Genomic DNA, 71,757 nt, shown 5'->3' on the forward strand with positions numbered 1-71,757 from the left:
AGATCCACTTGTTAAGTTTTGCAGTGAAAAGTAAGTTAGCAAGCAGGAGTTTTTTTTTTTCTTTAGATCATTTTATTTTGTCCTCACGGCTCATACTGGAGCAGGATTAGCAAAAAGACTTACATTTTCTGTTGAAGTATTGTTATAGACTGAGAAATTCTACAAACAGGGCTTTGCTTGGTGGAAGTGGAAAATGGCAATGGACACTGTTTCATGTTTATGTCAGTGTGTGAATGCTTCACTACACGAGTTAAACCATGTTCTTATTTACATTATTCAGACATTTCTCTGGACACTGGAGCTCACATTATGACACAGCAGGGGCTAATACAGGTCACACTAAACTGGGACGTCTGCTCACCTTTTGTTTGCTAACCAACAGTAATGAATCAGAGTTTACAGAGTTTAGTCGTTACATTACAGTTCATAATTTTTACGTAGCTACAAATCAATCCATTACCTGGTCACACTGCATTCTGCAACAAGTTGATATGAACAAAGAAAAGTAATGTTAAAAAGAAGATCTGTATTCATTCATTTGCTTCAACGACATATTCACGTTTTGGCAAGAGCCAAATTTAGATGACAGTGGGTGAAGGTGCTCATGGGAAATGCAGTATTCATCCTGGATGTAGAATGCATTTCATTAGGGTCCACGTCTGACGCAGAAAATAAGGTGCATAAGGAATTAATAAGACAGATATACAGAGGAACAAGAGCAAAACTTTAGATTTAAGAGTGAAGAGAAGAGTTTTTGATATCTTGATTTTGTGATTAAATGTTTAAAATGAACAATATTTGTATATTTGACACATTTGGTTATATCAATTTAAACAGCAATGCCATACATTTATTTATGGGAAAGTACTTTCAAACAGAGATGAGTAAAATCATTGTGGGAATCATTTTTCTCCTGTTTTCTGTGCTGTCTTTTGTGTCCTCATTTGTGTTTGATTTGCATTAAGGCTTTTTTATTGATTCCAAGTAGCGTTGTTTCTTTAATCATAAATTTAAACCAAAAGATGTAAAAGATTTAAATATCTTTAAACAATGCATAACCAAAACCAATATTGACACAGACACATAGAAAACTCCTTCCCTACTTGATCCTGAATCTTTCCTCCTCCTCCTCCTCCTCCTTCTTTTCTCCCTTTTCCTCTCCTGTTTCACTCTTTTCATAGTTCTCCATCCCTCCATCTCCCTGTCTTTTCACCCTCCTACGTTTTCCTTCCACCTTTGCTTTGCTTCATGTCCTTCTTTTCCTACCTAACACACCTTCCCTCCCTTCTCCCCCTCATCTTCTTTCTTCCCTCCATCTCTCTGATTTCCATCCCTCCTCCCTCCCTCTCTTTCTCTCTCTCTCACTCTCTCTCTTCTCTGATGAAGTAGGGAGTTTTGAAAGAGAGAGAGAAAGAGAGAGAGAGAGGGAATCAGAGGGGGAGGTTGAAGGGGAGGAGGGGTGGGTCTCTATAAGAGCAGCTGCCTCCAGCCTCCACGTAGCCAGAAAAACCACGCTGAGACTGAAGGAAGGAAACGTACACTGACAAACCTCAACTTGCACCAGAGGGACCCCCCACGATCTTGCCCTAACAAAGGTAAGAAGACCCTGCAGAGATGTAGGAAGGGACGGCATGACCTCTGACCTTTGATACAGGATTATTACATGTTTTTGTCATAGAGGCGATCACTGATATTTTGTTGCTTTTGATTGACTTACAGGAAAAAAGGCAGAATTGTGACTGAAAATCAAAAGTGAGATTGACTAAAAAATTCAAAAAAGGAAGGGAAAATCACAAAAAAAAAAATCAAATAATACTACTTTTAAAGAAAAGCACATGACTTGTACACACCAGTCTGCATACTTTGTCTTTGATACAGAGTCCTGGGTTGATTTTTACAACTGTTGCATCGCTGTGACCCTCTGACCCTCAAGCTCATTATGTCTGAGACGCAACAGTAATAGTAGCTTTTTCTGTTGTTGACCTCAATGACAAACAGAGTGTAATAAGAATAATGTCCCAGGTCACTCTTCTTACTGGTCACTGATTCTCTAATCAATGTAACGCATCTAAAGAAACAGCTTCAGACCTACAACAGGGGGGAAATGAAGCATGCTTGACTGGTTTAAAAGCTGTTTTAATGTACACACCATAGGGAGCAGGAGGTGAAGCCTTTCTTTAAGGATGCCACTTTACCAGTCTGTTTTTTTCAGTGCAGTATGTTGGTGTAAAGGAAAGGTCCTGAATTGATCAGTTTGATTAGTTGTTAATCGTTAAAGGCCTGATTTACCGCCGTGCTCTCATGGGTTCCTTGACTGAGAGCGGATTCCTTGCAGAGAGCTGCTGTGTGTTCGTGTTTGTAGTTAAAGACAGAGTAATGAGGGGTGATTAGGCTGAGTGCATGTTGGTTCCTCAGGGTCAGGCTTCTTTTATATCAAGATGTTTTTTTGTAAGTTTGATGTGTATTGACAGAAAATACTTGAATTGAAAAAAAATTATTGAAAAGGAAAAATATAAATTATATAAGCTTGTATACAGAGTAATGGGTACCTATGGACTCATTTTACTCTGACTTTAATTTACTTATGATGCAATTCTAACATTGAAAATAATACAGTGTGTTCTGATGCTACAGTCTTAGATTGTGAATAACTGTGTGTTACTGAGTTTGTTGAATGCCCTGTTTATTCATTACACAAAGGATGTAACAGACAGCAATGAGGACAGATGTTACTGATCACTTCCAACGCATTAGGCCACACCTTGGCTGTTTTTGACTACCCTACTTTTAATGACCAAAATTATTTAATCAGTCAGTGTTGAATTCAAGGGACTGAAAAAAATACCTAAAAAGAAAAAAAGAAAAAAAAAGAAAAAAAGATTTTAAACATTTGAACCCACCATCATTAGTTTGTGTTGTGTAATATGAAAAAAAGTTATGTTATAAATTGTAATCTATCTACAGATTAACATTATTGTACTTTATCATTATAATAAATATTATTGTGATGATTATTTTGATTAATTTTAGTTAATTTGATTGATTGTATTATATCTGTTGTGGTACCATGAACAATATGAAACATAGACGTCGCCATTTGATTCATTTCTCTGTACACCACCTGTAAATGTTACTACAATTTGCCTTCAGGCATTTATGTGAAACATTGATGAAGTTAATAAACTTTGAGATTAGCTGTCACACTTTCCTTATACAAGTAATAATGAGCACTGTGTTTATGTTTAGCCTCAGGCTCACTTTGGCTTTAACCTTGATATAAACTCGACAAAATAAAGCTCCATTTGAAATTGATTATTCTGAGTAAGCTGTATCTTGATGTTTGCAGAAAGAAGCTGATAATATCTTTTGATAGTGCTCGTGATGAAACATTGTTTGAAGTAATTCAGTGTAAACTGTCCTGTGATATAAAACAGATTTTAGTAGCTTTGAAATGTGCAGCACCTCTGACCAGTTTTGTCTTCTGCTGAGTTTAAAATGCCTTTATTTTAGAGACATTAATTCTGCTAAAATTAAATTTGTGGTGTCAGTTCAGTGTAATGATAACCATAAATTCTGGTATATGTATCTTAGCTGGGTTTCAAACTGTGAAACACACATTCACATTTTGTTGCTGCAGTTTCATTGTGGATTCCTGTGGATGGACAGCCAGACGTGGCTGAGGTGATGATGACATATGAAACGCAGAAAGAGAGAGGAGGTTTTGACACATGCTGTAATAGGATTTCAAGTAGAAAATGTTGCACAGTCCAAACTTAAGTCTTAGGAGTCCTTTGATGTATTTCCCTCAGAGACAGAGTATTCCCAACGTATTGTTTCAATTGCTCTATCAGAGTCCAGGAAGACCAGCGGAGACTCAATAAAGCAACAAAATAGGTTGTGTTGTAAGTTGCCAGACTTAAAATACCTTAAATGGTTTATTTCATTCCACTTGTACATAAAACAAACTCCAAATACATAAACAGAATCATCAACTTCAGACACTACACAAATCCAGAAAGAATTTCGACCTGATTGGGTAGGATTGCTTTACAGTCAATGTGTTCTTCTAGTCATCATGCAGGAGTACAGGCAGTCTGTTTCAGGCAAAATAGGTGAAAAACAGGTTGTTAGCATGTAACTCTTAAGATTTGTGACCAACAGATAATAATTTATGTATGAAATAAAAAATAAAAAATGTATTTTAAGACAAGCAAAGAAAGAGAGACAACATCACATAAAGAACTTTGCTAAAAGACAAAGTGGTAACAGAAACAGTATGATCCGATAGAAATTGATACAGTACGATATGGTAGAATACACTATGATACGAAATGATATGGTGAGATAATATAAATTAAGATTAGATCATTAAAATAAGATACAACATGATACTGTACATTAGGATATCATATGTTATGATCTGTTGTGATCCAATAAAACACAATACGTTATGATATGATGACGTATGATAAAATATGATACAATAACACAGCTTGCTGTACAAGATGACATGATATGATAGAGCCCATATAACACAGTACGATACAGTACCATACCTTGTTACTCTGTTTTCTTGCTTTTCACTCATCTTTGTTAAATACTCAATTCTGATTGGTCAAAACTCATAACAACAGTTATTCATTCTGAATAATAATATGATAATGATAATAAAAACAAGACTCCTCTGTTTTTAATTTACATAGCATTTGGGACCTTTGCCCTTATTTAGCAGCTTCCTGTAACAGACCAAGTAACTTTTCCAACTCTGTTACTTGTCTGTGTGCATCCTGGACAGATTAAAACTTAAAAAATGTTGCATTGTTCTTTCTTGCAAAGTCTTTAAAAGTACAACAGACAAATCATGTCACCTCTTTAAGCCCAGGTCGGACTAAATGTTAAAAGCACCATTACAGACCAAGCCAGCAGACGTAGGGTTTTGGACCCGTCGTCCCTGAAAACTCAATCATTTTATCCCAGGCCGCAGATGGGACACCACATATGGGACACCACACGACCTCCAGACAGAAAGTCTATTCTTCGTTGGAAATCACAGTATAGTCCTCCATGTCTGTCAGTCAAGCCATGGCATAAATGAATGGCTGTGTCACAGTTAAAATCATAATGGACAGAGAGATCCTGTAGTCTGACCTCGGCATTAGACATCCTAGCAGGAACTGTTGCTCAACAAGATGGCACTTGAATGCGCATACAGGTGAACACACATACCAGCGCCTGCTCTAAACCGAATACATGATCAGGGCCTAATACTAAAAATCTAACAAAAACAATTAAACAGTCATAATCAAAACATAAATCAGATTAATTCTCTCCATCTTCCAATTTTTAATCTAGTCAAGTCAAGTCGAGTTCAAGTCTGAGTCTTCAGTGCGGAAAATCAAGACTCCAGTCAGACTCATGAACTCCAACACTGATAACTAAACACAATATATTTTTTGTAAAGGGGAATTAGTCTTGGACTCCAGTGCTGCACACATTTTGCTGCTTTAACAGTAAAACAAATTAAAAAAAATACAATAAAATGTGCAAACAGAGAAGCAGGCACTGATGAAAACCACAAACCTCATGACCCATACTGCACATGCACACAACATGAATAAGTAAAAATGAAAAAAACAAGAACAGTGAGTCTCTGGCCTGGAAATCTTTTTTTTCATTGATCATACCAGTGACCTTGCTGTTTTCACTCACAGCACATATTAGTCTTTGAATAAACTTCCCTCACCCTGGGAAACTGTTCTCATTCAAAGGCTGGTTGGGTAAAATGGAGGATGGGAGGAGTGTTGGATCACAGGTTACACTGCTGGTGTGTACAGCTCTGCTGGCTGCACTGAATTGTACATGGGGAGTTAATCCAAGGATACAATGTTCCTCACACAGCAGGGTCTCTGGCCATCTTTAATGCTGGGAGGGTTTCACAGACGTTTCCTCCTGTCTCAGCTGACCGGTGTGCGATCCTCTTTTCATTCTTTGTTTCCAAATGTAAGGAGAAATGACCCCTGTCTAATGCAGTTGATTCATTTCAATATGTTTGCTGTTTTTGATTATGTGATCGTCTGCTGCACAGGGAAAAATCAGAGCAGGAAGGCTTTGACCTTTCTTCGGCTCTTTGATTTGTTTTCTGTGGATGTGAAGATCAATTATTGTTGCAGTAATAATGCACTGATATGGTCCAGTGCAGTGAGCCACATCTGGGAATTCAAGGCTGAAATTTGGTTAAAAACATCAAGTCTGAACATTAAAGACAACCATTTTTCACCTCGCTTACAAACAATTACGATATCAATGTGTCTTAAAGGTGACATATGCAAAATTGACTTTTTAATGGTTCTCTACCTGAAATATCTTTCCCTGGCATGTCTACAAACCCCCTGAAAATGAAAAAAATCCATTCTGCCCCTGTTCTGATTTCTCCAACTTTCTGTAAATGTGTGCTGAAACAAGCCGTTTCAGTTTTCAGTGTTTTTCATACGTCATAACGCCATCCAGTCTGTAACGGAAGTCAGAGCTCGGAGCTTGTTCAGCCCATAGACTGTATAAAATACAATTCAACCCCTCCTCCGTTTTTTATTACCTTTACACATGTGTGCTAACAAGGAGCTTAGGAGGGAGGCATGCTAGTTGTAGGCTGTCTTAATAAACACAAAGGTCGGTTTTACTCCCCAAGTCTGCAGATTTGAAGAGATCAACGTGCTGGACAGCCGAGGCCACATTCACTTCCTGAGGGGGCGTGGTCAGAGAGCTCATTCTCATTTAAAGGCACTGACACAGATGTGTTCACTTTTTATTACCAGGCTTTTTCACTGATCTTCCAGTTGTGTAAGATGCTCGATTCTGATTTGTCAAAACCCCTTGACAACGGTTGTTAACTTTCAGTAAATGAGCAACACCAGAGGCAAACTGATCACGTTAAACATCTACTGTATGTTAATGTTCAATGTGTCTTGTCCAGAGGGTCTTGTCCTCAACTTAGCGTCAGGGGTGAGTCTCACCCTGTTGGGAGTCTATTTCCCATTACCACCTGTTAACCATACATTATTCCTTACATATTATTCTTTTGCCACCAGTTAACTTAAGTAGCATTTCCTGGTTTTCAATGTTTTGTTTCTCAGATGTACCTAATGTTTTGATTTTAATGACAATACACTTATATGGAACCTGTTGTCAAAATAAATTTAACTAGAGTCAATGTTAAAAAAATGTAAGTGTGCACAACAATGTATTTTCAACTTAATCTAATTTCTTTCTAAATCAAAATGACTGCATTACAGGATGTGTGATGTTAACTAAACTGTTTTTAAAGAAAGCAGTTGACAATTTTCCTCGCTGAAGAGGAAAAGCAAAGTGGGCTGAAGAGGAAAAGCAAAGTGGGCATGTTCAGGCACTTGAGCTGTGCAGCTCTGATTATGATCCTAGAAGGCCTTTGATACTGATATAGCATAAATATATGCAATGGGATAAGAATATCACATCTAATATTTGTGTGATTGTGTAATAGATCTTGTGACAGAAGCATATAGGTGAAATCTCATCAAAACTTTCAATAGTGGATTAGAAAACTTTTACTTTCTAACCAGTTTTGAACATCTTTTCATTCGTGGTCCTTTTCGTATTATCCATTTCTTTTTAACAGTGAAATATTAATTGGAAGGTTAGAAGTAATTTTAATGAATGGGATATGACAGATTGGTTTTACTGCTTCCGGAATGATCAGAGACTGAAAAGACAACGGTTACTCAAAATCTAGAGGGGAAGAAGCCATTTATCCATTAGCCACAGTTAGCATAGGGTTCAACCATGTATTAGCAAACAACATGGTTTTAAAGAGTTAGGATACGTTAGGAAAGGCAGAGATGAATTCTCAAATTCTGTTACAACACAGTAAATCAGGAACTGGTTGAATGCTAACTTTACATTCTGTCTTATAGTAGCTTAGGGGTTATCAAATATCTTGACTTACTAAAAATAATAATAATAAATTGTATTTAAAAACGCCTTTCTTAACACTGAAGGCTACTTTACAGAGGGATTAAAACACAATAAAATAAATAAAAACAACACGCAAAGTAAAACCAAGTTAAAATGAAGCGATGGAAATTAAACAGAGAATGTGGATTGGAACAGATGGGTTTTGAGTTTTGATTTGAAGAGGGGTAGAGATTCAATATTTATGATGTCTAGTGTGAGTGAGTTCCAGAGTTTGGGAGCAGAACGACTGAAAGACACTCTAATTGTCTCTTTCCATTATGTACTAGAGACACAATGAAAAAACGTTACCCTTTTGGAAACACAGTTTCCGCTCTCCATCCTAAAATCCTGAAAATGGCCACTGGGTGATTGTCCGTGATAAAATGACTGAACCAATGACTTTGAAACCCAGACTAAAAGGTTTTGTAGGTTTTGGGTCACAGCCTAGCAAACACAGAAACCTAGAAAAACGACTTGTATTAAGCTGCCAGTTGTTGTCAGAGATATCTTTTGACTTTGGTCTCATCGAGTTCAAATCGTGACAACAGAACTCTTTTCTCTCCTAGAATTCAAAAGACCATTATTTTGTTTTGTCTAGTGAAAGCAGGAGGGTGTAACAACAGCAATGATGGCACCAATTTGTGTGTCACTGCCACACCTGGAAAGAATGCAGCCATTAGTACTGTTGTTAGATACACCTGTGTTCAGCAGAGGCCTTTTGGCTATGAGTTTCGGCCATTAGTCAAATTGAAGAAAAACAAGGGTGAAAAAAGAAGAACAAACAAATAAATAAGTGGTATGTGCAAGGGGACCAAAAAGTCGAAAGAAATACATTGGGGTAGAATCTCATCTCTAATCAGGTGACCCTTGCCTTGATGTATATCTGTACACCTCCCATCCATTAAAGGACTTTAGGTGATTAGATGCATTGAGAGAGTAAATTGATTTACCATAGCTCGTCTGCCTGTAATGACCCTGCAGCAACGTCACACAGTCTGACTGACAGGGAACATCTTATAAAAGCACTAACGCTTTCTTCCTCAGGCTTCACATAGGTCATGACGCCCACTCTGCCAATATATCTGAGAGCTGAAACACAACCTCTGGCCAGGAAACAACAATCAGGATCATAAGAAAGCATGTTTTTTGGTAGTTGTTGTGGTCGTGTAGATGTACTATCACTGGCTTGGGAGATATTTTGTGGTCCTTTTAAAACAGATCTGGTAAAAGAAAAAATCAACACAAGCAATAAAATGTCTTTATCATTTAAAATAGGTTACTCTTATTAAGCTGCTAATTGTGTGATTTCAACATTTTGACTCAAACTAAGGCAGATGTTGCATGTGTGTTAAGAAACACGTAAAACAATAAGTGTGAAACCTCTATTGTAGAATTGAATATAGATACAACACCATTAAAACAGCATTCTTTTAACCAAGCATCTTATGCAGATTTTAGTACTTATTTTGTCACGTTTTCTTCATGTAAGAAAGACAAAGAGTGTGAAAGTCGATGACAGAGCAAGGGGGAAGGAAAAGGCTGAGTGGGTGCAACAAGATGTAAAGAAACAGAGAAAAACCTTCACACCTGGTACATATAAACCAGTAGATAGACAGTAAATAGGTTAGTTTTTAGATACAATATTTTTACAAACTGATTAGTTATATAGATCTGCTGTCTTGCAATGTGTCACATCCATGTCCACTCTTCCATTTTACTAGTTAGCTATCAATATTAAAACAAAGAGCACAATGTATTTTGAGTGGGTCTGAGACGAGCTGTCAGTCAAAATGACTTTTCTGACAGATAAAGTAGTCCTCTGTGAGGCTCCAGGCAGAAGACTAAATAACATTTAATTACCTGTCAAAGTGACTCATCAACTAACAAAGCCAACATCAAGAATACACTCTAATCAGTCAATATTTGATTGGTTGTCTTTAATATGCTGGGCACTCTCCCTTTTAACAGTAGGAAGTTATTGTTCTACAATTTAATATACAGCTACCTAATTAAAACCTGCCCTTTATTTGATCAGTATGCTGATAACAGAAGCACAAAGAGGATAGTTTTACATTGGTATAGGCTTTCTAGAGTTGAAGCTTCAATGACCTTTTGATTTAGATTCAGCTTATGTCTGGTAATACTCTAACATTTAATTAGATTTTTACACACACTACTAGAATACAAATTAGGCTCATGTTTTTAAAATGTAAGGCCAAAAGGTGATAGGCTTAGATGCAACTCATAGTTTTCTAAAGCTAAACAGCATTAAACTTCAGTTATGCAGAGTGAGTCAACAGTTTTTGTTATTATCTCTTGCCTCAAGTATGGCTTTTAGATGTGAAGCATAATTTAAAATATTTGCTATCACTGGTAAGTAGCATAAAAACATATTACACTACAGTTGTAGAAATGTAATAAATCATCACAGCAGCACATTGTGCCAAATATCCATATGAAAATACATCATGGAAATTTCACATTCAAAATGCTCAAAATTAGAGCAGCTGTGGTTTGCTTTCAGGTGGCACTTAATAAAAAAATCTGTAATATCTAAAATTAATTTATTGTGGTTGTATTGTTTATAAAGACAACTCAGTCAAAATTGTGAGCTTGGATTTTGTATTTTAAAGTTGCTTTCCACCAGACTCCCACTTCTTCTGTTACTGTACTGCGCTTGGTTGCACAAACTCTTCCCAAGCTCAAACATAGTATAGCTTAAACATCATTTTATACGTTTTTTTCATTAAAGTACCATTATAACGTTGTTTCGTGGTTGATGATTTCACCACTCAGTGTCACTGTTGATGTTTTAGCTGTAGATTAAGACTATAGGCTTCAGTTGTCAACTAATCAAGATGATTCGTCATACTTTCCACACCTACACAGGAGTCATCGATGGTTATTTTCAGCTGTTAACCTGTCAGGAGGGAATCAGACATCAAAGGCAAAGTGAAGCATCATGGGACATTATATTGGTGAGTTTTGAAGTTACGCTCTCCCAGTGCAGATGAATCTTTCATCGCCAAGGTGCAGCCAAACAATAACGAACAAGCTAGTTTCAACGTTATGTTTTAGTGTGGACTTCACACCAAACGGCAACCTCCGGTCTAAAAATATGAGTCCAATGCGGAAGTGCTAAAAACTGCAGTTCATTGAGGATCCGCTTGAGGCTGGCTGCGGAAGTACCGGAAACCACATACACACCAATTCAAAAAGCTGATCTTTACAGCAGAAATCAGGCAAACATGGCAACTACGAAGATATTGAGATTACGAGTCCTCCAATGAGAGGCACAGCTGCCTTGATTGACAGGCGGGAACACTGTAGCTGTTGGCTAGGAGGCTCAAAGTCTGCCTCTTTACGTCAAAATTGCTCGACAGCAGCGATATGGCTGCTGCCGACGATTGGCCTCAAAAAAGCGCTTCAGAAAAAGATGGGTGACGTCACAGATACTACGTCCATATTTTATACAGTCTATGCTTCACACACTAAATTAAGACACAACTTCAACAGAGCTGTTGCAACAGGCCGCTGTATTTTATATCTTGAAACAGGCTCTGCAGCTTAGCGGAATTATTATTTCTCAGCCTTAGGCGGCCATATTGAGTGAGTGACTACCAACAAACCGACCCACTAAAAATCAAGATAACACCCTATCAACACTCAGAACAGCAGGGTGTTAGGAGGAAACACAAAGAATAACAAAATACTAAATTAACAAAACACAGAAACACAGTAGAAATACAGACATCCATGTCTCCTCTGGGTGGCAACAAAGCAGTGGTTCTCACTTCAAAAGCATGTCTGTGTCAAAACCATCCACTACACACCTTATAGTTCACCAGAAAGGGAATTCACCATTCACCAACTGTTGTACCCAGTGCAGTGGACAAGTTGTATCCTGCTGTGCATTGTGAAAAGTAGTGTAATACATACATACATACTATCATGCATTGCTGTGTAAAGGAAAACAATGGACAGAAGAGAGGAGCGTGACCATGGTTTCCTGTGATGCAAGTTTTAATTCTGGGACAGCAATGACATCATTATTGGCGTCCATTGAGATGTATAACATATTAAAGGTAGAATTATAAAGTGAATGAGTGTGATAAAGGACACAACCTCTGTCTCCTTAAGTCAGCAATGAGAGTTTTAAACGCTGGTCCATCATACAGCGCTCTGACTGATTGACAGTTTCAAATATTAAAGAGACTTTCTGCTTTCCTGCACATGTATAACTCCAGTGTGTCCAAACACCAGGCTGTTATGCACAAACAACCCAGAAAGTCAGAAAAGTTGGACCCAGTTACATGGTGTGCTGCTGTCAATTTGACAATATTGTGGTGATTACATTTAAGTGACGTAATAATCTGCAGTTCAGCCTTTAAAAATAAAGAAGAACTGCGAAGACGGATGCACACTTCTCCTCCGTTCAACCACGCGTGAATAATCCGGCTTTAAGTCGCTCTCTGGCCTCAGAGTAATTTATTTTTTACTTCCTGCTCTTGATGGGAAAATGGCAAGAATGGAGGAAAATAATGGTGGACACAGTTGATAAGACAGCATGAGGAGTTTTAGGAGTTTGAACTCCAGTGAGTCGTGAGCTGATGGATGACATGATTTAAACTTGAATTTGCAGTTGAACGTCTCTTAATTTTCACAGAACAAACTCATGACTCAGAATACCTTTTAATATACAACATGAAGGTGGTCATGATGTTTCATACTGTACAAAGAGACTGACAGAATCTGTTGTTCTGATTTCATGAGATGTCTTTCATTAACTGTTTAAAGTTTTAACCACTTACTTCAGCTTTTATCAGCACTAAGCGCTCCTTTGTGGAGGTTTGAATTTTAGATAGCAGAACAGCTCAAATGGTAAAAACTCAGCTCAGTGTTAACAGGCTGACCCTGATACTACTGAGAAACATTTGGTGGACTGGAGGTTCCCTTCTTTTGAAAGCTGCTCCTCATTCATTATCTCCTGGACTGTAAGACCTCCATCATCAGCAGCGCCTCAGTGCAGCACCAGACAGTAATGACTTAATTAACTGGTTTATTTGGTGGTTAATCAGTTAATTAAAAGCGGAGTAATTGAGTTTAAGGGCTCTTGAGACAACCTGGCAGACGTCAGTAAGAGACCCCCCGAAAAGAGACGTTCCCTTTAAAGAGCTTTTTACTACACAGAGAAATGAACAGACAAGAAACAGATAAGGGTGTGAACCTGTCTTTGAATGGGTTTTTGCACACGTCAGTCAAAACCTGAGACAGGCTTGAGTGACTGCAGCCAGACTGCCTCTGTAAAGTCAGATCCACACTGAGGGATTTTTAAAATGTAAAACTATTCTGAAGATTTTAAACAGTTTTGTTTTTATTGTGTATGAAGTAAAATGACCAACACAACACACCATGCACTTACAGATTCCATTCACCAACAACCAGAGTCCACTCTCTCTAAATGTGACTTTAGAGTAAAGAAACATGTTGGATGACAGGATGGATGCCAAACGTTGTGATCTGTTGAGCTACCTGGAACGTCCAACACAGGAGTTATTTCTGTTCAGCTCCTCTCCTCACCAGTTTGATTGGAGTATGTCTACAGGACATGTTGTGTTGTTGCCACAAATTAACGAGTTGGTCCTCCATCCCCAACCTCCATCCAACTTTATGCTTCACTACTCTCGTCATGGCTGTTTGTTCTGCTTCTTCTTCCGCCAGCTTATTTCTTGATTGACTATTGTTCCGTTCCATGTGAGCGTTCTCAGCCTGCCTCCAGGTTCCCCCCTCACAACAGGATATCTGATCATGATTATTGAACATGTCTAATATTCAATATCTGAGCCGAGTGGGGAAGTAAAATCACTTCTACGTTGCCTTACACCACAGGAAAACCTGGCAAAGTAACCTTTACAACCATCAGAAAATCAGGCCTTCACTAACTTTTGTCAGAGGGGGGAATTTTGGCATAAAATCAGCCCGACTATATCGGAGTGTGTACTTCGCTGTATGTGTTAGAGAAGAGTTTGTGTAGAAACCATCAGAAATCATCTTGTGCACAACCTGTTTTGTGCACTTTCAAGTGCAGATTTGCCTTAAAGCTCACATAATAACCTCTTCTGAGTTAACCACCACCAGTGCAGCAACCACCAGCTATATAATTAACTGTCTTGATGCATCAAGCATCAAGACAGGATAAGATCCAGTCCTATCAATCAGCAAGACTCAGTCTCATCTCATCTTTATCCACCATGAGCAGAGCACAATGCAAGAGATGCATTTGTCAACAGAACTGTCAATCATGAAATCACATCCCCTCCTTTCAGCATCAAATAACTAAATCAGCATGATAACAACTAACTGTTGTGACAGGAAGCATGTTTGAGAAAAAAATATGTGTAACTAGATGTTCATGTTTAACCAATATTTAATCTGTTTAAATTAGGGAGGCTGGCTTTAAGACCTTCACTCCAACCAGTCAACAGGGGGAGATTGAATAGTCCTGGCTTCACTCAGGATAGCTGTTGTTCCACCCATGTTTTATACAGGCTGTGATATTTTCCAAAAACAAAAACTTCTTCAATATCGGTTAGCATGCTTAACTTAGATGGTGAACATGGTAAACATTAAATGATAAAGTACAGCCTCACAGGGTTGCAAACGTGACTGTATAACTTTAGTCTTGTACTGGTTTCATCCACCAGGGTCGCAGTAGGAAGGCACGTCTGTATCCTATTGTTTGTCCTCATTAATTTTTAAACAAGGATGCAGCATTTGTATACGTCCTCTGCTGGCCACACCTCATTAAATAACAGAGAGGAGATGATGCAAAGTCTCCTTCATGCATGATCCTTAATGATGGCAGATAATGTTTTATTAAAGCCAAGTTAGCACAGAGTAAATGACAGGAGGATGGAGAACTAGACACATTTGGACCTAATGAACACGCCCAAGCTTTCTAACTTAATCTATGTCCATCTGCTAATCTGGTCCCGCCCAAAGCTGTCCTCTAATACTCCTGCTCTGTTGTTCTTCACTAACAAATTGAACAAGATAAACTTAACACACTTTTACAGAACTCTTTAAACTAATTAATTAAGATAAATAGTGATTAATTTTGATTAATTTTACCAGAGCTGCTATTTAAGAGATTGGAAAGAACTGTAGTGTAATTACACTTTTATCAGTTTTTAATTACTCTGAGTAAATTCCAAATTTCTAAGATGTTCAAAAGAAGTGTTTGATTGAATATTAATAAGTTCTTCTTTCTGCCAAATTGGTTTAAAAGATAATGACAATCTAGAGGTAAGACAGCAATGTAAAGAGTGTGTCTGTAAATGTACTGTGTAGAGGGCATGCAGTGTCTGGATGAGGCGTGTGTGTGGGGATGTATTTGTGTGTTTGTGTGCAGCTATTCTTGTGTGTCTGAATGGTGCGTGTGTGTGTGTGTGTGTGTGTGTGTGTGTGTGTGTGTGTGTGTGTGTGTGTTTGTGTTTGTGAATTGTGCATGTTTTTGAGTGTGTGTATGTTTGTCAGAAACAAACAATGACTCAGTTTGTTGCCAGAGGCGTTAATTGAGGCATCAATTAAAGGAGTTAACGAGTTTGTTTAATGAGATGAAAACTCTGGTCGTGTTTCTGACGTCAGACTCACCAGTCTGGGCTGTTCCCACCAGAATAAGGTCAAATCATTTTTCTTTCCTCTCCTCTTTTTATTCTTCAAGTCTCTTTTTTTTTTTACATTTTGTACCTGCTGTTCTCTCTGACAGTCACACTCTTGTTCTTTTAACTCACTCATTGTTTTCTCTTTCCATTTTCAGAGTCTTAGACCTTAATACCCTTAATTGTCCCTCACTTACATTATGGGACATTTTTATGGACAAAAAATAGGCTTTGTTGCAATAGATAATGACCTTTACCAAATAATCAACATCTTTACTGTGAACAACCTAAGAAACAAATCACCAGTGATAATCAAACATTTAGTTACCACTGCTAAAAATCATGACTTGCTGGGCATTGCACTTTTGCATCATAAAAGACTCCTTTAACCTGTAACAGCTCTTTGTGAGTGAGTCATTGGCACTACTGAAACAAGCTTTACAAGAATACTCCTTTACTTTGTGCCCCTGGCTAAGGAGCCTCCCTGGGGTCAGCTACAAGAGCTGTTGGTAAAACTTTACTTTAAGGTTAAATGGTGCACATGGATTCATAGTCAACGCCTTATGATTTGCAATCTACGAACACATTTTTTAAGAAAGCCTGGGGAGCTACCATTGATTTCCATCAATCTTTAAACTAAGAGGTTGCTTTGTGGAGTGAAAATCACAATAAATACAACGCTACACAGTAATCGCTGTGAAAAGTCTTCCTGTTTATTTAGATAAATTGGACTTATTTGGCAGACGCTGAGGAAAAGGTCCGCTCCCTAGTCTCCAAAGACGGATATCATGTGTACAAAACTGTGCCAACAATTTACAAATTCATACCCACAGTTTATAAAGGGAGTACAGATTATCATGTGGCTCTCTTCTCTTGGCAGGTACCGTGGGGTTCAGGGATAACATTTTGACTAGCCATAGCAGTAACAGACCGGGTGAAACAAACTTCTTTCATGAGGGCTCAGTTCGAGACAGCAGGCACTCTAATTCAACTCAACTCAACTCAAAAATGATTTATAGACCACGTTTAAAACAACCAGAGTTGACCAAAGTGCTGTAGAAAGCACTGATCTCACTAATCAGATCCTTAAATGATTTCATGTTGATAGACCATGTTCACATGGTGGCCCTTTTCCTTTGATGTCACATCACATCATGTCAGGGTGGGAAGCTTAGCTGTTATCATGTCTTACTGCTTTGTACCAGGTTGTAAGTTATATATAAGCATAGAGAATTTGACCAACTGCTTTTACTTCATAGCTTCCTGGTTGATGAGCAACCACAGACACAATGGATAGTGAGAACCCAGAGAGTTGACTTCTCAGGCAACTTTTACATCAAAGAATCTCAGATAGAAAAAATGTCTATTTTTTCTAGATATTAACAATCAACTTCTCACCCTGAATGTGACACCATGCCTGCTTTTTATAGTCAAAGGAAGCAGATGGTTTCATTGTTTTCATTCACACCTTTTCTTTCCTGCTGTGACGAGTCAAACCACGTACAAAGAAAATATCTATTTTCATAAATGTTCAGTTTAGGAGAAACTCTAGGATGTATAAGCTCAGCACCAAGAAATAGTGAGCTGCTTCGTTAAAGGCATATATTTTAGGTCTAACTGGAACACTTTGAAAAACTTTTTAAAAAAACAATGTCTGACAACCTCTCACTAAAGACAATGCATCAGCTAGTCAAAGAGTTCCTAGTCACAGATATAGATTTTGCAATGGCTGGGGATCTTGCAAGGCCACAAAAAACAAGACTTCAATAAGATTAATATTTCTAAGGAAAGTGGTTAGCTAGGTAGCTAGCTACAGCATTAGGGATTTTAACAGATACTGCAATTTCTGTCTACTTTTTACCTTCTCTACTCTATTGTGGTACAAATGGGAGTACACGCCAAAGAGGCATTTGTTCTTATTCAACCGAGCTACTTTCTCCTCTTTTTCCACAATCCTAGAGAGTTACAGTCCTTTGCATTTCAATCTTTTTTGTCCTTCTTGCTTCCTGTAAGAGTGGACCAATTTGTTGTTAAGAATGTTCATGTCAATAAATATGATTTGCATTTCACAAGAGAAAACTTAATAATAAACCCAAGTTGGACTGGTCCCTTAACACAGATACACTACAGGAAGGGGCAGAGTCGCCTCTTTTTCTTAAGGAGGCTCAGATCCTTAGACATCTGCAGTAAGATGCTGCAGATGTTTTATCAGTCTGTGGTGGCAAGTAGTTATTCTATGCTGTGGTCTGCTGGGGAAGCGGTATAAAAACACAAGGATGTGAGGTGACTGGACAAACTAGTGAAAAGAGCTGGCACTGTGATTGGAACCAGGTTGGACTCACTGGGGGCTGTGGTGGAGAGATACACAGAAGAAGCTAAAGGCCATTCTAAAATATACAGATCATCCTCTTCACAACTTCTTTGTGGACCAGAGAAACAGCGGCAGTGGATGGCTCATCTCACTGCGCTGCAGGACTGAGAGATACAGAAAATCATTCATCCCAGCAGCCATTAGGCTTCATAGCTATCTAGTCAATGGGAGATGAGCTGACAGACACCTGAATTACTTGTTTTATGTGATTTTTATAATTTTATCTGCCAGACACCTGAATTTCCCTTTGTGGATTAATAAAGTCCATTCTATTCTATTCTATTCTATTCTATTCTATTCTATTCTATTCTATTCTATTATATTATATAGCCCTTTTATAAAATTAAACATGTATGATTTCATAATAACACCAAGACAAGAAACATACTGGATGATAACAGTCTGAGTTTTAAGACCACCTTACACCAAATGACCAAAATCACAGGAGTGCACCCCAACTTTAGCAAAACTCTCAGGATTTTTTTTCTCAGTTTAGAAATTTGTCTGCGACTTTGAAAATGTATTGAAATGTAATTCAACCTAAGGTCAGCTTAAGTAGCTCTGAGGTTATCCATGGCAGACTTGTATGACTCTTTACTAAACTAAGCTAATGTTTGGAGGCATCGTGAGTTTACAAGCTAAGAAGTTATGAGTAAATGAAACATTGGCTTTTCAGTTTTGTCTTGTTTCCTGTCTTGGTGCGTAGCTAGCCCTTAAGATGTGTTTATGTATGTATTATATTAATAATAATAATTATTGTTAATAGCAAACAGCAGTACCTACAACACTCTTTTAAAGACAAACAGGAGACCTGCAGGGCTAGCAGGTACAGAAAGAGTATACTCATTTAGATATCATTCAGAGTTTTCTGTTCATTCCTACCTAGATGCAGCTCCAATATATTGTTATTGTTTTACAGAAATGTAATGCACAGTATGTCAAGACAACAGCCCTTCCCCTTTAAAAAGCACTATTTGTGAAAGCTTAAACAGCGCGCGACTGCATCAGAGAAAGGAAATATAAACAGTTTTATGATGTATCAAACTGATGGGGCTGCCGTGTGTATTTGTTCTGCTCTGTGTCCTGCAGCAGCCGGTGGGACCATGAAGACTGTGGTATCTCTGCTGCTGCTCTGTCTGTGTCATCCCGTACAGAGTGACTGCCAGGCAGACTGCCTGACCTGCAGCACCATCCTGCCCAAACAGCTCAGTTTCAACACAATGGTGAGCAGTGAAACACACACACACACACACACACACACACACACACACACACACACACACACACACACACACACACACATACACACACACACACACACACTTCTTATTTCTAGTTCTTAATCCAAGCCTAATCCTGTGACACGCACAGAAAAGTGTCTTATTTCAAGATGAAATGTAATACAACATATTTACCAAATAAGAATAATGTCTTAATTCAAGAAACTTAATGATTAAAGATGTCCTATTCTGTTGGTAGATTTTTTCTTACTCAAGTCTTATTTTTGACTTTGATATCTTGAAATAAGACATTTATCTGGACATGTCAGGTTAATGTGCATGGGTTGCATTGAGTCTTATTGAGATCATTTTTTTTTAAGAGAAAACACTTTTGGGTTATATTGTTTGTTCGCACGCATCCAAACACAAGCATGAACAGATAGAGGGAATGAACCTGTCTAAATTAGAGGGGAAACAAGCAAATGTCATATTATATTCCTGTCTCTCTGATTGAAATTGGTCAACTACAATAAAGAAAAGTAAATATGTAAGTAAGTATATCTTAACCATGGCTGAGATCCACTTAGCTTCTTCTGTTCCAGAACTCCAGTGTTTCACATGTAGCCTTATTGTCAAACTCCCATGGTCTACTGAGGCTCCTTCAACAGAGCAGAGACAATGTTTTTATTGTAACAGCTAAGTCTCTTCTACCATTACTTTTTCAGAGTTTTAATTGTAAAAAAGAGAAATACAATTTTTTTTGGATTGAAAAAAATTGAAGTAAAAACATACTTACCCCGAAACAGTGACAGCAACTGCGGCTTAATTAAAGACCAAATTATACAAATTCCAATAATGAGTTATGGTATCAAGTCAAAAGTCTTTCTTTGTATTTGCAAAGCTGAATGGACTTATGCATTCATGCTTGTGGTAAGTGATCAAAGTGTAAATAGGGCTACTAAGGGTAAGGTAAGGTTGTTTTTGAGCCTGGTGGGACAGTTCAGGGTGTTTTTACCCTTTTCTTTCCTTTATGGATCTGTGGTGGAAGGAGGAGGAGGGAGGCAAAGGACTCTAGCAGTTACAGAATACTGTGGACCGAGGCACCAAAGTAAATACAAAAAGAAATAAGGAAGTAGAGATATAAATAGGTAAATAAATAAAGAAGTAAATAAATAAATAAAGAGAAATTAATAGGGCTATTGTTTAAGCATGTGCCCCATATACAGAGGCTATAGTCCTCCTTGCCCCGGTCATTGGTTTGACTCCCTGCCTCGACCATTTTCTGCTTGTCTCCCCCCACTCTTTTCTGTCCTATCAATGAAGGCATGTTGCCACCTGTTGGGTAAAGGTGTGTAATACACATAGAGCACATTTTCCCTGCACTCCAAGAAGTCCTATCTCTAACTTTGGACTTACAGAATATATTTAATCTAAATTTTGATTGCATATTATACATCCTAATCTTTAACAATAAAATGTTTACCATTCCTTTCTGAAAATACTTTTTATATAGATTTCAAACATTTTTTTTCCAGCGAATATCTGTCATTCTGAGGGGATTGGTTGGGCAATGTCCTTACATCATCTATTGACTGTATAAAACATGTATGTGGTCTCAATGATGTCACTCAATGGTTTGAAGAGGCATTATGGAATTCAACAATGGAAGTTGCCATACTGGAAATGCTGACTCTAAAACTTTCATTCAGTCTAGTTAGAGGCAAATAGGCAGAGCACCTGTCATTCAAATCAGCCACACCCTAACAATGCAAATGTTTGCATAACTATTCAAATTCAATTCAAAGCATATGTGTTATGAAAAAAAAATCATCCCCATAGTTTTTGCAAATGAATAAATTACATAATGCCTATTTTGTTTATTTTATTTGACTGTAAATGTATTTAACTCAGCTGTAAGAGAGCACAATTTGGTATAAACTCTTGGTCTCAGGGTCACCTTAGCTTCCGCAGCCAGCTTTAAGAGATATCTCAACACTGCTTTTTTGCTTTTCCCCACTGACTTCATTTTTCGACAGTGGAGTTGCTGACATGCTCACACAGCAAAATTATCTATCTATAAAACAAAAGGAACACACTCTTGCAAAAAACAAAAACAAACTCACACATAAAAAATCCCTGAACAGGGCTCTTTAAATTTAGTAACAAAACAAGTAAAGGCCTCCCACCCCACCTTCCTTTCATTCATCTCGTCCTCTCATCCCCTCTCCCTCACTGAATCTGACTCAACAAATTACCCTTTTGCCGTTTGAGTTTTAATTTGTTGTGGCTAATTGACTCCTGAGGATAGATGTGTGTTTCTCCTCTCAGTGATTATTTCTGGTGAATGTTCCTCTCTTGTAAATGACATGTAAGCTCCTCAGACATTTTTTTGTGAGGACAAGAGCAACAGAAGACATTTAAGTGCTGATGTTTGAGAATATCACACTGTTTATGTTAAGGGGTTTGGACCCTTGCATTAATCAATTGATTGGGTGTTTATTGTAAAATATAAAACATTTCAAAACCATTTATTATTGTTTATATGACTTTTGTTCATTTTGATGTGATAACTCAACCTTCTCTCCTCACTAAAGCTTCCATGATGAGTGTGCTTCATGGAAAATAATCTCAAATCAGTGTAATATACTGCAGTCAGAATCCTTAGTTTTGTCATGACAGATACTTAACCTCACTTAAAAATGCATATATGCACACATGACAATTGGTCCATTGAAGTGGAGGGTAAAGGTTATAAACAAGCCAGGAATCAGCTGTCTCATTGATTTTTATATTTTCTTGGACTAATTTAAGGTCTTTACACTCTCTGGTTGAGCAAAAAGTAGCATACTAAATTTAAATCTACAGCTTAGAACACATTCTCTTCATGGTATTAGATAACAATTATATATCATGCCTTTAGAGGCTCAAGGGCCTGGCTAAACACTAATGTGTTAGTAATGCTGATCCCCAGTGGTATCTGTGACCCTTTTTACATTGTCTGTACAAAACATCAAATGTAAATATGTCACAGAAGCATAATGCTGAGGAAAAATTGTTACACCACTGAGCCGACATTGGAAGTGGAGCGAGCATGACTGAACAGCAAAGTGTGTGTGTCTCAGGGTTTGTTAATGTGAGGCTAGGACTGTTTGTTTCTATGATATACCACCAGTGGCAATTTTAGAGTTGCCTTCCGGGCCCAAAGCAGTTGCTTGCCTTCCTTGTTGACAAGCAGTGCCTCTGTATGCCTATATGACGATGTATATTACACCCGGTGAAAGCAATATTACATCATTGTGGGGTTAATTGTAGAAGCACGAAGGCAATGACAGGGGGCTTAGTTAATGGCCCTGCAGTGGACTCACAGTTTACAAGGGGCTCATATCAACGTGTGAAGGTGGCTTCAATTTTCTCTGGTGAAAGTTAGAATCATATGCATCAGACATCAGCCTAATGTGATATAATTTTTTGGTCCTGAAGTGTTCAAATTTTACTGAAGTTTTCACATATTTTACTTGCCAAGAGTCAATCAAGTTAGAGAGTCTACAGCTACACCACCAAGCAACTCTGTGCTTTGGAGCTAGATGCTAGAAACCAGCAAGCTAATGTGATTTCAACAAAATTGCTAATATGCCAGATGTTTAAAGGTAAGATGTTTACTGTCTAAGTTTGGGTCCTAGCATACTAACACTGATAATCATATTCTCGAAGAAAATCCATACAACTGCAGCCATAGAGAGTCACAAACACATGATACAGAATCTTGTTGTTGGGTGATATCAGTGTGTCTAATTTTAGTTCTTTGAGTGGAGGTAGTAGATTAAGTTTTCCTCCTGTCTTCTTTTCTGCAGGTGTGTCTCTCTGAGTGCGAAAGCAGCATCTCCCCTGCCTTCTACCGTGACTTCTGTCGTAAAGTGCTGTCGTCTCGGTTGTCCTCCCTCAGTGCTTCACTGCACAAAAGATCTGAAGAGGAGGTGGAGGCTCTGTTCCCTGAGGAGGAAGAGGAGGAGCAGCCTGAGGGAGGTCTGCTGCTGCCCATTGCACTGCAGAGGTTTGATCACATGACCAGGGCACTTGGGGTGGATGAGAGGGCTCTAGGTATCAAGGGCAGCCAGCTGAACAGTGCCTACAATTCCCAGAATGCCCTGTCTCTTGAAGATGAGTATCAAGAGGAGGCAGGGCAGGAGGAAGGAGCTGCTGATGTTGCTGCAAGAGGACAGGGGGATTTAGGTCTGAGCATCTCCAAGAGGTTTGGTGGCTTTGTGAAAGGGAGGCATGGCTACAGGAAGCTGATGTCCCCGGGAAGATCTTACCAGAAGAGGTACGGGGGATTCATCGGCATTCGAAAGTCAGCCCGCAAGTGGAACAACCAAAAACGTTTCAGCGAGTTCCTGAAGCAGTACCTGGGGATGAGCACTCGGGCCACTGAGTTCAACAGTGTGTCAGAGGATCTCACCGCACAGAACGAAGTTTAGCCGAGTGCACCTTTAAGCCACTGACAAAAAACTAATTGTTGATGTATTTTGGATGATCTTGTTTTGTATTTCAGTCACCGACATGTCAAACTTTAACTGATGTCACCAAAGTTGAGTGCCAAAAGAATGAAAACTAAGCCCATAACCTAACGGCGTGTTCAGACAGAAGTTGAAGTAGTTATTTTGCAGGACATGATTACATACAAAGTCAATGCTAGAAAGCCATATTTTCATGAAGCTGTCTTAAAGCATGCCAGCACTGAAACTTTCCTTAAGACCTAAGATTGCATCAAGAATGATTGATGTTAAAATACCAGGCTGTTGTCTTGTGCACGGATATGACAGATCATTAACCTTTTTGCAGATTTGCATGGTTGATTGGTCCTCTTTTCGATATTTATTACAATTAGATCAATGAAAAAAAGACTTCATATTTTGCGTTCATACTGGAGTAGGTCACTTTATTGAGATTACATAACTTGCTATTAAATCCACTCCTCACCAGCCCAAACTGGGTGGGTGCTGGTCCACTTCCAGTAGCTGGAGATAGCAGTTAAGTTTACCCATACACAATCCCTGGGAAAGAACATGGTTGATTGTTTCAACCAAAACAGGTAAACACAAATTATGCTCTTGTGCCAGCAGGTTAAGACAAAATTTTGCTCCACTTTCTGTCTGAACACTGTCACTAAAGAGTTCTCTGTCTCACATAATTCATATGTCTATCTATTCATTATTTTCTAACCCTTTTGATTGAGATAAAATATGGCTCTCTCAGTGATCAGGCCGTCCTGTATAAACTCTCAACCAGCCTAACTCTTATTTGACCTTGTAAAGACAGATCAGTCTGAATTATGAGACCCCACAGTCAATCATACCCCTCTTTGATCCTCTCTTTGGGATGGCCCAGTAAAACGACCAAGTGTCATTTGATCAGCTTCAAATGTCTTTTTCTTCATGAGCTCTGATGAAAGCTCCCATATTTACTTGCAGGACTCTCTCTAGTCCTGCAATGGTTTGCAGTGCAATGCATAAATACTTTCACTATTTAAAGCTAACTTAATGATAACATAATCACTGGTTTTCTGATAACCTATTAAACAGTAAGTTGTAAAGATTATTCTCTGAACTGAGTCATCGGGGAAAGGTACTTCATTTTCCCCTTGAGGAGGCTTCTCACTGTTGAAAATGTGTAAGAGCCCCTGTTATCAAGAAAGATCTCTTTCTTGACTTTACTACCATCTTGTGGAAAAACACTTAACACTCTTCTGAAGGACAAAAAACAGTGTTTGTAATGTTTGGACGTCATGCTTTGGATAAAGTCAGCAGTAATGTAAAGCATATTTTTTGTGATTTGTGGTAAATAAATGAAATCATTCAAAAACACAGCTAAAAGTCATAGTTTTAATCATTGTGCCAAACACACCTGAGATAAGTTCTGAGATTTTTCCTTAAATCTGGTCCAATGTTGAACTTAAAGACTCAACAGCGGTCAAATTTGTGTGCTACTGTACTCTCTGTCTGCCAGATGGATGTTATGAACATGTGAGTGTCTTCTCTGACTGGTTCTTGAGAGATGCCAGATTCCTCTCTGTACAAACAATGTTTGTTTTATCTATTCAAACTGTAATGGTGTGAGGTGTTTTGTTGCCCACTATGAGAAATTGTAAATAGCTGAATTTAAACATGTCAATAAAAATAGTTTACTATTTCCTTTGTGGCTTGTCATGCAGCAACTGATTCTGTGTCTTGAGGTGTTTTGTTCTTCATATTAGTGGTGTTAATCTTACCTTTACAGAAAAGTTCCTATAATATATCTTAGGCTTTGTAGGCACTACTTATATACGTTGTTAATCAATTGAAAAATCCTCATGGATGTAAGAGGAAAGACAGTCTTCAGTGTCTCCAAATTAAAAACAACTGTCGGTGTATCAAGTCTACTTTTATTGTTAAAATGACAAGAAAATTTAGCTCATGAGACTTGACACACACAGCTGGTCTTGATGGTACTCAATTTTGTACTTAAACCCTCATAAATTCATCATGGAAAGCACTAGTCAGCAGCTTTAAGGGAAAACTTCCTTTTTAAGAACACTTCAAGACGAACTGAAATCTTATGTGGGTGGCTATCCACCTTCACTGGATTTGTAGCTCTCTTACAGGATGTCAGAGGTCTAAAATCTCATGTGATGTGCTAAAGACTGGAAAAATAGATTTCTGAATAAACAACACCAATATGTGATCTTCTTGTTGTCTCATAACTACATCTACAGTCTTTTCAAAGAGCCATTTGATCTAATCTTAAAAGTCTTTATTATTTTATCATCAGATGAGCTTAATTAAAGCCAAAGACGCTGAATTAGATCATCGTGAGCCATTGGGTTGGGTTAAACAACCGAGAGACAGCAAACTGTGGAAGCACTTTCATTCATACATCATACAAGTGCTGAATGAAGAATGTGCTCCAAGCTCCCATTCTCTTCGGGACTTTGTGATAACACTGAGGCAAAAAGCAGGAGAGGTTCTGCAGCAACCAAACAGCAAATGCAAATATGAGATGCACTGCTTGGACTGTAGTTCCGGTGGATTTTGAATGCCCCCTGGTGGCCAGTCTTATTATTGAAGACACATGAAACAGAATCAGCCTTTTTTTCCAAATGTGTTCCCAAAAACAAATAATATGACTCAGGCTTTTTCGTAGCCCTCATGTTACACATAGTTAAACACAATTGAGAGGAAATTCGATAATGGTAGACACACATCAAACATCAAAGCAGGACAAAGGTACAAAGTAAAATAATAAAATGTCATTACAATCGGGTCCAGCCAACGTGATGCTAAGTAAATGCATGTAGGCCTATATAATGTATAATTGCTACACATATAATTCAAATTTAAACAAGATACACATTTTATAAAACATTAAAGCTGCTGTTGGTAGGAATGGTGTAAAAAACGTTACTTTTTTTCTGCTTGGTTTGGAGAAAGGGTCATAATGCCCATCTGTACTCATCGGTAAGTGGAGTCATTTGTGAAATCTCTGTGTTTTCCAATGCCTTGGTATCAAGCAATGTTATTATTCCCCTCGTCCCGTTATGACAGACCAATCAGAACTAATCTCCAATCCTCTGTCCTGATTGGTTGAGGGGTGGCCCCTATTACGTCCTCTGATTGGTTATGAGCCCGGCACCCTCATGACTGCACGCGCCGATCTGTGTTTGGGGGCTAAGAGGAAATCTGGTTAGGAGGGATAGTGTTGACCTTCGAAGTCCCTCTCTCTGAACAGATGTTTACTCTGTGACTACCAACAGCAGCTTTAAGAATGTTTCTGATAATTATTAGTGAACCAAAAAGCAAAGACTGCTACATTTTTTTGTGATTAATGAAATGTATTTTTATGTATTATTCAAGGTCCACATGCATGTTAGGTGTTTACATGAGATTTCAGCGTTATCATCACATTGAACGCAATAATGACTGACTATAAATAGGGAAAAGCAGTATTGTATTATTTAAACATACCCCATTTAATAATACAATATGATCTTGGACCACTTTGACGTTGCCCTAACTTCAGAGGTGTCAAAAGTATTCACATTCATTACTCAGGTAGAAGTATAGATACTAGGGTTTAAAAAGACTTCTGTAGAAGTTAAAGTATCAACTCAAGGTTTTTACTCAAGTAAAAGTGTAAAAGTACTGGTTTCAAAACTACTTAAAGTATAAAAGTAAAAGTAGCCTAATGCAAAGGGAAAAAAATGCCATTAAGGACAAAAGCTTAGGCTGCGCTACAGGGGCCTGTAGTGCACTACCCCATCTCCCCCAAAAAACACGTCTCTAAAGGCCATAATGACTATAATGTTATTTTAATATGTTAATGTTGAAATATTTATGTTGCACCTGTTTCAGCTGCATTTATGTCCATTGAAAATGAAAGCATTTTAGCACAATGCAAACACATTTAAGAACCATGTGTACTACTGAGCATTAACGTGTTTCATGGAGTGGAAGATATGATGACTAGTTACCTATAAGTATTGTAATGGTGCAAAAAGTCAAACATTAGCTTTTATTGGAATGTAAATGTACATAAATGTGTTTTTTTGAATGTTGACAAGAATGAAATAGGAGTAACAAGGTTATTTAAAATGTAAGAAAAAGTTGGCTGAAAAATAATTACTCCAGTAAATATAGATACCCAAAATGTCTACTTGAGTAAGGTCACGAAGTATTTGTACTTTGTTACTTGACACCTCTGCCTAACTTAAATATAACTAAGTATAACAGTCTTTAAAAAAGCACGTCTTATTTTGAAAGTGTGGACCGGAAGTGCTGGTTGTTGTCATTAGTTTGACGCTGCACAGACTGCTGCACCCAAACAAGACTTACTGTCATTTCACTCAGTAACCGGTGTTCACTGCTGTCTTTAACTTATCACGTCTGGTCTTGGCTGATCTGGTGAGTTTAATACCGATGTGAACAACTAAAAAAAGTGTCTGAGAAAGTTTGACGTTTAGAAATGATCAACATTAGCTAGCTTTTCCATAGCCTGAGCTACAGAGGCTAGGATAACTCCGGCTAACTTTAACCTCAGAGGCTAAAAAAAGGACAAAATGTCAGGAAACATTTATGAAACTTCAGGAATGTAAAGGTCAGCTAAGGCTCTGTATTATTAAAGTAAAGTGCCACAACACTGTTAAAGGGACAAACGTACTCACACGCACTCAAGCTAGCTATGCTACCAAAGGGTGAACTGTAGCGATGTTACAGCTGAAATAACTATTAAACCAAGGTTATAATATAAAGGTGACATCTGTAGACCTTGCTGCCTTTAGGCCTGTTTATCTTTGCAAAGTGTTAAACATTGACTGTGTTCAATGTCAACGCGCTACTCTATCTGAAAAGACAGCATTTTCAGTGTAAAACTACTCCTTTTAAAGACGAGGCACCCTTTATTTATGAAGCAGCATTCATACACAGAGCCATTCTGAGTGCTTTACATAGTTCAAAACAAAGCATCAATAACCTTAAAATCTTTCAAACAAATGTTAAATTAAACTATAGAACATTAAAATATAAGATTAATTAAAAAATGAATATATGTGGATTCAATCCAATTATTAAAATGTAAGTTATTTGATTTATTGGAAGGTCACAGTAAATAAATGATCTCAAGACCCGTTTAAGAAGAGCTTTCAGATTAAGAAATCCTTAGGTCTATTGACCTGGTTCACAGATTATGAGCTCAAAGCAAGTGCAGATATCTGAGGGCTTGCATAGATAATGCTTTCTTGGTACTAAAGAGGAGAATGGCTCCATGTCTTTATTTAATAGTTTGAATCAGATAGTGAACTTTGCATCGTAGCCTACCTTTTAGTAACCCTGAAACCCTGGATACATGACCAGTTTGTGAGTCAGTGTGTTTGTTTGTGTTTGCAGAAAGCACAGCTATGTGCAGCTGTGTGCGGAGCTCCAGGGCTCTGTCCCCTGTCCTGCTCCCCCGGCTGCTGCTTCCCCAGACGGGGTATAGATCGGCTAGCAGGGGCTTCTGGACCTCCCCGCACTGCATGACCGTCAGTGGAGACTCTCACCCGCTCCCCCTACCCAGCCAGGCCCGGGTGGTGATCTGTGGAGGAGGCATTGTGGGAACATCAGTGGCCTACCACCTAGCCAAACTGGGATGGACTGACATAGTGCTGCTGGAGCAGGGCAGGTAAGATAGCATTACTGTGATGCAATAGGTGGGTAGATCTGATGTATTATATGCAGTAAGGGGCTTCAATGAATTGTTAAGTGTTGACTGGACTTGAGCAACATGTTGTATCCCTCTAGTACTCAACCCTGACCCTCAACAGTCCTTTGGAGGGACACACACAAACTAAGACAGTTTTTACCTTATGAGTCAGAAGAGGATGAGTTAAAACTGGTGTTGATTGTATTTTGTTCTGCTAATACTGTACTACCTGTCCTCCCCTTCTGTCTCCAGACTTGGCGCTGGGACAACAAGGCTGTGTGCTGGCATAGTCAGCGTGGCAAAGCCTATTTCCATTGAGTGTCAAATGGCAAGCTACTCCAATAATCTTTATCAACAGCTGGAGGAGGAGACTGGAGTCAAAACAGGTCAGCCACTTTGATAGGTTTGGTTTTCGTTCATGTAGACAGAGGCCTATTCGTGATGGATATTATTGCTGCTGCAGTAAATCAAATGGCCATAAACGTTTCATTCAGGCTTTTGTGAATCTGTTTTATTGCCATTCAATTTCACAGTAATATAAATGTTTGTGTTGCTTGCACTTTGATATGCTTAGTTTAAATACTTGAAAGGATGTTTCAGGTTTTTTGAATCAATCAATCTCAATCAATCTTTATTTGTATAGCGCCAAATCCCAACAAATGTTATCTCAAGACACTTTTACAAACATAGGAGGTCCAGACCACTCTATGTCAAATTATTAACAGAGACCCAACTTCAAGACAGGATAAGACTCAGTCTCATCTCATCTTAATCCACCATGAGCATTGCACCTCGCAGTGTTTAGCGAGGAAAAACTTCCTTTTAACAGGCAGAACCTCGAGCAGAACCAGACTAGTGTTAGACAGCCATCTGCCTCGACCAAGTTGGGTTGGGTATTACTAATACTACATACAAGGCAAGGCAAGTTTATTTATAAAGCACCATTGATACAAAGAGCAATTCAACGTGCTTTACAGAGTTAAGGACAAAAAAACAGAACAGTAATAATCAACAAAAACATACAGCAAACACTTCAAACATTAACATTTTATATGCGGCCAGTTATGTTTGAATTACTCTCTCTCTCTGTGTACTTATGTAATACAACCTCACTTAAAATAACAACAAAAACACACTATCCCTTTAATGTGTTTTGACCTTTTAAAAGCTAGAAAATAAATTCCCCTACAACTTTTAAATCTGTTATCACTTTTCTCTGTGAGTGAGTTATAGCCTTGAGTTGTTCAAAACCTGCCTATTGGACTAATATTAAGTTTCCTGTGTTTCTTTTTGTGTTCAAGGGTATATTAAGACAGGTTCTCTCTGTCTGGCCCAAAACCAGGATCGCTTTATCTCTTTGAAACGCCTGGCATCGCGACTGAGGTGAGATCCCAGCATGCCATGCTGCTGTTAAGTAGCCATACATTTGGAAGCATCTACTGCATTGGATATAGATTAAGACATTAAGACACTCTGACACTCATAGGGCTTTATGTTGGCATGGTAATGCATGTTTTTTTATGACAAGAATTTAATTGCTGGTGGAGTAAAAACTCCCATCTGTACTCAGCTTCTTCAGCCTCTTGTTTCTGCCTCTTCTTCATCTCCGCCCATCAAACAATGACATAATACCTGTCAGGATATTGTAAATGCTGCTGTCCTGCACCCACATCTTTAACTCGTTCAGGCATGCAGAAGCTTCTAAGCTGGTTTCATATGCCAGGTCTTTTTAAGACTTAAGTATTACTTCAGCGATTATAAAAAGTTCTCGTCTTTTTTGCTTGATTCTTAGGGTGATGGGGATCAGTTGTAATATCATTAAACCTAAAGAAGTGGCAAAACTCCACCCTCTTGTAAACATTCATGACCTAGTGGGGGCGCTCCACCTCCCTGAAGATGCTGTGGTGTCTCCACCCGATGTCAACCACGCCCTGGCTGTGGCTGCTGCTGGACATGGTAAGAGACTCTCACTCTCAACTTCACTTTGATGGAAAGTCAGCGGACCATCAGAACAACATGTCTTCTAACTCCTTGTCTTTCATACGTTCCAGGGGTCCAGATCCTGGATCGAACCAGTGTCCAGCAGGTTCTGGTAGAGAAGGGTCAAGTGACAGCGGTGGAGACTGACCGTGGCTCCATTGAGTGTGAATATTTTGTCAACTGTGCTGGACAGGTAAATCTCAGGTTGTGATTGTGGGAAGGCCCAACCAGTCCCAGTGTGAGGATTTATTGAGTGAAATCTTTGGAAGCATTTGGGAATTAATTCTTTATATCCTATTATTATTATTCTAATAGATAAACACTGTATGATTTAACAAAGGGAGCCAGATTCCATGATATAGAGTGTCAGCTAAGGTGGTAATTATTCCCTAGTTCATGTCCCCGGCATTAACAACCAGTCTTATTTGGTAGGTGTTAGCATACCTGTTGTAAGAGCTGCAGATGTGTGATATATCTGTTCTGTCTCTCTATCCTTCAGTGGGCGTATGAGCTGGGCCAGGCTAGTGAGACGAAGGTGTCGGTTCCTCTTCATGGATGTGAACACTTCTACCTCCTCACCAAACCTCTCCAGGAGACACCTGCACCCGCAATGCCAGGTCTCACATCCAACACTCTGAATATTTACCTTTTCTGCTGGAGGCTTAGTGGTATATAGAATCAAATTCCCAAATAATTACAACATAATGATTGCTAAATATGATGGCTATAGTAGGGAAAACCTTCATACTTAGTAGGGGTGAGTATTGGCAAGAACCTCACAATACCATACGCATCACGATACTCGGGTCACCATACGATAGTATCACGATATATCACGATATCACAATATTGTGATATATTGCGATATTCTACACAGTAAACTAAGAAAAAATAGAGATGGTGTCTATGTAAATGACACCATATTACTCAAATTGAAAGGACAAATTAAGTCAAAACTATTTGATTGAAAACAACTTTTCCACTTTATTGTTTTTGAATACTGAAGTCATATTTTAGTTCTAACTTGGCTATAATATGAATATTTATTTTTACAACAAATTGATATTAAGAGTTGAAATATCGATATTATATCGGAGGTCAAAGTATTGCGATATATTGCTGTATTGATATTTTTTCACACCTCTAATACTTAGTAACACATTGCACAGTACTCAACTGCAACAAGCTTCTACTGTTCTGTCCCATAGTCGAACAGTGAACCTGTGGAGTCTGCTCTGTGGCTGTGTGCCATTAAAGCTCCATGTACTTATTTAAACTATTGATGCGTAGCTTCATCATAACTACAAGGGCTCATATGGCAATCCTAACAGAAGAAGGAAAGTGTTAAATCAATGTTGAGAGAATGGACGGTGTGTCATTTAGGTATTATTTGGTTTAATGTCTCTCTTAAAGTGAAATTAGTAAGCCTGGACCCTTTGTTTTGATTGATTATGTACCCTGAACATAAAAAGATGCAACATTTCTCAATGTCAAATGAAAATATGTGTCAGCCACTGCTCCAGTAAGTTACAGATTTCTGCAGACAATCCCAGAAGAGAAGGTGATCTAATTGAGCCTGTGTATTGTCTCCAGTGTTGATTGATATGGACGGCAGGATATACGCACGGCCATGGCAGGGAGGGCTTCTGTCAGGGGGCTTTGAGAAGAACCCCAAACCCATCTTCACTGAAGGCCGAAACCAGCTGGAGATTCAGAACATGCAGGAGGACTGGGACCACTTTGGTAAAGTAGGGTGGGAGGGCGGAAGATAACCAAGAAATATGCTTTTGGGCACAATAACATCAATATAATCTGAATAATAAAAGCACAGTTAATTAGACGTCAAAAGGAATAGCCTCTTTGCTGCCACATTAAATAGGAGACAAATAAATTGTGATCAATTCATGTTTGATTAATTAGAATATTTTGCATGGACTGAATAACATTTACTCAGGCAAGGCACATGGAGAAAAAATGCTGTGGACGAGGTGAGCAAATTGGTTAATCTGCACAGCTTGTTAATTATGCAGTACAGACACGCAGAGCGGCTTGTTTTGGGTATCAGTGTTTGTTTATGTAACTCATTTGCAGGAGTTTTGTTTCATCAAGTATAGTGGAGATGTTACAGAATTTGCAGAGTTTTGAAACCTGCTTTCTTTAAGCCTGGTTATCAGGAGTTTTGGGTAGACCCGCCAACAAAGACACCAGACGTCTTTCAGGTATATGTGATATATTTGTTTTTAAGGCTGCTGTCCTGTTGTCAAGTCAAGTGCTATTTTTGCATGAAGTATCTTTCCTTGATTGGAGAAAGCATGGGGGGGAGTGGTAAATGGGCTGGCAAGACAATTTAAGAGGAACAGCTGAGAAAAGAGTAAAAGAGAAACAACTAAAAGCCATTAAAACAACAAAAAAATTAAAATCAGTAAAACAAATAAAAAAATGAGTGAATAAAAGTAGATTAAGAATAAATGTAACATTGTGGATAAAACAATATTACAAGAAGGCCTTTGGATAAAAATATGTTTTCAGCTGTGATTTAAAAGAAGATACTGATGCAGCTTGCCTGAGATCCTCAGGCAGGTTGTTCCACAGTCGTGGAGCCTGCACAGCAAACGCTCGGTCACCCTTAGATTTCAACTTTGTGACGGGAACTTTAAGGAGGTTCCTGCCTGAGGATCTGAGGCTGCGCCCTGGCTGGTAGGGTGACAGCAAATGACAGATATATTCAAGGGCCAGGCCATGAACTGCTTGAAAAGTGATAAGTAAAACCTTAAAATCTATTCTAAAAGCAATGGGCAGCCAGTGTAGGGTCATTAAAACAGGAATAATGTGCTCTCTCTTCTTGGTTTTAGTTAAAAGTCTTACTGCTGAATTTCTTACCAATTGTAATCTATTGATCGATTTTTGAGTTAAACCTGTTAAAAGCCTGGTAGGTAGGCATTGAAATGTTTATTTTATGCTGTTGTTCCAACTTGCTGTAATGTATGTCCGTCAAAGTACACTTCTCCTTACACATGCTCGCACATACACACCCACACACACCTGTCGTTTAGCCTTGGCCTTGTGTTGGTAATATGATAGTTCTCAAGCAGCCTCACAGTAGTTTTGAGGACAGCAGTAAATCAGCAGCAGGACCTGAGTTGAAGCAAGGCAGGAGAGGTTCACGCTGAACTGTCTGCAGTTGTTCTGCATGTCTTATTATAAAAAACTTAATCACTTACATTTGCTTATTGTAGTCTTAATGTAGTACTTGAAAAATATGCATCTTATGAATATACCGTATATCTTTAGAGCACCTGTTTTTAGACTGTTATTGTAGTGCTTGAGAGCAGGAATAAAGGTGCTTTAAAACAGGTCGCCCTTTTAGTCACAGTTGATGTTCAAAGACAAATAACTGTTTAAGATCTTGTGGTTTCAGGAAGTGATTAAAAGCAAATACCTCATCACATCTCACATTTTCTAGGGGTAACACTGTAATGCCGTATTCAGAGAGGTTGCCACTCGATGAGCGTTCATGTTGGAGAACCTGCTGGACTGTTTATGGCACAACATAAAGGATTAACGCAAGAGGTTTAGCTTAAGGATCTCTCTCATAGCAGTTGAAGATGTGGGTCAAGTAGTGGGTGAGCAAAAACCATCTGAGCAAAAATCAGAGGGTTTTCTTTTTCATTCAAGTTTTTAGAGTTTTAAAGGCAATGAACCATCGGCAGAAATACAAGTAACGGTCTACATTATGTTGGAAGTAGTCAGATTTATTTAAAACTAAACTCAGACAAAGCTGAAATACTCAGTCAGCCCCAAATCAGAGAGAGATGCATCATTGCCTGAAATCAATGTCTTTGAAATACAGTGAGCACATTAGAAATCTTGATGTATTTTGGAATTCAGGATATCATTTCAACCAGGTTTGATAATAATAATGAAAATAATAGTGAAGTTTATTTATAGAGCACTTATGAAAACAGATGTTACAAATTGTTACAAAGTGCTTTAAATTGATTACTGCAACGCCCTATATGCAGGAATATCCAAACTATCTGCAGGACGGCTCCAACTAATTCAGAACGCAGCAGCCAGAGCTGAATACATCACTCTGGTAATCAAAACACTTCACCAGCTCCCAGTTCAATACAGAATCACATTTAAAATCCTTTTATTAGTCAATGAAGCGCTCAGTGGTTCAGCTCCCCAGTACACTTCTGACCTGCTCGCTGGGTACAACCTGATCTGGCCCCTCAAGTCATCAGGTAGAAGTCTTTTAACAGTACCCAGAATCAGATCAAGGTTTGGTGAAGAGGCTTTTTGTGGATGTGGTTCTTCTCTGTGGAACAAATTGTCTGCCGGCCTAGGTCCATCACAACTGTAGCTACTTTTAGAATTAAACTCTAAAACCTATTCATTTTCCAAAGTGTATGAATAGCCACTTTGTGAATTTGTGGATATGATGACTGATGTGGCTGGTTACTTGCTTTTCTAGGTTTTTATCTTCCTCATGGTTTTATGTTTGATTGCTATGTGCTGTGCCTTATGTATGTTAGGTGTAGACTTGATTTCTGTATGTTATTCACGACTGTAAGAAACTGGCATTTGTGGATTTTTAATGTTTTTACCCTTATGTAAAGCACATTGAGTTTACATGTAATGTAATGTGCTTTAGAAATTGCTAATAGTGTTATTTGAAAGGGAAAAAAAACACTGACTAGCTATTCAGCTAATAAAGCTTTAAGCCAACGGTTATTTTGATCATAGGTCACTTTCTTCATGTTATTTACATGAAAGCATGATTAGTGTGAAAATGCATTATATTGATAGGACACCTTTTTAAGATGCAGTACAATAAGCCGATGTGTTCTTTCTCCAGAGCCGATGCTCAGTGCCTTGCTAAGGAGGATGCCTGGTCTTGAGTCAGCTGAGATCCTCCAGCTGGTCAACTGTCCGGAGTCCTTCACCCCCGACATGCGCTGCCTGATGGGGGAGACGCCAGGGGTCTCTGGCTACTACGTGCTGGCAGGGATGAACTCCTCTGGCCTGGCCTTTGCCGGAGGAGCTGGCAAGTAAGCGTTGGCAATGGTTTATTTACTTAGGAAATGATTCAGCCTCAGTCTGTTAATTTTAGTGCTCAGATTGTGTTCAGCACACGTTTCATGTCGTTGGCTTACTGTGTGATCTGGTGTTAGGTATCTGGCAGAATGGATGACATATGGTTATCCCACCGCCAACGTCTGGCCTCTGGACATCAAACGCTTTGGCAACCTGCAGAGCAGCCGGACCTTCCTGCGACACAGAGTAATGGAAGTCATGCGTGAGTTGTAAACACCTCCCACAGTTCACATGTACATGTAGAAATGTTATATGCCTATATTTACAGTTTTGTTCCTTTCCTATTGCCCATACTGAAAAACAAAATGCACTGCTGGCTTATCTGCAAAATTCAATAAACATAGATGGATATTATATTCTGGAAGGTTCTTTTCATCATTACACATCATCTGGTTGTAAGCTCCTTCATATCTCCCCATGACCTCAGGGATCCTGGTGTTTTTCACTCCAAAATTACAGATAACCTATCTAAACTTTTAGTTTTCATATGTAGATAGTTTTCCTGTTTGATCTTTTGTTTAAATTCAACATCTAAATCACATGATGTCATATATCTCCGCTGAATTTAAAATGAGATATAAGAAGTGTAGTTTAGAAGAACAGGTGTTTGTCTTCCTATGTTTTTAGTGCAAAAACACCTCTCTATACTTTATTATTTGTTTATTATTGTTTATTTATATATTCATGTACATGGTTGCTCCTTCACCAGCATAATTACAAAACTACTAAGTCACATGTTCAACACCTTAGAGGTAGTATCCCTATAAAGTCATGTGTCTGCTCTGATGAGATCGGTCTGTCTGGTTTTGGTCCAGCTTTGCTGTACGAGCTGAAGGTTCCTCGCTGGGACTTCCAGACTGGCCGTCAGCTGCGGACCAGCCCGCTGTATGACCGCCTGGACACACAGGGCGCTCGCTGGATGGAGAAACATGGCTTTGAAAGGCCAAAATACTTTGTTCCTCCAGGGAAAGGTATAGTCATTCTCTTTATTTTGAAGTCTTCAGTAAACCTGAAGAATAGAAATTCAGTGAGATCAGTTTTCAAGTGTAGTCAGTGAAAGCCAGCCTGCCTGATGCCACTAGACTGAGAAATGGTGAAATCATAAAATCAGTGAACTGCCTTTTCTGTGATGTATTTATTATGAATGTTTTTTATTCTAATGAAATCCTGAAAAATGTGATTTTACTGATGTAGCTGTAATTTTATGATGGACAAGAAAAACTAAAAAAAACAAAAAAAAAGATAAAAGCAGATTAATAATTTAGATTTTGTGTTTTAAGTTAGATAGTGAGAGTATTGCAGTTTGTTTGTTTATTCTTGTTGCTACTTGACCCAATATTTTCTCTGTCTGGTTGTGTGTGTGTTTAGATCTGCTGTCTCTGGACCAGAGTAAGACCTTCTACAAGCCTGACTGGTTCGACATTGTTGGAGCAGAAGTGAAATGCTGCAAAGAGGCCGTCTGTGTTATCGACATGTCCTCCTTCACTAAGTTTGAACTGACTGTAAGTTTTGTTCCTTGGGAACAGCCATAAACTGTATATTATGGCCCTTCTCAGACTCAGCTCTACTCGACTCGACTCTACTCGGTTTGGTTTTATTTTCCACCAGACCGAGGACCGACTCATGGTGGGCGGGGTCATCATAAACACAGCTGCGCGAAACTGCGTTCATGTCATTTTGAATGCGACACAACAATCACAAACAATGGAGGACATGGAGGCAATAGTGTACTTGCTGCTCAGTCTGTGGCTTTTTCTTTTTTGTCGCAGGCTGAGTTAGAGAGGAAAGCAAAAGAGAGCAACAAAATACTGATGTAGTTTTTTTAAAAATGGAGGGTTTGATTCTTGTATTGGGGGTCGCGCTCACGACTCTTCGGTAACGACATTCTCTGACCAATCAGTGGCCGACAGTCCGTAGACGTCACCATTTAGTATTGGCTCAGCTCACTTGGAACCAGAGCAGAGCAGGTACGAAAAACTGGTATCTGACACGAGGTACCGCGCCCGTGGAAACGCAACACAAACCGAGTAGAGTCGAGTCAAGTCGAGTAGAGCAGGGCTAAGACGGGCCGGTGGAAAAGGGCCATTAGTCAGTAAATGAAGGCACATTGTCCATTCTATATACAGTCAGTGATCACACTCTGAGTCAGTGGTGTCTCCCATCAGTATTTTCTTCATTTACTGCAGGACATAGCATTTAAGAAACAGAAGCCTACACAATGAATTAAGAACTTGTAGCCACAGATGCACTATGAATATATTTTGACTATTTTAAGTAGTGGAACTTCCTTCAATTTTTAATGCACTTACTGTGTTAAAGTGATATCATTATGCTCATGTTGTTTCTGTCCTGATGTCTCAGTCAGGACAGGACCAGGCCCTGGAACTGCTGCAGAATCTGTGTGCCAACGACTTGGATGTCCCTGTCGGACACATCGTCCACACCGGCATGCTGAATGAGAGGGGTGGCTATGAGAATGACTGCAGTGTGGTCCGCCTGAGCAAGAACAGGTTTGTAACACCTGAGCAGCATTACAGAGGACATGCAGTTTACCACTTAGGATCATTTACACGATTGTTCCCCTCTCCAGCTTCTTCGTCATCTCACCGACAGACCAGCAGGTCCACTGTTGGTCCTGGATGAAGAAACACATGCCCAATGACCCACACCTCCACTTGGAGGACGTCAGCTGGAAGTACACTGGTGAGTTTGGTGCACCATGGCGCCATCTAGTGGACACATAATGCAAGCGACTGGAAGCAAAGCAGCAGTGTCCCCACAGTAATGTGATTGGCCTGATTTCAGGTTTTGCATTGATGAAATCTGATCCCACAGAGACTAGGATGGTGGTTAATTACAGATGCCAAATTGAATCTGCATGTTTGGAATGTAATTACCTTAACTGTGAAATATGAACAACATCAGACCATCATTCTGTTTCTATATACAAGAGAAAACACTAACTGAGGTCTTAAAGCTCAGTTAGTTCATTTGTACTCTGTATCTACCTTTGAAAGCCCAGCAGGTTGTTCCTAATAGATCCTGATGCATCACATCAGTTTAATGGTCCATGCTGAAACTGATATGCCATTGCTCAGTTGCTGCTAACTGAATGTAATTCTACCTTATTAGTTATAAGGTCTCTCTAAAATGTTAGTAACTGATGGTTGACCCACAGCTCTGAATCTGATTGGACCTCGGGCTATGGATGTTCTGGCTGAGCTGTCATATGTTGCAATGACTCCTGACCACTTTCCCTCCATGTTCTGTAAGGTAAGGAAACAAGGATTCATCAACATTAGCAGTGTTAGAATGATGATAGTTGTGATAGCTGATGTAGAGTGCTGATAATAAGTGTTGCAACAGCAGTACTTAGAGTTTCATCTGTGGCTGCAGTGACTGACTGTGTGTGTTTGTGCACCTACAGGAGATGAGTGTAGGTTATGCAAACGGGATCCGAGTGATGAGCATGACTCACACAGGTGAACCAGGCTTCATGCTCTACATACCCATAGAGGTGAGATATTTTTAAACAATGTGTATCTCAGTATGATGAGCTTTCAGGAAGCTTCACATACTGCTCAGCACATCTGGTCTAACATCAGTGTTCCCTTCCCTCCACAGTACGCTCTGCACGTCTACAATGAGGTGATGTCAGTGGGTCAGAAGTACGGGATTCGTAACGCTGGCTACTACGCACTGCGCAGCCTGCGTATCGAGAAATTCTTTGCCTTCTGGGGTCAAGACCTTGATGCCTTCACCACCCCGCTGGAGTGTGGACGAGAGTTCAGGGTTAAATTTGACAAGGTGTGTTCACAGATCTACTGTTTGACCTTATTAAACTCTATAATATCAGGCAGTGTGTATCCTGAATACTGCACTTCTGTTTTGGGATTAAAAAAAGGATTTAATCTGCAGGGTGGTTTTAGTCAGCATCACTTTCTGTCTTTCTATCAGGGTTATTTGAGTACAAAAGAGATTCCAGGCTGATATTGAATATTAATAAGCTGTAATTCTTTCTATTTCAGCTACACACAATGATCAGAACAATAAGAGCTACTGTGCCATCTGCTTTGTGAAACCCTGAAACATGTATGTCACAGTCTTTGCTATGATTTAGAGGGAAAGTTGTCTCCCAGCTGCACCTGCAGGCACAACAGGTGGCACTTTACAGCAGCGGTGAAGTCTACCATCCTGCTCATTCTGCTGTGCACAGCAATAATGTCAGCACAGTATTAATGAATGGCTCTCAGTGTGAAATTGGTTTCACATATTGCTCTGCGATGACTATTCATCAGCACAATCTATATCTTTATTGTAAGGTTTGTTATTAAAACACATAAAAATGAAAAATGGCTTCTGTTTGCTCCCAAGAGCCGTGCAGTGTTTGTAGATGACAGTTTTTTGTCCAAAACCAACAACATCTAACAGAACTCCTCCTTCTTTCCATTGTCGCCCCTTTCCCCTCTCTCAACTCTTTGTTTCTTTTCTCCCTCTTTTCCCATCATCATCCCTCCATTAGGACACAGATTTCCTTGGTCGTGAGGCCTTGCTGCAGCAGCGTCAGGACGGCGTATCCCGGCGGTTCGTCATGCTGGTTCTAGAAGACCACGACACTGAGCTGGATCTATGGCCATGGTGGGGCGAACCAATCTACTGTAACGGTCAGCTAGCAGGATCGACCACCAGCAGCGCCTACAGCTACACTCTGGAGCGCCACGTCTGCCTCGGCTTTGTGTCTCCACCTTTAGGTCCAGAGGGGCTCCCCACACCCATCACCCCGGATTTCATCAACCGCGGGGACTATGAGGTGGACATTGCCGGCCAGCGCTACCCAGCTAAAGCCAAACTTTACCCCTTCAGCTCGCTTTTTACCCAACAAAAACGCCGCAAGGAGGACATGGAGTTAGGCAACCTTCACGGGAAGTGATGCAGAGGAGGACTCTCTGACACTCCTTCAGTAACCAAATCCACTCCTGCACTTATCTCACAGTGCCAACTTATCGCCCCTTTTCTGGCTCTTCATCTGAGGGCTGTACGCACAATCACTCCAAGTCTCTCTCATATTTAACTTTCATGTCGCATCGCCCTCGTTCAAAGTGCAATATTATAAGAAGCACCAAAAGCTTGAGCTGTATAATATACAGACCTCCTGTTATATCAAATTCTGCAGTTCTTCTTCAGCCCTGCTCTGCTTCATACTCAGAAACAATCCAAACGGCTGTTCACCGGGACAGTCCGAAGTTAAGTGCCTTTGTGAAGGCAACATCACCAGTTCTCTTGAGTGGGACTCTGTGTTTTACTTTGTTCACTTTGACCCACTGAGAGGGGACCGACAATCTTCTCTTGACATGCAGCGGTCACTTTTATGTTTCGTCACTGGGGAGCCCGGAAGAGTTTGAAAGAAACGTCATGCAGTACTGATGTGCACAGTGATGTTACTGTAACAGTTATGAGTGGTTAGATGTTGCCCTATGTGTGTAGACACTTAATACTTTCTCTTATATCAACAACACTATCAACTATCCTTAACAATGAAGGAAAAGCTCCTCCTACGTCAAGGGTCTACAGCTTTGAAAAGCCAGAGGAGAGAAACAGAAAGCCTGATGTGTTCACGTCCTGCTCATCACTTCTTCTCTTGTCGTCTTAAGAAGGCTTCGCAGGCTCTCCTACAGCTTCAAATTACCCTCTTATTCCTTTGTTTGTCTTCCTCATCAGCTTTGGACTGTCCTGCTGTTTCCCGCTGTGCATCAAGCTCGTGGTAATGTATTTACGGTGATGTAATCCAACCTGTTATTTATGTTCTGTGCTCGTCTGGAAGCATTGATGCTCTTTCGATGCTTAAGTTTCCTGTGATGGATGTGTTTTCTGAATGTGTGGGTGATGTCAAGTGACCACAGATTTAGTGGAGTCAGTGAAAGTGCTGCGACTGAAGCGGAAATCTCAGACATGAGAGGTTGAGTCCATTATATCTTATACTGAGGGTCATAGTTCTGCCTGATGGAGAGTTATGTGTGAGTAAAAACAGATTTCATGGTGATTTGAATAAAGTAATGTATTTTTATATGGCTAAAAATCTCTATTTTCTGATCTGCATGTTTTGTAGTCTGTTTTCAGTTGATCCGACACATGAAGCATCAGCATCTGATATTTATTATTTCAGATGCATTTCAGAATATTTATGTTCATCGAAATGTCATCCGTCAGCAGCAGCTTGATGTTTATTCCATGTGCATTTTTCTGTGAAGTGATCTGATCCTTCAGTCTGCAACCATCTTCAAAGGTCAGAAGTCAGGGATTCAGGCTATGTCCAAACTAATGTGCTTTCAGCTTATCATCTATGTTTTTGTTTTTGAGGAACAAAGTTCAGACTGGACCGGCAGTTGAACATCGTATCATAAAAGATGAATGGTGAAGTACTTCATCAGTGTGTTTGTTATAAGGCTCTACGCGGCACAAGCTGAGAGCCCACTGACTTTACCAATCTGGCTCTTGATCATGCATCCAACCTTTTTCTGGGACGAAGAGGTTTTGAATGTAAGAAACTGAATGTAAAAAAAAAAGAGCAAAGAAAATAGACAACTACTTCCACCCCTGTAACAGACAGTCTTAACATAGAGATTAACTACACAACGTATGCATCAGTTATTCATCTTTAACAGTGTTGCTCAAGAGTTGTTTTTGTTGTTCACTTAGAAAGCTCTTTGTCCCGATCAACATCTTATAAAGTTGTAAAATCACATATCTGTCCCTGAAGAGTGTGTTCAGTTCCAACACGAGCGTCTTTTGATGAGCTTTCTTTCTTTCAAGTTCACTTCGGATACCATCAAGAGCAGTTTTACCTCAGACAGAGGAGAAATATTGACACCTCTTATGGTTTGAATATTGCAGTGGTTAGCCGTGGTATTGACAAAACAGAAACATGAACACCTCACAGTGATCCTCCTCTGATTATTTTCCCTAACAGATGAAGTGTCAGGTAAAATACATGAAATGTGCATGATGTTCTGAAAGTCAGAAGATGCATGTCTCTAAAGTAGGACAAGAAAACATCCAGGGAAGAGAGACCTGCAAGGACAGGAAGTCTGACGTTGCTTTAAAAGGGCTGTTTGTGTGCTATATTTGTAAAAAGAAAAAAAAGGCGTTAAAATTAAATGACCTGCTGTGTGAATCATTGTGAATCTTTGTGTCTGAGTATCTTTGTCTGGATTCAGATCGTTTCAGTGTTTGTTTAAATTAACGGTACTCTGCTTTGGCTTTCTCTGACAAACTCCTGTGGCCTCATTTCGTAGGAGTTCAGACTCATCTCTTTAAAACATCCTCTGTTTTTCATAACAGTGCACAGAGACGTGTAATCAAAGGTGTCCCCTGGAGTTAATGCACTTCTGGCAGATCTCAGCAAGTCCCTGGACTCTTTTAGATGAGTCCAAAATGAGCTGTTGGGCATTTTGTAGCTGTTGTGATTTCATTTTTCCAACTTCTTCATTGTTCAGTGAACGCCTGAAGGGAAAAAGGTCCAGCGCATTTGCACTAAATAAGGGTCGCCTGTTGTTTTTCTTTTGTTTCTGTATGAGGCCAAAGACTTCCGGAGATATTTCTAGAGTTTGAAAGGTTAGGAAATCTCGGAATATCTTTTTTAATAAAAGTTGGTTTGGCCCCGGGCAGCACTTACAGTCCACTGGACCGCACTTGTCTTTTCAAATGCGACACTCCACTCGACGTGGTGCATGTCTTTCTCATTTTATGTGTCCATTTTAACAACATTTGTACATGACTGATCTGTAAATGTGTCCTTTCCTGAAGAGCTTTACTACACTGTATTTATATCATGTCAAACTGTTTTCTGGCTGTCTAATGTACTTCTAAACTCAAATATAAAGAGAACATTGTTCGTAAGCTGAACTTGCCTCGTCTGTTCACTTCATGTGTTGTTGAAGCTCGGTGGTGTGTTCAGGCTCCAACACAGTCGCTGCCTCCCACACACAGCCGTCAGTCTGTTTCTGTTCTGTCTGCAAACATCGGCCTGCTAATGAACATCGGAGCGCCTGCAGTGAGACTGAGAGTTTATTCATGTGTCAACAGTCGCAGTGGAGGACGGAGACACCTGTTCTCTGCTCATTACTAAACACCATCTGCAATTATTTCCACAAATGAATTATGTAAGGTCAGCTCGGAGCCAGTGAGTTATACAACACAACACTTTATTAGCATTTTTACAACACGCGTTCCTCATGGCTTTGCTGAGGTCACGTCCGCCTGGCTTTGCGTGGGCGGCATCCGTTGTGTGGCACCGGGGTGTTGTCAGTGATCGATACAACCTCCAGGCCGCCCATTGTCAGGCCTTTGATCGCAGACTGCAAGACACAGAGAATGCGTTCATTCATCAACAAAGCTAATGGGGGCAGATCAAGATGTGTGTGGCCCCTTAAACGGCCTTAAATGATCCTCATTATGAAAGGGGTGAAATTAAATAAAGGTCGTATTTCTTCATGCAGTGACAGGTTTGTTTGAGAGGCTCTGGCAATATTAGATCAAGGCAGGGCAGGTCAGTAATATTAAATAAACTGCATGTTTTAATTTCATTCAACTGTCAAAATACGCCATTTAATACTTTATAACTATTAAAGGAAATATGACTACCTTTGCCAATTAAATCACCATGTAAACAAGTGTGGACTTAGCCTAGCCAATACATGATTTAAAGATCAGTATGGATGCTAATAAACAAATAACAGATTACTCATGAGACTTGAAAAAAGCTTATTAAACACCATTATATAGTCTTCTAAATGTAAGTTCAGCAGTCAGTACTAAGAGTAATGGAGTGGAGTCAGGCTAAGCTTTTATGGGCAAAATATGTGACAAAACAGGGTTTTAAATCTACTGAAACCTTGTTCTTTGCATCATATTGTATGTTCTGTTTTTTTTAAAAAAAAAAGCATATTGGGGCGTATTGGAAAACATTTAATTCAATAACTACAGGTCTGTATGCAACCCCTTTAAAGGCCCTGAAAAATGTACCCACAAATGAACAAGTTAAAGACACGTCAGGTGGAAAATAAACATACGCACATGGTCTCTGACATGTAAAGAGTAACCAATAAACAAGATGTGGAACAGTCCTGAGAGAAACAACTAGCACGGTTAGAGACTGAAAAGGTTGAGAGATGAGATAAAAAAAAAAGTTATTCCTTCTTTCACTCACCAGACGTCCAGGACCAAGACCTTTGACCACCACGCGGACAAATGTCACTCCCTTTCCTGTGGCTTTCTGTTACAAGGAAGAGACGCAAAGAGGATTGGTGTGAGCAACTGTAGAGCATCTACCAATCAACTATACAACTTTTTTATTTCAGTTAAAAAGAAAAAAAACAAAAACTTCCTTTTGATAAATTAGATTAAAAGATGTTTTTAGTAACAAATTAGGCGTTAATAAAACTCTCAGTGTAATGTCACAGTTAAGGTGATATCTTGTGGACACCCAGCTTGAGCTCTGTGAGGTCACTTGTTGTCATTTTTTCTACATGAAGCTATTCATCAGCTGATTGAAGAAATTAGTGGATCAATCCATTTAAAAAAACACAATAGTAGTAGCTCTATTTTATTGTCTGTACGTTTCATAGAGCTGAATAACCTGATGCATTACTTTGTGGTCAGCTCTGAGCATGACGGATTAGTGTTCACAATAATCTCACACATCCACGGATGTGTAAAAGACCACAAGGATGGTGAGAAAACACTTCCTCACCTTGTGAATGAGTTTGACCGTTAACCTGTGAGCCAGCAGTCTGTATAAATCAGACTAAAATAGAGACTAACCTTCTGCTGCACTCGGTCACAGCGCCTTGTTGAGGGACGCTTGTTGCAACACACTTAACATGTTGTTACACAGACTGAAAAGCAAGAAGTGGTCTCTTGTAGTGAAAAAGCAAGAAGCGGTCTCTTTTAGTGAAAAAGCAAGAAGCGGTCTCTTGTAGTGATATTTTGTATTCTTAATTCTTTGAATTAAATACTGTAGATAGCAAATATACAAATTATGATGTGAATTTGTATATCACTCTACACCTTCCATATCCATCAGTTATGTGTTCCTCAGAAATACAAACTCTCAGAGAAACAAGCTCAATTGGATCTTTTGATTGCACTGTGTAATCATGTATGTGTAATCACCATATCATATTATTTTAGTCTGTACATATCAGTAATACCTATTTGTTGTTCTTTTGTATTTACAGCTGATGTTATTTTTATTATATTTTCATTTTTATTTGTAGGTCTTATTCTCCTGCCTGTACAAAGAGAGCACAGTTTACGAGTCAAATTCCTTGTGTGTTCAAGCATACTTGGCCAATAAAGCTGATTCTGATTCTGATTCTGATCCTGATGTAACCATGTAAAACTGTGACCATATTTTATTTGTGTTGTTTTGTGGGCTTTTTGTGTGTTGTAAACCTGTTTTGTGCTGCCGTCTTGGCCAGGTCACTCTTGAAAAAGAGGTATTAAATCTCAATGGAGTCTTTTACTTGGTTAAATAAATAAATAAATGCATAAATGCATAAATGCATAAAGAAAGAAAGAACTCTGATCTCTGTGAGTCACGTAGGGTATCTAATGGACTCTTTCTCCGCTCCCTCTCTTTTCTTGTGCATGATGAGTTGTGTGTATGGTGGGAGGTGAGGGGATGGCTCAGATACACTGGAGCTAACTGTTCAGCCTCTCTGAGGTGTTGAGCCTAACTTGAGGAAACACCAGTGAAGGGAGGTGTCCACTTGAAAACCCTGGTGGTGTGCTGGCTATCTGGGGACATTAGGGGCCATGTAGTGGGTTAAGTAATTTATCATTAGAGTGTAGATATTAGTATTAAGGGTTTCTTCACTGAGCGTTTATACTTTTCATTAGAGCACAGGCACGTTGTGTTTATTGAAATGCTTCCCTGTATTTTTAAAAAGCTCTTTGTATCTGGAGTTTAGTTAACTGCTGTATAGGAACTATTTTTCTATTGTTATTGTAACTCACCACTGCAGCAGAGATTCCCGCAGTCTGAGCAGCAACAGGCGTCGACTTCCTGATATTCTTGAATCCTTCTGTGCCGCAGGACGTCCTGACCAGAGGCTGTCCTGCGCTGTCTGTCAGCTGGATGTGTGTGCTGGAACAGAACGGGACAGTTGACTGAGTCAGTGACTCACAACTGACAGGCATGTCTACTTAACAGTCACTAACACATATTAATTGCACTGTCACTCTGAGGACAAGTTATATGTTCCCCAAAGCTGGTGGAGCTGAGGAATATATTCTGTAGGGGTCTGCTGCTCTTCCTTTGATTAAGAGCTACAAATAACCCACTACACATATGGACACGCTACAATATCAGCCTTTTTTTTTAATTATTTGTGAGATTAAAAATATTTTTTCAAACTATTCCTATTTTCTCTTTAATCATGTCTGTCTGTACTTTAAAAGATAAACAGTAGTTAACTTGCTCTCTTACAACAGGATTTAAATGTTCTTTTTTAAAACACAACATTTATATGACACGTCTTCCTTTCAAACTTTTCTAAAGTAGCAGGTTAAAAAACATGCATGCATTGTCTGCTGAGGACTTTGGACCTTCGCTGAGTAATCAAAGAGCAATTTCTCATTTACATCCTGCTACAGAGAGAACTCTTACAACTCTCTTACAATGAACACATTTGATGACTGCAAATGAGGGTGTTAGGAGGACTGGGTGTTATGCCAGGAAAAAAATGTGGCGCAAACACGATTAATATTCACTAATGATATAACAATAGTTTGATGGAAAAAATGCAGTATTTAGTTATGTCGATAGTTGCATAAGTATCTGACAGGTCAAATTGCTCCATTTAAACTAAAGGAGTCTACTACTTTTCTGTGGTCCCGACTATAAAAAGTCTTTCAACTCACTTACAAACTATAATATGTCTGTTCACGGACTCATTTCAAGAGGACTTGTACCCCTACTTGTGATTTCCTATCATTTTTTTCCCCCTATCATTACTTTGATTCATGTTTTCATATTTTAAATACTTTCATACATCTTTAGTCACTAGTCTGGTGTAGGATCCACTAGTCTTACCCAGCCTCAAAAATTTGATTAACAAATCTTTTTTTTTTTTTTTTTTTTTTTAATTGCTGTCTCTTACTAGTGTTGTCTATTCGTTGTATGCATCTGTTGCTCAGTCTATACGTTGCTTCATTTGAATTGTATGCAGCTAGTTTAATGATTAATAGTTGGAGTTATGTTGGATGCAAATGTGTACAGCACTGTTAAATGTTGTCCTGTTTTCTCTGCTTGTCTCTTCCTTAACATTTCCTTATTGCTGCTTCCTGATTGTCTTGCTCCATGTATTTTATGTCAATGGACACTTTCTCAAAGATGGTCATATCATGTCCTTAGTAATTTTAATCGTTTGGTGCTATTTGTACTTTTTTCTGTGTGTTTTGGTTTCTCCTCTCCCTTCTTATTTTGATTTTATTTTCCTTTATTGTATTTTTTGTTTTTGTTTAATCTTGATCTTTTTAAAGAACCTTTTTAACATCTGGCAAGAGACTACGGATGTAAACTAGCCTTTGGGCTAATTCTGGCATATTTACAGAATTGTTAATTAATATATGCATGGTCTTTCTAAATGAAAAATAAGATACATAAAATAAACAATATCAATATCAACCCTCTGACATCTAATCCTGACATTTTCTTTAAGGTAAACCTAATGAAAACAAGTCTCAATCGTGCACAAATACATACTTTTAACAAATACAATGCAACTTTGCCTACTCATATTACTTACTTGTTGTATGTGGCTTTAATGTGAATGATTGGCAACTCTTCAAACTTCTTCCCAGCCCATGTCAGTGAACTCTCCTGACCGGGCATGGGGGGAAAATGGCTGGAAGAATGAAACAAAGGTTAATATCTCTATTAGCATTATAATATATCAGTGAGGTGTGCAAAACGAGAGTAAAATGGCAACACTTCGAACAATGTAGGATCATCCACTAGGCAGAACACGTAAAGGTGCATTTGTACGGTGGTCGGGTCTAACCTGAAGTTTTTGGAGGTTTTCTCGGAGTCTGTGGTTGTTGCTGCAACTTCCTGATGTCTGACAGAACTGCTGCATAATGTTCGCTTCAGCCCGCTGCTTACACACCTGAACACACACAATGAAATTAACATCCTCTTTACATTATCAGCTTTGAGTCATCTGGACATTGTGTTCAGTTTGTATCATCCATCATGCAGAGTGAGCCATTAGCTAACAGGGGTGACCCTCAATCACTTACAGAGCGCTGCTGTTTGCGTTCAGGGAGGCAGCCAGCTGTCGACATACATTACTCACAGAACTAACTAACACACAGTTTAACTTAAACATGTCTGATGGATTCACAAAGGACTAAATCGCCCGCAGAACATTAGCAACTCAGGACAACAAACGTGACATTGACAGTACTGCAAATCTGGATAGGACAATTACAACTATTTGTTTCTTCAAGGGGTGCTCGAGCCATTAATGCATTACTAATATGATTACAAATGTTACATTTGATTGTAAATATTCGGAAAAATGTCAAATTTTAAACTATGTAGTATTTAAATACATTTTAAACGTGTTCTAATATGTTTTGTCTAAATAAAAAAGGGACTCTATCATACTACACCCCTATTTCTTACCAAATGAACCGTTCTGATTCCGCAAAGACTTATGGGTCTATGTTGGTGCGTTCAAGTACTTTACTTAAGCTCGTAAATGCGACATTTCGATCTTTAGCACATAACTTTGAGCCCTGTTATCAACACATCTGGCTCATGTTTTAAATAAACAGAGAACAGTATTCGTATCAGACCTTAATCTTATTTTTATTAAGTACTATAGTATCTTCTGCCTGTTTTCGTGACTCATAACACATTTCGCTCTTTCTATTTCCGATGACCGTGAATGCAGCAGAACAAGATGGCGGCGCCCTGTAGCAGGATGGCGAGTCGGTCTGTCTTGCAACTTCGGACCCTTTTTATCAGGACAGCACTCGGAAATATGGGGCTTCGACCTTTTTCTGGCACTTCTGCTTGTCAGGCGACCCCAAAGACCAGAATCGTGATAGAAAGAGCGAGGTCTCCTTGGACTTTGATGGCGGCGGTGTGTCTGCAGAGGCTTCCGGTCATTTCAGCGGACTGCAACCCGATAGAGAAAGACTTCAGAGAGATGATGCAGCAGGTACGAACACTGATATGATATGAGGGTTGTATCCAAGCATAAGGTGTAAGCAGGGATAAGACAGGAATATAAAGGGTGTATATATGTCATACAACAGTGTATATCATAGACTGTACTACAGTATTGTTGTATTAATATACTGTGTATATTAATCTATTAAGCCTACACAAGAACATATCTAAAACAAATAATTCAAAATCTGTTTTTTATCAGTATCAAGTATTAATTGTGACACTTATTTTTCTGCAAAAAAACAAACAAAACTAAATTTGTTGTTTATGATTCTTAACAGCCAAACTATGATTTAAAAATCTTAAAGAAATATTGAAGCCCTTAAATGCATACATTTTAAATGAATTAATAAAAAAGTTAAGTACAATTATCAAAACAGTATTTTTAAATTTCTTCAGTGTAAATCTATTTTTGTGCTTGGACTCCATAGATGACCGAGAAATGCCTCCATTTCTAGGCCATACATTTTCATTGTATTTTATTTTATTCATTATAAATTAGGAATAAAAAGTAGTACAGTGTTATTTGGCTGCCCTTGTTACAGTCATATCATGAAAAACAAGCATGGCACTCCTCCTTATCACTGTAGCTAATACCAGGTGTTGCTGTCATAGTCCTGTTATAATGTGATATTTTGGAAACAAATTTCCTCCTGTCAGGCAATACAGATTATTTGAATCTAAAATGTCCTCTTCAGTTTAGTAATAATGATGTGCAATGTGCTCTGACTTCCTTTCAGATGGAGTTTGAGAAGAGTTTGCTGTCAGAACACGAGCTGCGTCTACTGGAGGACGCTGAGAGACTGAGTCGAAAGCAGGCAGACGACTACGACTCGGATGAAGAGGACGGCCACAGGGATCAGGATATCGTGCTGGCTCAGGACCTGGAAGACTCCTGGGAGCAGAGGATGAAGAAGTTCCAGCCGGTGGAGAGGATCAGAGGTCAGTCTGGGAAATGGGGAAACTGTATGACCGGTCAGGGAAATAAGTAAAGTAGAATAATCAGGATGTGAAAATACACTTATATAAAATAAATTTGCCTTATAGATACAGTAGTCATCCGTTTTTCTTGCTGCAGTCATTCATCAAGTGAACATTGAGGAAAGAAAATTAGATTAATCCACAGGCCTCTCATCCATCTGGGTTTAAAGTAAATTGGAGGAAAGAGACTCGTAGTTGAACAGAATTCTAATATTATTTTGACATTTAGGAAATCTACTCACTCTGGCATTTCCAATTTGCATTTTATTCCTGGTGACATTTCCAGTGTTAGTGCAGATTTTCCTCCACAGAGCGGGTTTTGAAGCAACTGACGGTCCTGTCTCTTGTTCAGCTGATGTAGATAAGGACTTGACCTCTGCTGAGCGCTGCCTGGATGACTCCCTGCTCCTCCTGGCCGAGCAAGAGGTCGGGGGTGAGAAGATGTGGCTGCTGCCTCAGACTCAGTGGCAGGAAGGAGAAACGCTGCGGCAGACGGCTGAGAGAGCCCTTGCTTCACTGCCAGGTAATAAAAGAACTACTACTCCAGTTCCGATGCAATGAGGCTCCTGATAGAAATAAGCATTTATTTGTTGGGTGCTTTCAAAATGTAAGTGATTAAGAAAGGCAGAAAAATAAAACAAAAATCATATATTATTTTTACTTTTATTTTATGTAAAGCGACTTTGAGTATTAAGAAAGCGCTATATAAATATGATATAATATTATTATCATTATGAAATCATCAGGTTTTTAAAAATAAATCAGTACACTGTAGGCAAAGCAAGGGAAACATTTTAACATTTTAGATATAACAAATGAAACCAGTTAAAAGAAAATAACAAATATAACTAATTTCAATCAAGACAAACTCTCAGAGTGTTTTAGAGGTGCTTTGCTCTCAAATGATGGCACTAAGAGGTCAGAGACAGTAGGGAGAAAGGTCATGAGGAGCATTAAAATTGATCAGTAAAATGTATTGAAAGTCGGCTATAATTTATGAATTATTCTAATTATATATATATTCACCAGCTCCTACTGTACAAAAATATAATTATTATTATTATTAGCAGTATTATTATTATTATTAATTAATTAATTAATTTATTTATTAATGTATTTATTGTCAAATCTCTCATACAACTGCTTTAGGAGATTAATGAAAGCTCTACATGGACGTCTGTGTTAGGGATGTTCTGAGGCGATTAATTCTCTGGTTGTTTCATGACAACTGAAACTTCTTCCGACCAACTCATCCACAGGAATATGAAATTTGACATTCATGCAGGAAACACCAGACATTTATTATTTAAATGAAATAGGTACTCCTTCATAAATATATTTACAGTTGTATGACTAATTGGTGCATAAAAATACAACAAAATACAAGAAATGAAGTGTTTGATGCACAAAGTGTTTGGTTGAGCCAGTATTCTGGTGTGAGGATACCACTTCAGCCTCATTCTGGACCAGACAAAACCTTGAGATAGTTTTAATGAAGCTGATTCATGTCCAAGTGTTCAATTTACTGAGAAGTATGATTACCATGAGATATTTGACAATATAAAAAAAACAAATACAACACCATGACTGACAGCTCTGTCAACAAATGAGGCTACTGTGCAATGTGTGCAGGATGAATGGTCTAGAGCAGGAGTTCCCAACGTGTGGGTCAGGACCCCCTGTGGGGTCGCAAGACACAAAGGAAGGGTCATGAGATGTTTTCCAGATTTTTTTTTTTTTTTAAGTTATCTAAAATAGTACATTTGACCCATTATAGTCAAACATATTGACAAAAATAGTAGCTAAACTTGAAATAAAACCTTGAAAATAGAAAATGTAATGAGTTTTCTGCCTTTCTTTTTGCCAGATGACTTCTAAGTTTAGGGTTAGTGAACAGTTAATTATCAAAAGCATCAGTAGCAGTAGGTTAATTCATGACAGCACAGGAAACACAGCCACATGCTCATACAAGTAGGGTCATTTTCTGCAGACCAGCTAAATGAAGCCGCATGAAATCACTTTGAGGGACAGTGGGGGTCGTGAGTCTTTGGCATCTATATTTTGGGGGTCGCGGGCTGAAAAGTTTGGGAACCCCTGTTTTAGAGGAGAATAAAACGAAACAAATGAAGATAAAACGAACACTTCTGCCAGAGTCACTGAACTTACTGTATCTGAGTGTTTTCTTCAAACAGACTGAAGAAGGAGTTACGCTGCAGGCTGAACAAACCTAAGGGTTCTTTGCTCTTACAGATGAGATGAGAGCTGACTGCTCACAGACTCTGCCTCCAAAGTGCATGATGTCAGCATTCATTGTGGGGTACATTGGCTTCACTTTTGTACAGTGGGAGCTGGTGAACCCGTGTCTATATTCAGCGATGATCAAAAACCAGTGAAAGACTTCCCACCTTCACGTTTCTGAAGGAGCACATCTCGTTAATACTTCTTAAACTCACATTTGGTTTAACTGATAAAGGTCTAAATCTTTATGACGTATGGGTTTATATTCAACTTTATCACCAGAGTGCTGTACTTTACTGCTTCACCTTCAGTTTCAGGTCAACTGCTGCATCTTTTTCTGAGAGCATTAACTGGGAATAAAATGTGGCAAAAAGCAGAGAGAGGATGTTGAAGAGTGAGGAGGTCATGTTGAATTTTGCTTTAATGTATTTCAATTAACCTCAAAACCATTGCTTACGGCAGAATATACTGTTATTGGTTGTCTTATTGTAACTCGCTCCATATGCTGCATTATTAGTGTAGTATATCCTGATCTCTTTAGCTGTAATGACCCAGTTTTATCTTCAGCATCATTTAAGTTTAATGTGCTCTTATCTAAAATAGCTGTGCAGTGCTTCCTGTACAAACATCTATTAACCACAACAAGAGGGCTAAACGTCCACACAACAATACTTCATCTACGCAGCCTTTCACCATCAGTATTCAGTAGATACTTCGAGTTGTCATATCCACTTAGGCCTCCCTGATGTCAGCTGTAGACTTGGCTTCAGTTCATGGATCAGTGAGCTAATGACAGGAGGGAAGTTTGGAGTCACAGCTGGTAAAACATGGAACAAATGTGGCAGTGACCCTGTAATGATCCCTCACACAAGATATTTAACATGAGCTGTTAAACTGTCTTTTTTTTTTCCTGCCCTTTTTTCTCTCTGCATCTCTGCAAGAAATGAAGCTTTTAAGCTCTTAAGCATTCAAATAAAACGCTGAGTATGTTAAACAGTTTCACAACACTGCTCATGAACTATTAATGTTCCAGCTCCATCAATCACTCCCCATTAAGACTTCCTTCTTGACATTAACATGCGCAATTTGGAGGAGGGGTTTTATTCACTGTGTCTTACAGTAGCAGTGGAGTCGATCCATTTTTAATATAGCCAGGCTCACGGGGAGTAGAACGTCTAACATGGCTGGTTTCTGCACGTTGAGGCCACTGGGAGCTTGGGATTTAGACAACATGAGATTGGATTAAAACTTAATTGGGGAAAGTGTGTTGTTGTCACCGCGGAGAATGAAAAACAGAGCATTAGGCTAATACAACACTTCATTATACCAGTGCATAAACTTTGGGAACATCTGCACTTCAGCCCACCTTTTGTCTCTTGCTGAATTAGCTGACAGCTTGTTCTCCTCCTGCAGCAGCTGCTTTCAAGGCGACTTTCCTGGGAAATGCCCCCTGTGGAGTCTACAAGTACAAACTGCCCAAAGCTGCTCGGACGGAGAGCACAGTGGGAAGGAAGGTGTTCTTCTTCAAAGCTATTCTGTCAGACGGCGGTCCCCCTGCTGCTCCAAACGCTTCTTTACTGTGGGCGAAGAAAAACGAACTGCAGCGCTACCTAAAACCAGCGTACATGATGAAGGTCGAACGCTTTATCATTGGTGTGTGACGTCCAAGCACACAACAGAGACGCTAACTCCCAAGTACAATATTTATGAGGCCCAGGAACATCCTCTTGCGGCCTCTCTGTTGTCGTGTATCATCAAATGTTCTTCTCATTCAATATATATGTTTCATTGTGTTAATAAAAGTTTTCCACAAATATTGTTCTCTGTCTTGGTCATCAGTTTGGAGAATCCTCAGATTAGATCATCAGAACACTGAGAGATTTTCTACACTGGTATTTACAAAACTTCCACAGTGTTGTGTCAGAATTTCCCAAACATTTGGAAAAAAAAGTATTTGTGGGATAAAGTTGTTATGTTACATAGTTATGTTTACAAGCTGAAGGTAAAAAACGTGTTGTAGAGGTAGGAGGGACGGGACGAGACTCTTTAGATTGGAGTGAACCAACTGTTTCATTGACTTTTGCAGGGGTGGCAATGAATATGTGCACACACACATTTCTGAGAAGGGTTTATAAACCCTTACTGGCTCAACTAATCATATCTACTTTGACTCCTAACACGCACGTATCTATAAGATGTTTTATTACAGAGTGGCAACATGGAAACTATTTTAGTTTAATTGTATTTCAGAGGTAACACTTAAAAGTACAAACCAAAGGAGATGTGCTTTCTTGAAATGGAAAGATACTTTAGGCCTGCTGCAAAACAGTCTAGATCAGGGGTGTCAAACATGCGGCCCGTGGGCCAAAACCGTCCTGCCAGAGGTTCCAATCCAGCGCGCGGAACGACTTTGCAAAATGAAAAAATTACAGAGAAGACATTAACTGCAGTTTTTCAATAAAAGTAACTACTGTTTCAAATGTGTCCTCTGGGGGTCGCATTAAATCATAGCTGACAGAGTGAACCAGAACCTGAACAGCGCTTTTTCCGGGACATTTTTTCTCAAAGTGAGAAAATAGATTACTTCCTGTTTGCATAATCTGATTGAGATTCATAAAGATTTAAGATGATCCACTAACTACTAACCCTAGCGCTACACCCCTGCATACAACACTGTCTAGCAAGCAAACTGTTCATGCTGGAGCTGGAGGGTCCAAAATAATCAACTTTACCTTGTTCATTATTATAATCTATCTGTTCTTTTCCAGTAATCATTACACTCTGTGTCAGGTGAATGGGTAACCTGTGCATTTGGTGTGTTAGCAGCAGGTTTCAGGGCTTAAAGAGTAAAATATTCTGCCCCACTATGAGACTCATCATGGCAAAAAATACAACAGCTATTTTTGTAGAAAGATACTTCATTAAATGTGAACATTTTCGGAATGTACTTGTACTTTTTTGCACTAAAACAAATGGAAACATTTAGAGTTGTCGTTATTTATAGGTTATTATGTTATGATTTTACTGGTCTGTCCCACTTCAGAACAACTTGGGCTGTATGTGGCCCCTGAACTGAAATGAGTTTGACACCCCTGGTCGAGATAGTTAATTTTATCGAGACCTACCTCTGACAAGACACATTTCCAATCATGGTTTTGATTTTTGGGTGGCATCTGGGGCGGCCAATCAGAATACAATGAGATTTTTTGATTTGATTTATTTCATACCTTAAGAAACACATACCAATACAACAAATCAACTGCAGAAAAATAAAAACGCCTGAAACGGACAACCCAGATAAGCTTCCAAAAGCTGTTGGTAGTGGGACCAACAGTGCCACCCCCTGATGCCCCATTGATCCATCCCTGAGATCTAGATATTAATTAACCTATTACTAATTCAAACATAGTTACTGACCTCTCCATAAAGGATACTGTGTAAAAACAGGGTGTTCAAATTATGTATCACATTACAAGCATCAACAAAAACATGTTTCACCTCAGATCAAAACAGATGATGTCGTGAAAAAGTACAGGTTTCATTTAAAACAAAAACACTTGTTCAATAAAGGTTCTCGATCAGCTGCTCCAGTGAACCGGCATGCTCAATGCAAGAATCAAAAAGTAGTCTACCAGAGAAGAGAGCAGCCATAATTAATATTATGGTAAACATCTATGCTATTACGTCAGAATAATGACCGAGAGAAAATCCACACTGATTGTTTATGAATGCCATTTATTGTTGTTTGTTGCAGAAAGAGATAAACCAGTCAGGTGTGATACAGGGCAGGGCAGAGTACGAAGACACAAACACTCAGAGGAAAGTTATTTCAGAGATGAATGAAAATAAACTGAGAGAAAAATACATGCTTTCTACCAGCAGTTCCTAATTTGAATCAGTCTCGTACAATTTAAATCCGAAGTCATGAATTCTTGTCAAACACATTTGCCCACCCTGCTTCAAAATGAATATACAGACAAAATCATTGATGATATATGAAGTTTAATTTAAATAGAATGAGTAATGGGAGATTATGATAATGACAGAAAATTAACAGATTAGATGAATAACAGTCAAATGGCTGAATAACGGACAGGGATATCTTTGAGCATGGATTTCTGGCGGTAGACCAAAATATGTAGCTTGGTGATAGCGTGAGGAATTCTGATTTAGTTTAGGTGTTTAATACAGAACTTTAGACACTAATTTGAATCTCTAATTTGGAAATATAGTAAACTATGGGACTTTCAGAATGAGGCCTAATTCAACTTCGACCATAGAACTTCTGGATTCAGTCTTACTTTCTTACAGAACCATCAGCGAGTCTCAGGTGGGTCCCGAGGAGATTGCTCCAGTCTTTTGGCGTGTTGTCTCGTGTCCGTCGGATTTTCACCCAAAGAACCGAGAGATGATGCCGTTGAAGAGGAGATTTGAGTCAGCTGTCAGGTGTGATACAGGGCAGGGTAGAGTATGAGGACACAAACAAAAATGAAGATGAAATGAGAGAAAAATATATGCTTTTTACCAGCAGTTCCAATAACACCCACACAAAGTTTATATGATCCAGACATAGACTGTATAAAATATGGACCTAGTATCCGTGACAGCACCCATCTGTTTCTGAAGCGCTGTTTTGAGGCCAATCGTCGGCGGCAGCCATATTGCTGCTGTCGAGCCAGTGTGACGTAAAGAGGCTGAGTTTGAGCCTCTTAGCCAATAGCTACAGTGTTCCCGCAGTCAGCTGGGCCTCTCATTGGAGGACTCGTAATCTCAATATCTTCGAAATTGCCGCGTTAGAAAAAAAATTCACCCCCCTCACAGTGAGAGCCGATCGAGAAATGAGCTATCCAGACTACACTCGTCTTTTGTACCAGGCTGTAAACATGTTTATTTCTGCTGTAAAGATCATCCTTTTCCCATTCATGTGTAGGGCCACACCATGAGATCGGTTAGTTTTAAATTCTTGAGGTTTTATATCAGTATGTTTGAAGAACAATCTCTATTGTGAGTGCTGACGTGATGATTGATTCATACAGGCAGTTGCTCACTCCCTCAAAGGCTCATGTTGACCTCTCAGATTCACTTAAGGGACTAAAGTTAGAAAAAGTTAGAGACCATAAACTGCGAGTTCAATCAAATGCTTTGATTCATTTGATTAAAACAACTTGAATTCAAAAGTATTTTATTTGATTCATTGATAACTAGGACATCAAATCAATGTTATACCTATTTTTATGGTGTCTTTACCCTTAAAAATAACCCAAACCCCAATCTGCCAACTAAAACACTGAAAATAGAGATAGGTGAAATCAAGGTTCCTCATTGTTTATGTGCAGCCACCCTGTTTGTCAGTTTCATCAGCAAAGTCAAAGTTTGCATTTCAACTTCTAACAGAAAAATATCTGTCTGGCCTTTCCTTTATATACTCAACATCATACTCCTGAGTCACTGATTGGTCACATACATCCCATCACCCTATATATGAAATAAGGCAAATTAAATCAACATCTCGATATATATCTGTATGTGTAAACGCGCATCTATACATTGAAACGGTTGAGAGTGTGTTGATAAGTGATGCGTCACAGCCATTACAACACTCCTCTGCTATTGGCTGATTCATGCCTGTGGTGCAGCCTTTTGGGTAGACAAGCTCTTGGTTCTTATTTTCATATTCTGTGGAGTCACTGCAGTCAGCGCTGATGAATTACAGTTCCACTTTTTAGGGGTAACTTTTAGGAAGCAACAAAAAAAGGGACCTTTAAGCCTTTTTTATGTCATTTTTTAAGTTTTTCATCTTAACAACACAAACTGTAGATCTGAATAGACAGGTAGCTGAGGGTAGATGATTCAGATCAGGAGTTTTGTGTGGTTAACTTTGTGTTAAGGATTACTATTCCAACAGTCCTGAGCAGGAGGAGAGGCAGGGAACAAAATCGAGTAGGGATTATCTCGAGTCCATATCAATCTCAGTCCATCTAATCCCCAGAGAGAATTAAAAGTGATTGTCTCATACCTGACATTTACATATCACACTTACATACATACCCAGAGAAAGCTCACTGAACAAATCACAGCATACAGGAGAAAAACAAAGCAGGAAGTAAGAAAAGGAAATAAATAGATAACAAACATGAATAACATAAAACCACGTACCGTGTGTTTCCTTTCTTCCATGTTGGTGTATGTTAACTATTTGGACCAGTACCTACTGAAGATATCATTACAGTGTCTTAAAGAAAAGGTAACTTTCTACATATCAAACCTTTCTTTTACAATCTCGATCTCTTTTGAGCCTTTTGATTAAGCTTTATACTCACTGGCCCTCTACCAAATAGTATCAAATATTAACAACTTTCATATGAACTTAGAGGAGCATGTATTTTAAACTCCCTCAGTTAATGAGTACACTGTGAGTTCTAAAGCTGAACTCTAAATGTTGCTGCAGTTTGGAGAGCACTCTTCATGTTGAACTGTGTGGGCCTGACAGTGACACAGTACAGGCTGGAGCTGCAGCAGCAGCAGCAGGCAGGTTCCCTGTGTAACAATAGATGGCAGTATGTACACACCAGCCACAGAGCAGCACTGTGTAATTACGCCTGTGTGGTGACCTCAGAGGGGGACTGCAGAGAGAGCTTTTCTGATCAACTTCCTCTGACACAAACTGAAAATATCCATCATAGCTCACTGATGTGGCTTCATAACCGCTACGATAATTCCTCTGAGGTTGGAACATGATGGTGTTCCCAACCTGTTCCCTATAATCAGCCTCTTTTTTTCTATCTGTGTCTGCACGGATGAGTTTCTATCAGTGTACTAGAAATTGCCATGAGATTTTTCCATCTTTGAGTGCAGGGTCTACAGGCTGTTCTGACAGTAGCAGGGCATTCGAGATGTGGAGGTCAGGGCAGCTAATAAAGGCCATTAACTCTTGGACATTTTTTTTTGTGCACAGAACCACTTACCATTCTGTTGGCTGACAAAGACCTCCGACTGCTCCCCTGCTGCCCTCAGTCCTGTTCTTGTATCTGACGTCAAATCAAGGTGTAATCACAGGTACAAAGAGAGCATCAAGCTGCTTTCATCTTCCAAGGGGAGTCTGATGAAAATGTCTTTATCCAGTTTGGTAGTGAAAGGGCCTCAGAGGTTACAGAAATGGATTGGGATGGATTAGGAACACTGTGTTTTCAGTCTGAATCCTGAAACTATCAGAGATGTAAGTGGTCGAATGAGCCTCTTCTTCCTCTGTCAGAAACAATGTCAGGCTTCCCATTGAGCAAGCATGTCGCGTACAGCTGCTTGTTTTAAATTTTTGAAGGGAACACAAAAGATGTATTGTTGGAATAAAATTTAGACCCTCATTTTTTTTTTTTACTGTATTTTGATTCCATCCATCTGATGTCCATAGTTATGTTTCTTTTTCTTAACACTGATCTAGGTTTTATCGATGAATCATTTCTTCCTTTCTTTGTTGCTTTATTGCTCTTACTTATTCCTACATTTTAATAGAATAAGCCTTTGATAAGGTACACTGGCAGATTCTTAACTGTTTGTAATGACCGTAAAATGCTCAAAGTCAACACTTTTAGGGTTTAACATGTTATACAGATATGTAGTTTAGACTAGTTAAAGGGGGAATCCACCAGTTTTACATGTCTTACAGTTAATTAAAAGTCAAGGTTAATACTACAGGGGGTTTGAGGTTCTAAAATGTAAAATATTCATTAAGCGGCAACCTCTGGTCTTCAGAAATGAAGCCAAAGCGTCTGTGCTAATAAGTGCAGTTCCTCGAGTGACCACTTGAGGCTGGCTGCAAAAAAGCCAATATTTACAGCAAAAAGATACATGTTTACAGACACGTTCATGAATGATTTTGTCGGATAAGCTCATATTGCTATCGTTTCACACTGTACAGGGGGTGAATTATTTTATTACTAAATATATTAAGGTAACTAGTTTTGCACTATAAGGGGCACAGCAGACTTTACTGACAGGTAGGAACACTGTAGCTGGTGTTGAGGAGGCTAAAGGCCCGCCTTAACTCCACCTCTTTGCCTCTTGTTTGGTTGACCCAAAGTTAGGTTTTTTTCTAATTTATCATATGGCGACCGCCGTCGATTCAAAGGTCTGCTTCAGGAACCAATGGGTGACAACCCAGAGACTGCACCCTTGTTCTAACGGTCTATTATCACAACTTTGCATGCCTTCCTTATTGCGTCTCAATTCATGGGACATATCCCTCTAATGCCGCCTGTTGGATGGTGGTGAGCAACACTTTGACGGCCTATTTTTGTAGTAACTTTAGACTCATAGTGGCGACATATCTTTGCAGATTATGGATTATTCTGCCAAACTGTATGGTGTGCTCATCACCTTGCTCGCCTAAAATGTATAGATTTACTGTCAATCAATCATCAATCAATCAATCTTTATTTGTATAGGGCCAAACGTTATCTCAAGATGCTTTTACAAACATAGCAGGTCCAGACCGTACTCTATGCTAAATCATTAACAAAGACCCAACATCAAGACTGGATACAATCCAGTCCCCTCTTACTGACAGGACTTGATCTTATCTCATCTAAATCCACCATGAGCATTGCACCTCGCAGTATTTAGCTAGTTACAGCGGCAACTTCCTTTTAACTGGCAGAAACCTTGAGCAGAACCAGACTCATGTTAGACAGCCATCTGCTTTGACAGAGTTGGTGTTGGAAAGAGGAGAATAAGAGAGAGGGTGCGATCATAGTGATTAGACGGATAATTGTTGTAGTGGTGGTACTAGCTATTGCCGCTGGAGTCCGACACGTGTCTGTCAATCTCCTTGTGGAGAGCAGTGGGGCGGTGCCCTAGCTCCTACTGACCAGCTGCTGCTGACAAATCCTGTTGTGATTGTATTGTGTGAAGGAAGTGCTGTTAAAATGTGGGGGAACCTGACAAAAACAAGCAGCAGGGGCCACAAACTCATAAAACAAGGAGTTCCATATTTCCCATAATGCAGCTTAGAAGTACATGCTGACAGACTTTCCCTGTCTGGTAAAACCTCACATTTCTGTTCAACTTTCAGTCCATCACCAGGGTCACTTAATGTCAGATATTTACTGACATTAAGGAGTGGGCTGAATATGAGATGAAGAGAAAGGATGAGGAAATGTTATTATTGGTGGATAAATGTGTTGACTTTTGACTAGTATCCTGTCAGCTCCTTTTAAAGACAAACAGATAATAACCAACTGTCAAGTAATAAACCTTCCATTTCTAAAACACCTGTACAGGTAGAGACAGGCTGAGGCAGAAGATCACGACTTCAATCCAGTCAAGCCTCTGACCTTGTCTTCCTGCCACAGGCTGCCCTACAGTCTACCTCTTCATCCAATTAGATAGCACATGATAGAACCTGGATAACAAATGTCAACAGAAAGGTCTTGCAGTTTTTCGCCACTGAAAAGGGTAAAAGGGAGTCAGTAAATGCCGAAGATGAAGCGCGTGGCTAAGGCTGGCTGATGGCTACTTTTTAAGTCCTGCTGCAGCTTTGGAAACAACAGCATGTATGGACTGTATAGAAGAAGTCATGATGTCTCTATGCTTGTTGACAGGTCACATGGAAGCGGCTTATCGATCACATGTAGCCACGCCATAAAGCATACCCTGCTTTATCTTTCATTTTGATCTTTGAATGTAACCCTACATTACAAAATACAGATCATGCTTTAAGAAAATCTGAAACTGGCCTTGAGACCATGCACTTAAACTAAAGCTTTAACTGAGCTACTGGATTAACTTGGAATTAGGCTCCTAATTCAACTAAAACCTATCTCACAAACACTGCTGTTAACAGTGCCAAGTAGTTAAAGCCTCTGGTTACCCGAATCAACAAAAAAGTTCTACTTATGATATTTATAGTCACATTTACATGCTATTAAATATATTTAAAATATTGGAACTGAACTTTAATACATTTTTGAAGTATTATCGGTTAGGTTTTTGATACCGTTTTAATGCTTGGATAAAGAAGGCGAGGTTAACATGGATATTTAAGACGAAATAAATATCTAACCAATCATAAATGAAACACAGAGTCACGTGCACAATGTTCAACAAAACTACTCCGCTCCTGCTCAGACCGTCTCCTTACGTCTCAGCCAGCTCCCTCAGTGTTGCCTTAGCTGTTGGCTTGTTTGCTCATCACGTACTGTCTGTAATCTGTCTGTATAACTGTCTCCCTGCTCTTTGCACCGCTATGATTGTGTATCCCTGTCTGCACATCCATCAGTAAAGATAACAGCTTGTTGTCACTCTTTTATTTTCCTAACTGCAATGGATTTGGGGAAACTTTGTGACGCAGTTGAGTTGAGCCACGGCCGAGTGGCTAAAGCAGTACTCCGCTCAATTCCTCAGAACCAGTTCACCAACTATTCCCAGGACAGGTTCACTAACTTTCCCAAAACAGCTAAGAGTTTATCCGAACAGCTCCGTCTGACACTCGGAGCCGTGCTCATCTGCGTCCACATACTACACTCCAGCCTCCGCTGCTCCGGGCATCACATGGTCCTAATGCCCGGGAGACTACAAAGTGATAAAACTAATAGATTATATAAATCCTGATTCTGAAGTGTTTTATAACTCAGCACTCAGAGACTATTTGAAATGAATCATTTTCAGATTCAGGAGTTTTTATGTCTTTAGATTTGGAGTCAGACAGCTCAAACATGCAGGCTGTGAACTCTCTTGACCTGTCAATCAAAGAGTTGGGCCACGCCCACACAGTCCTGAGAAATGCTCTGAACTGGAAAATAAGCTGTCTTTGAACAGAGTTTTTTCATAGTTGTGGATGGTTATTTTCACTCAGATTTTCATTGAAGCTTGATTACACATTCCATTTTGAGATTCTATATGAATTTTAAATATTACATTTACGTTTCCAGAGGCTTTAAGAGTACAATTTTTACTATCTGCTGAGAACTGGTGGAATTTATGAGCATTGTCATACTCAGCCTCTTCAATGATCAAAAAAACAAGTCCACCTCCAGAGGATGTAGATATTTAAACATGAAAACTGTGAATAGGACTTTGACCTTGCTTTTTCTGTAATAATCAGGGATTAAATCAGTATGGCTGTCTGCTACTCAACCCCCACAAACAATTTATGCCATTACATAACACAGAGTGTTTTTTCCCAATCAGTGCAAGCTGCTTTTTGATAGCTCTCTCAAAAATTGGTTTTGACTTTCACTCTCCATCCACCTCATCATATACGTGGATACAGCGTAGCAACGTTAGGATCAGTGTGCACAGGAGATGCTGACGGATCATCTCAGTCACAATAAAATACAATACTGGAGTAAACTGCATAGAGCTGCAGAACTCTGAGGGTGTTTTTGCTAAGGAATATTATTAGTGCAATTTGCTTTGTGAATTAGACCTTGAGATGGAGCAGATAGTTGGGACAAATGATACATAATTCTTAGTGCTATTAACAGCTGCAATCCATTCTCTATGAATTCCCCCTCTGACTTATTTTTGCAATTGTAGTCACCTCCTGCTCGCCATTAGAAAGTGCACATTTAAGGCCTGTTGCATAGAGAAAGCCCTTACTGCAGAACTTGAAATAGGGTGACGTTAGATAAAGGGTGTGGTCAGATATACAACCGTCCCCTATTACTGTTCTGATTGGATTACATCTTAAACAGCAGGTTCACAGGCTTCACATGGGTGGCAGTTGTGCAGCCTTTGTCCAAACTGCCCTTTTAACCAGTATAAATGAAAACTGAAACTGACTTCAGCGTCAATTTAAAGTAATGACTACAATTCCAGTGATTTGTCTATTTCAGATGGAACAATGGGGCCTGAATTCATGTTTTAATTCCAAATTGAATCTGACCTTGGGAGGTTTGATGGAGGAAACTGAAGAAAAATTACAGCCTAACAGTATTGTCAGTTCTTGTGACCATGGTTCATTTCAGAGGGGAGACTTTTCTATTGATACTAAAATATTGCGTCAGAAGCCTTTCACTGATACGCTGTTTTTTCTGTAAGCGCACATTTGCTACCAACATTAATCGTGGCCTTGTTTCTTGTTATCTGTGCTATTGATTGCGATGTAAGGTTCAAAATAAACACTTTTGAGGGATCAAAGAAAAATATTCGCTTGTTATATAATTGGTTTGTATCCTGGCTGTGTTCTCTTGTAATGCTATCAAAGTTCAAGTACAGTCCAACTAACATTAATAATAATAATAAATCCCTGTATTCTGAGAGTGAATGCAAATAAGCTGAAAAAATGAATAGATGGTATGCAATAAAAACATTAAATAAATGAGGTGTAGAGAGGAACTTCTAATATATCTTCATACATTTAATAAGATGCAATTTAGATTACAGGTGGTATAATTAGAGGATGTTTAATTAATTTCCAAAGATGAAACTATTTTTTCATATTTCTCCACTATATTTAGCAGTCCAGGCATTCTGCTTGTTCTATGGCTACACAATAAGAGTAAAAACTGATATTGAAATAACTCCCCCCCCCCCCCCCCCCCCTCTGTGATATAAAGTACGATATGAAAAAATAACATTTTAAACTTTTTATTATCTGGATTTAAATCTGTTTACAGCTTCCAAATTAAATCTCCCTTCTACTTTCACCACACTGTGTCCAGGCCTCTGACTGTGAGACTGTGACATCTGTATGGCCAAATAGAGAGACAAGTTTAATCTGTGTTATTGGACCCGTGACTGTAACGTCTTTGAAAAAAAAAAAACTCACTGTCTTCTTCTTCATTTAATTTTCAAACACCACGCTAAAGTGCAAAAAAAGTGTAGACATTAAAAAATTGCTCCATAGTCCAGCTCGTAGTCCATATGTGTGCCCACAATGTTAAGCAGCACAGAGACCCAGTATGCTGTATTTTCTGCCTTGCTTATGTAGCACTTGTGTTCAATTAAGGCCAAGAAGCTACAGTATTTACCTAGGTTCTGAGGAGTAAATATGAAAGGAGAAGGTTAAGTGGTAATAACAGTTGGCAGATTTATTTACAGTGTAGCAAACATTTGCCTTGCAGGTTACAACAATATAAAGTTTTCCCCAAAAATAAATGAGCTCTGTACCAAAAACAAAATATAGAAAAATATAAATGTCTTTAGTCTGGGTTTAGTCTTAAATGTCTCTCTCTACCCGGGTAGAATAAAGTGCATGTGATGATGATTATTCCTTATCTGGAATCTGGAATCTCTGATCCTGTTGGACGAATCTGACGCAGCTGGCCACACTGCGTTCAGGCTGTCTTTGGGATGTCTCGACGTTGGGACTGGCTCGCCATCAGTTTCCAGCAAAGAGTATAGTACTCTAAGCCACAATCCAGGGTCCTCAAAAACCAATCTGTACTCACAGTACAGAATAAATAATCAGTCATCAGAATAAATCATCATACAGTCTGTCTATCAAATGAGATCTCATCAAATTTCTCAAAACTCAATTACTTTATATTTTCTATAAAGAATTGTCCTGTAATTTATAGTATTTCACTAAAATTAAATGTCATCTGCTTCAGTAAAGCATAAATGAAACCTTTTTCTCACAACTTTTACTAATATGACATTATATCCCTTTAACAAGGAGCTGAACATGAAGAATCCCTCTTCTAAGCATGAAACTGCCATAACTATATTTACTGTTATCTTAACAGCATGAAACAACATAATGAACCACATTTGACATACTGCTTACATTCAAACAATTACCAACATACTTCCAGAACACTGTCAAAATACTCCGATTGGTTTTTAAGCTTAATCTCACATAAAATGAACTGAATTCCTCACACTGTAGGCTATTACATTTAGCTAGCAAGATGCCATGCTATTAGCTTAGCTCACACATGCTACTTCAACTCACCGGAGCTTCAAAGGAAACAACAAAATCCTGCGTCCGTGACACCAGTTAGAAACCCGTCCAGAACCAGACCGACAGTCTAGCTAGGATTTAACTTGTTTATGCACTTATATTATCGTGATTATCATACAAAGTTTTAAGCTCTGCATCACACACTTCACACCTTTCACTCTCGGCAGGATCTGTGTTTTTTTAGGGGCGTTTCTCTCTCACCGGTCGAGCTACAGGGTGCGCTGATGATCAAACAGGGTGACTCGCGAGGAGTTAACCCTTTAATACCCATCTACTTTTATGTGGGTTACACCCTCCCCCCGTAAAGTAGCATGAGTCCCTTCATGTGCTCAAATGTTTAGACTATCATAGACTTGATGATCATTGGGGTCAATGAATGAATCAAGTGCTTGGTTAAAGCTTTCCAATAAACTCTGAGCAAAGGAAATCAGAGGTCTCCCCAACTGAGGATAGTGGAACCGACCTGGTGCCCGTCTTAACCTGTCTGATCTCCTTATCACTGTATCTTCACCATTTTCTCTGTCTGTGCCTTGCTCTTCTTCAGTTTGTTGGTTCACTTCCATCTCTGAGTGTTCAGTATCTGGTTCTTTGTCTTTATCATGTTCATCATCTGAATCTCCTAACATTTGCTCATTGTCTTTGTCAGCATCACACGGTGCTACATCTCCATCAAGCAGCTCGGCTGCACCATCAGACTCCTGACATCCGACAACCTGGTCAGGACCATTTTCTGCTTCATCAGCTGGTGACAGCTGAGAGTCATCTGCAGGTGGCAGTGGTGGGGTCTGAAATGGTACAGGTGGAATCTGGGTGTCAGAGGCAGTGGAAGTTCTCATGTCTCTTGAAATGTCATACACTTCAGTGAGTATCTCTGTGTGAACAGTTGGTTCTTCATGCAAACTTGGGCATTCATCATCAGAATCGGAGAAATCCTGCTCTTGCTGCTGGGAGAGGGTTTGTCTAGTTCTGGGCCGACGGGGAGTGTTTGGCTTGTCCACCTCATCCTCTTCAGACAAGTTTCCACAAGAGAGCAAGAGATCCCTATGAAGGGTTCTGATTGGGGCATTTCCATTCACTGACTGAACCCTATAGACAGGCAGATCTCCCATTTGTTCCAGAACATGATAAACAGTAGACTCCCATTTGTCAGCGAGTTTGTGTTTGTTACGCAGACGGACATTCCTCACCAGGACTCGGTCACCCACTTTCAGAGTTGATTCTCTGACACGTTTGTCAAAGCGATGTTTGTTTCGTTCAGCCAGCTTCTGTGAATTGTCCAGAGCAATTTGATAGCTCTCCTCCAGACGAGCTTTCAGGTTGCGGACATACTGAGAGTGTGATGCCTGCTGTGCTTCCCAAACTGGCAACCCGAATGCGAGGTCTACTGGTAGCCGGGGTTGTCGGCCAAACATCAGCTCGTAGGGGCTGAATCCAGTAACCTCGTTCTTAGTACAGTTGTAGGCATGAGCAAGAGTTTTGACAAAATCCCTCCAGTGAGTCTTTTGTTCATCATTCAATGTACCCAGCATGCTGAGAAGAGTACGATTGAAGCGCTCGACAGGGTTGCCCCTCGGATGATAAGGGCTTGTTCTCACCTTCTTGGTACCTGTCATAGCACAGAGTTCCTTGATGACACGAGATTCAAAATCTCTGCCTTGGTCGCTATGAAGGCGTTCAGGGAACCCATAGTGCACCAGGAATTGTTCCCAAAGACATTTAGCAACAGTGTTAGCCTTCTGGTCTCGAGTAGGCAAAGCTACGGCGTACTTGGTGAAATGGTCCGTAATGACTAAAATGTCCTTTGTATTCCTGCTGTCAGGTTCCAGTGACAAGAAATCCATGCAGACCAATTCCATTGGTCGCGATGTCCGGATGTTAACCAGAGGCGCTGCCCTTTCGGGTTGAGACTTCCTTCTGACACAGCGTCCGCAGCTCTTTAACTTGTTTTCCACATCTGTTGCCATTTTCGGCCAATAGAATCGGGATCTCACCAGATCTTGGGTCCGCTCGCAGCCCATGTGCCCCATATCGTCATGGAGGCATGTGAGAACAGTTGGCCTTAAGGACGCTGGGAGTACAAGCTGGTAAGTGGTCAGATTCTCACATTCCCTCCTCCTACACAGAAGACCATTCCTCATTTCTAGACGCTTCCACTCTTTCAACATCAATCTGAGGTCAGGGGAGTCAATTTTGAGGTGGTGAGGCACATCACACCCAGCTTTCAACAACTTTATCATTTGGCTTATGTTCGGATCAGCTTCTTGATGTTCTTTGAGGTCATTTTCAGAGAAAGCAGGCACAGTCACTTGACCTGATAACTCCTCTTCGCCATACACATCTGGTACAGCATCAGCATGTATGGCCAGAGACTCAACCAAGGTGATGGAAGGAGAATGATTATCTGTCTCATGGAAAAGATGCCGGTGACACACAGCTGTAACTGCATCTGAACTGAAACCGCAGTGTTCTGTTGGTGATGACAGAAGATGTGAGGCGAACCTTTTGATGCGCTCTTCCTCCTCATGCGAATCACTGTCAGCAGCCAACTCGTCATGAGGCCGCCGTGACAGCCCATCAGCATCCTGGTTATTTTTCCCAGCCCTATACTTGATATGGAAATCAAAGGTGGAAAGAGCCGCTAACCAACGGTAACTGGCTGCGTCCAGTTTGGCTGACGTAAGTAGGTATGTCAGTGGATTATTGTCAGTTACCACTGTGAATGTTTTGCCATAGAGGTAGTCATGAAATTTTTCCACAACTGACCATTTTAGGGCCAAAAACTCCAACTTGTGCGCTGGGTACCTAGCCTCACTTGGCGCAAGTCCTCTACTGGCATAGGCAATGACTTGCATGTTACCATCCTGCTCCTGATATAGAGCAGCGCCCAAACCAGTGGTACTTGCGTCCGTATGGAGGACATAAGGTTGCTGTGGATTGGCAAAACCCAGTACTGGAGCTGATGTTAACCTCTCCTTAACACACTCAAAAGCTTCCTGACAAGGAGGAGTCCACCTGTCTGTAAGTGGCTCCTTTGGGTTCAGATACTTTCCCTGACAAGCTGTACTCTTCTGCCCCTTCCTGACAGGTGGGTAACCTGCTGTGAGGTCATTTAAAGGTTTGACTATCTTTGAGTAGTCTTTGACAAAGCGGCGATAATAGCCAGTAAAACCTAAAAATGACTTGAGTTGTTTGAGGGTCTGGGGCACTGGCCATGTTTTTATGGCAGCAATTTTTTCAGGATCTGTCTTAACCCCATCTCTGGAGACGATATGACCCAAGTAGCGTACAGACGTCTGAAAGAATTTGCATTTTTTAGGAGACAGTTTCAAACCATTTTCCCTCAGACGTTGGAGGACGTGCTGTAGCCGTTTTTCATGTTCCTCTAGGGAATCGGAGAACACAATCAAATCATCCAGAAACACCAGCACTTCTTTCAGGTGAATGTCTCCCATACACCGCTCCATTAATCGTTGAAAGGTGCTAGGAGCATTGGTTATGCCCTGGGGCATTCGATTGAACTCCCAAAACCCCAAAGGGCAAACAAAGGCAGTCTTGGGCTTGTCATTCTCTTCCATTTCGATCTGATAATAGCCTGACTTCAAATCCATCACCGAGAACCACTTTGAGCCGGAGAGGGCTGAGAAGGTTTCTTCCAGGTGAGGCAGTGCGTAGGCATCCCTTATCGTTTGTGTGTTAAGTTTCCGATAGTCAACACATAGTCGAACTTCACCATTCTTTTTCTTGACCACAACGATGGGTGATGAGTAGGGGGATTCGGATTCCCGGATCACCCCAGCTTCCAAGAGGGTTTGAAGGTGCTTTCTCACAGCTTCGTAGTCATTTGGGTGTATAGGTCTGGACCTTTG

At 39.5% G+C, this 71,757-nt stretch overlaps 4 protein-coding genes across 5 annotated transcripts; 3 read left to right on the plus strand and 1 right to left on the minus strand.

Moving 5' to 3' along the window:
• Nucleotides 1-10,875: 10,875 nt before the first annotated feature.
• On the plus strand, nucleotides 10,876-25,954 carry pnoca (prepronociceptin a). The gene is made up of 3 exons (XM_034680648.1): nucleotides 10,876-10,964; nucleotides 19,108-19,241; nucleotides 23,090-25,954. Exons 1-3 carry the CDS (start codon nucleotides 10,949-10,951, stop codon nucleotides 23,711-23,713), a joined length of 774 nt encoding a protein of 257 aa, XP_034536539.1. The 5' UTR covers nucleotides 10,876-10,948; the 3' UTR covers nucleotides 23,714-25,954.
• A 2,077-nt stretch (nucleotides 25,955-28,031) lies between these two features.
• Nucleotides 28,032-44,429, plus strand: pdpr (pyruvate dehydrogenase phosphatase regulatory subunit). Its single transcript, XM_034679572.1, has 18 exons — nucleotides 28,032-28,171; nucleotides 29,153-29,426; nucleotides 29,700-29,833; nucleotides 30,749-30,830; nucleotides 31,240-31,403; nucleotides 31,499-31,620; nucleotides 31,927-32,044; nucleotides 33,021-33,170; nucleotides 36,289-36,481; nucleotides 36,605-36,729; nucleotides 37,343-37,498; nucleotides 37,896-38,029; nucleotides 38,889-39,037; nucleotides 39,118-39,230; nucleotides 39,706-39,800; nucleotides 39,955-40,044; nucleotides 40,152-40,334; nucleotides 41,050-44,429. Exons 2-18 carry the CDS (start codon nucleotides 29,164-29,166, stop codon nucleotides 41,455-41,457), a joined length of 2,679 nt encoding a protein of 892 aa, XP_034535463.1. The 5' UTR covers nucleotides 28,032-28,171; nucleotides 29,153-29,163; the 3' UTR covers nucleotides 41,458-44,429.
• A 278-nt stretch (nucleotides 44,430-44,707) lies between these two features.
• On the minus strand, nucleotides 44,708-50,106 carry mrps11 (mitochondrial ribosomal protein S11). The gene is made up of 6 exons (XM_034679573.1): nucleotides 49,830-50,106; nucleotides 49,592-49,696; nucleotides 49,337-49,435; nucleotides 47,544-47,673; nucleotides 45,733-45,798; nucleotides 44,708-44,881 (listed from the first exon to the last, which is right to left on the minus strand). The coding sequence occupies exons 1-6, from the start codon at nucleotides 49,916-49,918 to the stop codon at nucleotides 44,774-44,776; spliced, it is 597 nt and encodes a 198-aa protein (XP_034535464.1). The 5' UTR covers nucleotides 49,919-50,106; the 3' UTR covers nucleotides 44,708-44,773.
• A 361-nt stretch (nucleotides 50,107-50,467) lies between these two features.
• Nucleotides 50,468-55,802, plus strand: mrpl46 (mitochondrial ribosomal protein L46). 2 transcript variants are annotated; one of them, XM_034679574.1, is made up of 4 exons: nucleotides 50,468-50,758; nucleotides 51,510-51,711; nucleotides 52,103-52,273; nucleotides 55,402-55,802. In XM_034679574.1, exons 1-4 carry the CDS (start codon nucleotides 50,483-50,485, stop codon nucleotides 55,647-55,649), a joined length of 897 nt encoding a protein of 298 aa, XP_034535465.1. In that variant the 5' UTR covers nucleotides 50,468-50,482; the 3' UTR covers nucleotides 55,650-55,802. The 2 variants fall into 2 exon arrangements, with proteins under 2 accessions (XP_034535465.1, XP_034535467.1); XM_034679576.1 differs by having other exon boundaries at nucleotides 50,469-50,758; nucleotides 55,405-55,802.
• Nucleotides 55,803-71,757: the final 15,955 nt, after the last annotated feature.

The sequence above is a fragment of the Notolabrus celidotus genome, chromosome 3 (assembly GCF_009762535.1).
Source record: "Notolabrus celidotus isolate fNotCel1 chromosome 3, fNotCel1.pri, whole genome shotgun sequence".
Lineage (NCBI taxonomy): Eukaryota > Metazoa > Chordata > Actinopteri > Labriformes > Labridae > Notolabrus > Notolabrus celidotus.

What these genes read in the sequence shown, in the direction of transcription:
- pnoca (XM_034680648.1), top strand. An exon ending in AGCTCAGTTTCAACACAATG is followed by an intron (nt 19,242 to 23,089) that starts GTGAGCAGTGAA and finishes TCTTTTCTGCAG; the next exon opens with GTGTGTCTCTCTGAGTGCGA.
- pdpr (XM_034679572.1), top strand. Translation starts at nt 29,164, where the DNA reads ATGTGCAGCTGTGTGCGGAGCTCCAGGGCTCTGTCCCCTGTCCTGCTC. An exon ending in TGTGGCTGCTGCTGGACATG is followed by an intron (nt 31,404 to 31,498) that starts GTAAGAGACTCT and finishes CATACGTTCCAG; the next exon opens with GGGTCCAGATCCTGGATCGA. An exon ending in CGTCAGCTGGAAGTACACTG is followed by an intron (nt 39,231 to 39,705) that starts GTGAGTTTGGTG and finishes GTTGACCCACAG; the next exon opens with CTCTGAATCTGATTGGACCT.
- mrps11 (XM_034679573.1), bottom strand. Translation starts at nt 49,918, where the DNA reads ATGTTTAAGTTAAACTGTGTGTTAGTTAGTTCTGTGAGTAATGTATGT. An exon ending in AACGCAAACAGCAGCGCTCT is followed by an intron (nt 49,697 to 49,829) that starts GTAAGTGATTGA and finishes GTGTGTGTTCAG; the next exon opens with GTGTGTAAGCAGCGGGCTGA. An exon ending in CGGGAATCTCTGCTGCAGTG is followed by an intron (nt 45,799 to 47,543) that starts GTGAGTTACAAT and finishes TCCTTGTAACAG; the next exon opens with AAAGCCACAGGAAAGGGAGT.
- mrpl46 (XM_034679574.1), top strand. Translation starts at nt 50,483, where the DNA reads ATGCAGCAGAACAAGATGGCGGCGCCCTGTAGCAGGATGGCGAGTCGG. An exon ending in GCCGGTGGAGAGGATCAGAG is followed by an intron (nt 51,712 to 52,102) that starts GTCAGTCTGGGA and finishes TCTCTTGTTCAG; the next exon opens with CTGATGTAGATAAGGACTTG. An exon ending in AGCCCTTGCTTCACTGCCAG is followed by an intron (nt 52,274 to 55,401) that starts GTAATAAAAGAA and finishes CTCCTCCTGCAG; the next exon opens with CAGCTGCTTTCAAGGCGACT.